Source organism: Ambystoma mexicanum, chromosome 10, assembly GCF_040938575.1.
Source record: "Ambystoma mexicanum isolate Mex_15411 chromosome 10, UKY_AmexF1_1, whole genome shotgun sequence".
In the NCBI taxonomy this organism is placed as follows: Eukaryota; Metazoa; Chordata; class Amphibia; order Caudata; family Ambystomatidae; genus Ambystoma; species Ambystoma mexicanum.
The window spans coordinates 1,298,016,104-1,298,088,192 of NC_090932.1; positions in this window are offsets into that span (position 1 = coordinate 1,298,016,104).

A 72,089-nucleotide genomic window follows, 5' to 3' on the forward strand; every position below is an offset into this window, starting at 1 on the left:
ATCTGGGTAGGTTGTAGGGAGTGCGGGTAGAAAAGTTCAGGACTTTGGGCCTCATTACACGGTAGGCGGTAACCATGGTGCTATTAGCACCATGGTTGCCGCCGGTATTTTACCATGTCCGCCTTGGTGGATGGCGGAATTACCGCCCTACTCCAAGGTGAGCAGGGGCAGTAATTCCCCATTCACCAAGGCACTTCCCCATTCCCATTTTTGCCCCCATAGGGCTCAATGGGAATGGGGAAGGCGCTAATTATGGTACCGCAAATTGCAGTACTGTAATTAGCTCCAAGGTCCCTTTGCGGCACCCTACTTTAACGGCTGGTAAAACCAGCCATTAAGGTCGGGTCCCACGAAGTAAGTAGTAAGGCGGTAAGGGTTTAACAGTACCGGTGCCCTTACCGGTACCGATAAACCCTTACTGCCTACCGTGTAATGAGGCCCTTTGTCTAAAGGGAGGAAGTAATAGAGAGGAAGGGCACGGAGTAGGATTGAGCAGTAGTCAAGTTTTCCGAACACGAGGATGGGGATTGGAGTTTTCGTAGAGCGACTAGTAAGAAAATGCCTAATTTCCCGAATGTTGAGGAGGTTAATACGAGCAGCAGAGGCAATGTGTCAAGACTTGAGTGTTGTGAAGATTAGAGAGACCTCCGTCCCCAAGTACCACACAGAGAGGAAACAACACCACTCTCTGTGCAATCCTTGAGGCCACAGGTGGGAGATGCTGGAAACCCGTAACCACGGAACACTGCAAACCCTGAGGCCGCTGCAAAGCAAATAGCAATTAGCACCAAACAATCACAGGAAGCAAGGCAGTATACAAGAAGGGTTTCAGGGAATGGCTTACCTAGTAACGGCAGTAGGGTCACTGCTAACCACACAAGGCTGGGGGTATGGATCCTTGGGGGCACGTGAGCAGCACCCTCAGATGAAGGTAAGGGTGAGTTGGAGTTCTCACCAGGGTGTTAGTGAAACACTGATTTGGTCCACCTGTAGTTTGAACTTAGGGAGAAGTAAAGAAGTCCGTAAAACAATCCTGAGGTCAGCCAAAGGCAACCAGAAGTCCAGATGCAGAGCGCCAGAACCGGAGGGAAATCCAAAGAAGTCTGTGAAACAATCCTGAGGTCAGCCAATGGCAACCAGAAGTCCAGATGCAGAAAGCCAGAACCGAAGGGGAATCCAAAGAAGCCCATGATGCAAATCCGAGGTCGTAGAGTCCGAGAAACAAGATCAGGTAGTCAGCGCCAAAAAGAGTTCCAAGGAAACAGCTGTGAAGCAATGAGCAGAATGCAAATCAGCGCTTTAATACTAATCACTTCCTTGTCACGTGACGCGCAACAGCATCACGTGAACGGGGACTTGAACCACGTGATCGGGAGCAAGCTGTCACGTGACACGATCGTCTGTGTTTGCCAGCCCCAATGCGCCTGGGCAGCCGCCACTGAAGAAATGGGTACAGCCGGGAATGAGCATGGCGCCTGCCGGGCCATGACTCGCCAAATCGTCCCTGAGGGACATGAGAATCCAGCCGCTCATGTGACCCCCGTCCTATGTGAGTACTGGAGGAGGGAGATGCGGGACATGGGTGTGCTGTGGGAACCCTAGGAGTTGTAGAGGCATGTGTCGGAGTAGGGTGCGTGACAGAGTCCCCCCCAAAGGCCCACGACCCCGTGGGCAGGACGGATGATCCCGGTGGAAACAAGAAACGAGACGAGGAGCCTGCACATCCCCAGCAGGGACCCAGGAACACTCCTCCGGGCCGTACCCCAACCAATCCACCAGGTACTGTAAGCGACCCCTGAAAACACGGGAACCCAGAATGCCAGAGACCTCGAACACATCAGGGGAACCCAGGGAAACCGGGGCAGCAGGGGCACGGAGGCGGGTAGGACCGGGGCAAGGCTTGAGCAGTGAGGTGTGAAAGACAGGATGGACACGCAAAGCACTCGGGACCAAAAGCCGATAGGCCATTCGATTGATCACACGAGAAACCACATAAGGCCCTACGAAACGGGGCAGAAGCTTGCGACAACCTGCCAAACGGAGGTGTCGAGTGGACAACCACACCTTGTCACCCACTGAATAGACAGGGGCTGACAACCGCTTCTTGTCAGCCACGGACTTCAGAGAGGCCTGGGCTTGCAGGAGGTGAACAAGGGTCTGGGAATGGACAGCGGATAGATCCCGGACACAGGCTGCAGCAACAGGATTGTCAGGAAGGGAGAGGTCAGGGAAAGGCAGTACTCAGGGATGCTGACCATAAAGGGCATAGAAAGGGGAGAACCCTGTGGAGGCGTGCACATCATTGTTGTAGGTGAACTCGGCGAGGTGCAAAACGCGAAACCAGGACTGTTGATGCTGCAGCGTTAAACAACGCAGGTACTGTTCCATGGTCTGGTTGACTCGCTCGGTCTGACCGTCCATCTCCGGGTGGTAGGCCGAGGAGTAACGAGCGTCAACACCAAGCAATTTAGTCAAAGCCCGCCAGAAGCGGGACGTGAACTGGGACCCCCTATCAGAAACCAGCACGAAAGGTAACCCAAATAAGCAGAAAATGGACCTGAAAAACAACCCAGCCAAAACAGGAGCGGAAGGGATGCCTGTACATGGGTTGAATCGGGCCATTTTGGTGAAGGAATCCACTACCACCCATATAGGGTCGAATCCCTGTACACGGGGTAGGTCTGTTACAAAGTCAATGGTGCGGGTGTGCCATGGCCTCGGGGGTACGGGCAACGGGTGTAATAGGCCCACCGGACGTCCCCTACGGTTTTTACACTGAGCACAGACAGAGCAGGTGTTGACATAGCAGTCGAGGTCCCGCTTCCTGGAAGGCCACCAACACCAGCGCTTCAAGAGAGCCAATGTCTGTCTCTGACCGGGGTGTCCGTTTATGGCAGTGTCGTGGGACCACTCTAAGGCAAGATTGCGGGTGTCAGTGGTGGGTAGTACTAATCTATCCTGCACAAAGGGTAACCCATCATGATAAACAGTGTCCCATTCCGATAACTGGTCAGGGTGTTGGGCCACCCTGGTACGAATAGATGCCAACATGGGCAGGGGTGGTGTACAAAGGCAAACAATGTTCCTCTTGTCTAATAGAGTTTCTGGGAATATGGGTAAGGAAATGCCCCCAGGGGAACGGGACATCGCATCGGCTTTCCCATAAGTTGTACCAGAGCGATGCTTGATCTGAAAGTCAAATGCCGCAAAAAACAGGTGCCACCTGACCTGTCTACTATTCACACACTTGAGAGAGGCTAGGTCTTGAAGGTTCTGGTGATCCGTAAACATGATTGTTCGGTGTTTCGCACCCAAGAGATGGTGTCGCCAGACTTGAAAGGCGTCTTTTGCCGCTAACAACTCCTTTTCTGTTACTGTATAGTAACTTTCATTGGGGGTGAATTTGCGGGAATGGAATGCCATGGGATGTAGCTGACCTGAGGTGGGGCACGCTTGGGATAGTACCGCCCCTAGAGCACAAGAGGAGGCATCTGCCTCAACAACAAAAGGTAGTTCTGGGTTGGGGTGTTGGAGGACAGGGGCAGTGGTAAAGGCAGTTTTTAATGCGTCAAAGGCTTTCTGGTGCTCCTCCAACCAGAGGTAAGGGGCATGGGGACTAGTCAAAGCAGTGAGAGGTGCCACAATGGAAGAGAACCCGAATATGAAACACCTGTAGAAGTTGGCGAAACCTAAGAACGATTGCAGGGCTTTGAGGGTAAGTGGTGTCGGCCAGTCCAGCACCGCCCGGACTTTAGAATGGTTCATAGCCAAACCACCTGGTGTGATATGGAAACCCAGGAACTCAACATTGTCTACGTGGAACTGGCACTTCTCAGGTTTCGCAAAGAGGGAATGCTTAAGTAGTCGGGACAGTACTTCGCGAACATGCATAACATGTTCGTCCAGATTCCGGGGGAATATGAGGATGCCGTCTAGATAGACGACCATGAACACGTCCATTATGTCGCTGAAGACTTCATTCATAAAGCGTTGAAACGTGGCCGGTGCATTCTTTAACAAAATGTCCGTTCAAGCCACAATAGAAACAGGCGTTATCCGCCCTTCTACGTTCCCTTTCCGTTGAGGTGATGGGGCTACGGATCCCTCCCACTTACATGGGTTCCCCAGAAGGATCAGGGGAAGAAGAGGAGGTAGGTGAGACAGATGGGTTAGAGAACCCGGCTTCGGCCCTACGTTCGGTTCGACTAGTGTCGACCTGGAGATCCAAATCCACTAGGTCGGGGAATTGTGTTGGCAAGGAGGGGACGACTGAAAGGACATCTTTCATAAAGTTACTCAGACCCCTATAAAACACCACCGCCTTCTTGCTTTCTGGCCATGAGGTTTCTGCTGATAATTGATTGAAACGGGTGATAAAGTCTAGGAGTGTCCCTCTTCCCTGGTTTAAGTCCAGCAACTCCAACTCACGTGATTGGACCTTGTGTCTAGTGTCAAAGACATGTGACATCTCTGCCACCAGCAAGTCGAAATCGTACAGGGTAGGGCTGTCGTTATCCAGCAGGGGATTGGCCCAGGCAGCTGCAGTACCTGCCAAGTGGGATCAAGTAAAAGCAGCTTTGGTGGTGGAGTCAGGAAAAGCTAATGGCCTACACAGGAAATGCAGTTTACATTGATTAAAGAAGGTGCAGAACTTTCTAGGGTCGCCATGGTATCTCTCGGGGGCCGCTAAGGGGAATGGAGTTGGAATTACCACGGTGACGGGGTTTTGTACGTTGCAAACTGGGAGCAGAGGGGGCTGTGGTGCTACGTCCCCAAATTCAGGATCTGCTGGAAGCGGATGTTGAACACTCTGTATGGAATCAAGACGTTGATGGATGGCAGTGTTGGCAGCGGCCATATCGGCCCTTAGTACTGTGATTGCCTGAACCATAGCGGCCATGGGGTCATCCGTGGAGCCCTCCATAATCAACACGACAGGTGTCTTCACAGTCTGTCAAGACTTGATTGTCGTGAAGATTAGAGAGACCTCCGTCCCCAAGTACCGCACATAGAGGAAACAACACCACTCTCTGTGCAATCCTTGAGGCCACAGGTGGGAGATGCTGCAAACCCGGAACCACGGAACACTGGAAACCCTGAGGCCGCTGCAAAGCAAATAGCAATTAGCACCAAACAATCACAGCAACCAAAACAGTATACAAGAAGGGTTTCAGGGAATGGCTTACCTAGTAATGGCAGTAGGGTCACTGCTAACCACACAAGGCTGGGGATATGGATCCATGGGGGCACGTGAGCAGCACCCTCAGATGAAGGTAAGGGTGAGTTGGAGTGCTCACCAGGGTGTTAGTGAAATACCGATTTGGTCCACCTGTAGTTCGAACTTAGGGAGAAGTAAAGAAGTCAGTAAAACTATCCTGAGGTCAGCCAAAGGCAACCAGAAGTCCAGATGCAGAGCGCCAGAACCGGAGGAAAATCCAAAGAAGTCCGTGAAACAATTCTGAGGTCAGCCAATGGCAACCAGAAGTCCGGATGCAGAATGCCAGAATCGAAGGAGAATCCAAAGAAGTCTGTGATGCAAATCCGAGGTCGTAGAGTCTGAGAAACAAGATCAGGTAGTCAGCGCCGAACAGAGTTCCAAGGAAACAGCTGTGAAGCAACGAGCAGAACGCGAATCAGTGCTTTAATGCTAATCACCTCCTTGTCACGTGACGCGCAACAGCATCAGGTGAATGGGGACTTGAATCCCATGATCGGGAGCAAGCTATCACGTGACACGGACGCGATCGTCTGTGTTTGCCAGCCCCAATGCACCACGGCAGCCGCCACTGAAGAAATGGGAACAGCCGGGAATGAGCATGAAGCCTGCCGTGCTGTGACTCGCCAAATCGTCCCTGAGGGACATGGGAATCCAGCCGCTCATGTGACCCCCGTCCTATGTGAGTACTGGAGGAGGGAGATGCGGGACATGGGCGTGCTGTGGGAACCCTAGGGGTTGGAGAGGCATGTGTCAGAGTAGGGTGCGTGACACAATGATAGTGATGAGTACTTGCAGTGAGAGTTTGCTATCAAAGAGGACCCCAAGGTTGCAAGCCATGGGTGAGGGAGCAAGAATTTCAGGCGGGAAGAAGATGGGAGAGGAGGGTAGGGATGTCACTGGAAGACGGGAGTGTGAGGCTGGAAATGCATTGGAGGCACAGGACCTCCATGTCCTTGTCCTGTACACCCTTATCATGTGTGTTCTGTGTTGTACTCTGCAAAGGAGTTCAGTTGGGACCCCTGACAGTGCAGCTCTTCCTCTTTGTGGTTGTGGTGAACAGAGACTCTTGGAATACCCTTATGGCGCCCATGGGTGGGAGTACAAACCTGTACTCCTAACGTATGTTTTTGTACACCTGTGTGTTGCCCACAGATCAGGGTATGGGCTGGTGGCATCTTCATGGTGATATGACAGGAGCTCCGAGTATCCTCCATTTTGGGATACCCAGGCCCAGCCATAGGAATCAGTGGATGTTACCTTGTTTTCCCAATGTCCTGGAGAACCCTGACTCTGTCCCTTTCCCCTGACTGGCCGTTGGCTGGTAGAAACATATATGGTATTGTGGGGTATTCCAGGCCAGACTGGCTGGAGCCTTCCCAGTGACTGTATGTTGTGGGTGCACCCTTGGGGTGGGACCTGTGTGAATAGAGTGGGTGACCAATATGCATTTTATGTTATGGGTGTCTGGTTTCTGTGTGTGTGACACAATGAATGAGACAGCCCAGCCTGAAACTGACATGAATGCAGTGTGGTGTGCTGAAAGGCTGGGTGCTTGCCCCAATCCACATTCCTTGTTATGGGTGCCTGGTTGGATGTGAATGGCCTGAATGCCTGTGAGCCTGATTGGCTGCCTGCTTGCATGAATACCCTTCTGTGTGATTGGCTGACTGAGCTTGGCTCAGCCAGAGTGAATGAGGGACAGATGTGTATATCTGGGGACCTCTCACTTACCAATTCGCTCAGAAGCTGAAGTTAAAAGTTGAAGCTCATCCTTGAGGCCCAGCTGAAGAAGAAGATTGCTACTGCATTTCCTTCAATGTAATCTAAAAGCTGTAGAGTCTGTCGAGGACTGATCCGAGAGAGGACCTGGTTAGGAGACCTCTTCCCGAACTATGAGGGACGATCATGCAAAAACTGCTATTCTTCATTGAGGCACCTTGGAAGCCAGTTCTTTGAGTCTGACGTCTGGAGAAGGGGCCCGCTGAGAATCCTGAAGAGAAGAGCCTGAACATCGAGACCATCAAAGTCCATTGACATCGACCAGGGTTTGGAAGATTACTGTGACCGCTGGAAGCCAGTCGAATTGTGTCACCCAGCAGCAGGAATCTCTTGACGCTGTGCTGCTCGACACCTGAAGCTGAAATGCTCTACATCGCCTGAGAATATTTAACAAGGGTTTCCCTTGCCCTCACCGTCTACCACTTTGTCCCGCCGGAGAAAGTCGAGGTCGCTGGCTGCAGAGGAAAGTTTTCTGGTGGGCTTCCCGCCACCCGAAGCCAACAAAGTCGTCCCAAAGACACTGATGAAGTGAAGATCCGAGGTCCAGCCCGTGGTGGAGTCCCAATCGCTGAAGCTATCCCGAGGTATGTGCTGTGGTCACAGGTCAGAGGACCGCCGAACGCGACTCCCGACACACGACGCCCACTGCCAGGCCTGCATCCATCACCAAGTCTTATTTGCAGCAACAAACACTTTGCATCAAGATTTACTGCCTGCCTCATCTTCCCAGGATGTCCACGATCGTTCGTGGAAGAGCACCGCGAAGGTTGAAGCTGCTGTATCGACACCAGTGTTCCACTTTTCTTCGAGGATCTCGATGCACAGTGGCTCCTGCTTTAAAGGGAGTACACCCTTGAGGGATTTCATCGATGAACCATCGAAGAAACTTCAGGTACATTGGGTTGGTTGAACATTTTCACCAGGAAGCAAGACTTATTAAGCATTTATGGACTGGGCTTGTTAATACTTTTATTACAGGTTGCCCAGATAGGGGGATCCTCACTCAGATTGTGTCTCTATAATTGTGTCTCTATATCTAAAAAAAAGCATTATGGCATTCCCTAACCTTAACCTGCCTTCCTTCCTTATTATCTATGTTGATACACCTTGCTGACTGATTTGTATGCTGTATGATAACTTTGAGCAGTTGATGCATTGAAAGGAATCTAAAGCGTAAGTGTGGTACCACACAGAAACTGCATATATGTGTCATTTTTAGAATTACCAGAGTACAAGGTGTGTTATTCAATTGTGTATATATCTCTGAACCTTATTTTTATATAAAGAACTGTGTTAGCACATAACATAGTGTGTGGACATTCCTTTGTGGGGGCTTGGGGACTCACTGTACTTAAGAACCAGTCTGCATCACCTCCTGAAAGCTTAAGCCTTGGTTGCTCGTCCATAGCTACCATATAGAGATCCTTAGATGGGGTGCTTTGTGCCTCTATCCTACCATATAGAGGGCAGAAGTACAGATAACCCCCTCCAGTCTCTACAGGGAGAAAGGTGACTTCTGTTTTTGAAGAGTTCAGCATTAGGCAGTGGAGAGACATACAGTGGCGAATTGCAGTGAGACACTGAGGAATCTGTTCCAAGATGGCTGGGGTGGAGAAGGGAAAGGAGAATACGATTTGAGTGTCATCTGCAAAAGGATGATAACGAAAGCCAAAAAACAAGATACGTCTTACAAAAGCAGAGGTATAGAGGGTGATGAGCATAGGTCCAAGGAATGATCTGTGGGTGACACTGACAGTGAAAGGGGGATCATAAGTGCACGAGTTCCAGGAGATTGTAAATGATTGTCCTTCTAAATAGGTGGCCGTCCAGGCAATTTGTGAAACCCAAGGTACTGGAGAATGAAGAGGAGGGAGGAGTGGTTGACAGTGTTGAAAGTGGTAGAGAAGTCCAAAAGGATGAGTATAGAAGAGTGTTTGGATTGGTAAGCATCAGAAAGTTGGAGACATGTATGGGTGAAGTATTGGTGGAGTGTTTACTTCGGAAGCCAGATTGAAGTGGATCTTACGGCCATTCTCCTCAAGGTAACTTCATGATCCAGTGGAAGACCACCTACTCAAGGGCCCTTGAATATTTGGGAAGGTGGGAAACTGGGCTATAGTTTGCTGGGACATTTGGGTCAGCAGCTGGTTTCTTCAATAAGGGTAACGCAGGGGCATTGCTAGGTCTGGAAAAGAACCGGGGCTACACTAATGTCAGGACTGTTGAGACTCAGGGCTAGCTAGTCTTTTCGTTGTAGCTCCTGAGCCTCTATCCAGGGCTGCAACCAAAAGACCCGGGGCTATAGCCCCCTTAAACCCCCTCTAGCAATGCATCTGAGGGTTATACATATACAGATTTGAAGGAGTCAGGGAAGGATCCAGGGGAGAGAGAGAGGTTAAACAACTTAAAGAGCTAAGGGGACATGATGGAGATTAAGTCTTGCACATTCTGGGGAACAAAAGGGTCGATAGGAGTGCAAGATGGTTTGGCGCTGCAAAGGATGGATGGTAATTCAATAGGAGAAGCAGTTGAAAGTAGAAGAGGTATGGGGGAGGTGGTGGAGGTGGAGGACGACTGTGATAGTGTCATGAATTGTAGAGATTTTAGAGTAAAAGCAGTAAGAAAGATAAATAGAAGAAAGGATGTTTGAGGGTATTTTGCAAAGGGAGGAGATTACCTTTGTGACGTAGGAGGATTTGGCAGGGTCCATTGCAGAGGTGAGGGTGGACCCAGGATTTTTTGAAGGCTAGAAGTAGGGTAGAGGTCCAAAATTTGCACCACAGTCATAGGACAAGGCACATGTTTGTTTTGAGGGTCTGCATTTCAGAAGCGATCCAAGGCTGTGCACGGGGATGGGAAGGTGTGAGCATGCAAGGAGGAGGATAGTGTTACTCTAATGGAGTCATAAGTGCATAGTTCCCCAATCATACTCAAGCTGCAATTCCCTAAGTGTGACAGTGCTGGCACTTATCTGCATAGCTGGTGTGTTTTAATGGGACAATAGTAACCCTTATCAGCAGGGTTTATATCTCTTATTTGGCAAAGCACTTTCGTTTTTATTGGCTTTATATAGCACCTAGTATCATCTGACAGGCTCTTCAAAGTACTGAAAGTGCAATGCTTCAAATGGAGTAACACCTGCCCTTCTCAGCAGGGCATGTATACCTTTAATGGGTGTTAAAGTGATATTTTAAACCAGGAAATGGCACTCATGAACAGGGTTGCTATACTTATGATGTACAGTACCAGCACTCCAGGCCTGGCAACTATACCTTACATTTGAAAGTAACATGACTTATCAGTAGGATGTTTTTGTTTTTATTAGTCCCATAACAATGCTTACTTTTCATTCTCAGGAGGGGCACTGATGAATGAATCAACATGGAGACTGAACTCCCTTGCGTTGTGCAACATTAACTATTGTTCACAGGAAGCCCATTCAGCAATCTTCCCGTTCCCATATCTGACAATTACCTGAGACTACCATATCCTCACCAGTCTTTAAAATATATTCTGTATGTCACAGAGCAAGGGTCTTTTTCTTCTTTTTGATATCATGTACCTGTGCACAGAAGGAGAGCTCTATGGATCCCATGACATGCTGGATAAGTTGGTCGTACCTTCCCACATCGACTGAATTTCAAGGATTGCGTTGTGTTAAATCTGCACAACTTAACTGTACCTTAACTAAGTTGTTTTCAGTGTGATACATATCTATACACACACACACACACACACACACACACACACACACACACACACACTTTTTATGTTTTTACTTACAAGCAATCATTTTACCTATAAAAATAAACAACATATGCTAGTCTTCTCAACTGAGAAATGTTACATCAGAGGCACTTTTCTCCCCTCATTCGCAAATCTCTCCAAGGTTCGCGTTCATGGTCAGTAAGATGACACCTTTATGAATTTGGGTGCAAGTAGGTTCTTAGTTTGGCTTCTGCTGTGGAGTATGGAGAGAGGAGGGCGTGCGTGCGATATGTCCCACTTTCTACACACTCAAGTCATGTAGGCATGTTCACCCCAGAGAGGCTTCATTCTTGTAAAAAAAATGAAAACAAATAAAGAGGCTAGTCTGCCATCATTAAAGATGGCCTCTGGCCGCCCTGTACTCCAGTGGTGTTTACATGTGGAAGTGACACTGAAATGCCGAAAGTCACAGTTTGCCACTTCATCAGATGTTTAACAGCCTTATCTATCTCCCATCCTATCACACACACTTTCCCTTCCTCAGTTGTTAGCTTGTGCATCTGGAGCAGAGCACTAGCATGGATAACGTGCTCGCCTGAGCCCATCCTCAGCATGCGTTTTGTTGACAGCACGTATTGGCCAAAGCGTCTTTTGAGTGTGACGATTGGTGAAACGCACGCAGGTGGAAGGAGGGAGGAAGATGGCATTGCTGGATCAGCAGTAAAGCGCAAATACATTTTGAAAAACTGGTGGTTTATGATTTAAACGTGGATGTTTTGTGGTGTGGTATTCTAAGTAGATTATAGACAGCACTTGTACTGTTTTCTGAAAAGAAAAGCCATAGAGAGTGTACATTCTATTTTTAGCCCCCATTCATTCTACTGTATAAAAAGGTGCTAATGAGGCCTGATTGCAGATGAGTGTTGGTGTCTAGCTCAACACTTTTCTTCTCTGTATAGCCCTCACGCCTTATAATTTATAACAGACAGTTCGGAGGAAACCCAGACAAAAATGTGTTGTTGATTTTATTATAAGGATTTATTTACTTTTCAATTTATAAAGTGCTTAAACCAGAGGGAATCAAGGGCTGTTACATAACCAGTTGCACGCAAGAGAGTAAGCAAGGAGTTCATGCACTTAGGGGTCCAAAGCAGCAGGGTTAGGCAAACAGCCAGGTTTTAAGGGCTCTTCGTAAGGCACAATACGATTCCTCAGCTCTTAGAGCAGGTGGGTGAGAGTTCCATTGGATGGCAGCCACTGTCGGGAAGCTTGATTCTCCTCCTCTGGCTCGTTTGAATTTCGGTTGGACCAGTCGATGTGCGTTGGATGGTCTTGTGGGATTGGCTTTTGAGATCTTCTGTAACAGGTTGTGAGGTGGGACCCGGAGTGGAAGGGGTAGCGGGATGCGTAGCGGGACTCTGCGGGGTCGCGGCAGTGGGCCGCGATGTGGAGAGCGCAGCCCCACCCCACCTGTCCTTCCCGGGACTCCACAGGATCGCGGCAGCGGGCCGCGAGACGGAAAGCGCGGCCCCCTCCCGCCCAGACTTACCTGAACCCGCCAAGGGTGACGTCGAGGCTTACAGCCCGGGGTCCGGGCTGGTGGCGGCGAACCCACGGGAAACGGGGGTAGTCGCAAAGAGCCCACCCACACAGCCCGCCGAGCATCTCTCACCTCCGGGAAGGGAACAGAGGGAGAGACGGCTTGCTCGGCGAGGCGTCCGCTCTGGAGCAGCCGGATGCACCAACCCACATGACAGGAGGGAGAGTCTTCCAAAAGGGGGGGGTGCTCACGGGACGGAGTCGCCTGGGAACAAGTCTCTCCTGACAGGCAGGGGAATCAGGCGCTTTGGAAGGAAACGGCAGCCTTTAAAGGAGGCGGGACATGGCAATACCAGCCAATCGGAAGCCAGATTGATAGGGGAGGTTTCCATTGGGGGGGAAGTAAGTCGCTCACATCACATAAAAGCCCGGGAACTAATCCACCGTTTGTTGTTGATTTTCCTAGTCATACGGAGAGGACAAGGCGACAAGGAACAACTGGTGGGCCTATCCGGATGCCAAGGAGGCTTAGGAGCGTTAAGTCACGTCCCTGGAAGGCTGCCTAAGAGTGAAGTAACTCTCAAGGAGTTCATGGACTATACTTTCTTTGGTTAAAGTCACAAGAATAAAGTATTATTTCAGCAACCCCAACCTGGTCCGGGTCTTGATTGCTACATTGGCGACGAAGGTGGGATCACCAACAACGCGATGGAGACCCTAATTAAAACCCTGACGGATGGCCAACAGCAGTTGCAGCAATTAATACAGCTGCAAACGCAACAGGCAGTGGCTGACCGCCAGGCATTCCAGCAAGCCATCCAATTACAGGGCACCCTACAGACCATGGCCCAGGACAAACAACATGAGAATATTACCAGGCTCACAGATGCAGTGGCCAGCACGAGGAACCAACCCATGGTGCCGTCCACCCTGCTCCAGAAGTATAAGGAGGGGGAGGATCCAGCCTTTTTCTTCACAAGTTTCGAGAGGATTGAGAGAAATGCGCAATGGCCGCCTGAGCGCTGGGGACAGTATGTTGCTCCCCTGTTATCTGGAGTAATGCAGGGTGCATATCAGGCTGTGAACCCTAATGGTAACACTCCATATGGGGAAATCAAAGCAGCCGTACTGGACCGTCTAGGCCTGGATGAGGAGGCCTATCGCATTCAGCTAAGGGGCACCAAGTTAAGAAGCGGAGAGAGTCCCAGGCAGTTATATTACTGCATTAAAGATCTAACAGAGAAATGGATGCAGTCCCCCACACCAGCCAACCAACCCCTCCTGGATAAAATAATACTGGAACAGGCCATAGAAGCCTTGCCTGGCCCAATGCAAAGATGGGTTAGGCAACACCACAGGCCTACATTGGCGGAAGCCGTGGACATTGCGTCGGCTTACCAAAAGGCTGGGTATAGTCGCTTCCCCTCAACTAGTGTACCAAGAAGGATGACCTCGCCAAGCATTGAACATCATGTACAAAAAGGCCCAAAAGTGGCACACACCAGATGGAGGCAACCGGAGGAGGTTTTCAGGAAACCAGAAGAAAGGAAGACTGGATACGAGGAGAAACAGTGACCCATAATCCCGGGATTTCGACAGCCCCAGTGCTTTGAGTGCAGTGAATGGGGCCACATTGCCCGATTCTGCCCCAGAAGGAAGACCACAGAGCCTATGGAAATTGGCTACATGAAGCCACATCCGGAAGAACGTAGCCCGGGTCCATACATCGTGGACATAAGGGTGGATGGAAGACCGACTCGGGCGCTGCTGGATAGCGGGAGTAGACAAACAGCCATATCTCCCACCGTGAGTAATACGCCTAATTTACCTAACATTTCTATACCGATAAAGTGTATACATGGGGATGTAAAAACATACCCGATGAGGGAGATACAGATAGAGGTGAATCATGAAACCACTCAGTTAAAGGCTTCCGTCCTTCCTGCCCTACCCACCCCAGTGGTCCTGGGAACAGACCTGCCTCACTTTGCTAAAGCACTAGATGAGGAAAGAGCGAGGAGTAACAGAACCACGAACGTAGGTGACTCTAGAAACCCTCCCGGACATAAAAGACCGAATAGACTAGAGTGGTGCCAAGCAAGTTACATGACCCGACCCATTAACTGGAAACCCGAGGATCATGAGGACTCCCTGAGGGGGGAAACCCTAACTGATCCCACCCTTCGGGTAGCCCGTGAGAGAGCGGCCAATGAGAAAGATCCAGACATAACGAAAGGACCTGGCTTTCCGTTCCGTCATGGACTATTGTACCGAAAATACAAGGCGGACGATGGGAATGTAAAGGAACAACTGGTATTACCAAAACCCCATAGAATGGTCATAATGCAGCTGGCACACAACCACCCCTGTGGCGGACATATGGCCTCCCTGAAAATGCAGCAGAACATCCTGAGACGGTTCTACTGGCCAGGCATATACGGTGACGTAGCTCAGTTCTGTAAAGCGTGCCCCACTTGCCAGCTAACAAGTGGCGTTTTACCAGCAAAAGCCCCTTTGCAGAAGTTGCCCCTTATTAACGTTCCTTTTCAGCGGATAGGCATGGACATCGTTGGACCAATAGAAGCCGCGTCCCGGGGATACAAGTATCTACTAGTCATTGTTGACTGTGCTACGCGGTATCCAGAGGCATTTCCCTTGAAGGCAACATCAGCCCGACAACTATGCGATCAGCTCATTCCCTTCTTCGCAAGAGTGGGGTTACCCACAGAAGTTATCACCGACCAAGGGACCAATTTTATGTCCACCTTACTTCGGCAGGTATGCGAAAGACTGCAGATTCATCAGTTACGCACCTCGGTATACCATCCCCAGACTGATGGCCTTGTCGAAAGGTACAACAAGACGATCAAGAAAATGATACGGAGAGTGACCGGGCCAGATGGGAAGAACTGGGACCGCATATTGCCCTTGGTCTTGATGGTATTACGCGACACCCCACAGTCGTCTACCGGCTTTTCTCCATTTGAGCTCCTTTTCGGAAGACAACCCCGAACCATATTGGATCTTGTAAAAGAAGAATGGGAGACTTCGGATGAGATCTCTTTAACAGAGTACACCGAAGAGTTGAAGGAACATCTGACAACACTCCGCTCGATGGCCGAGACAAATCTGGGACACGCACAGACAAACCAGGAGAAAAACTATAACAAAGGAAGTCGGATGAGAACCTTCCGAATAGGAGACCAAGTACTAATCCTACTACCCACAAGTACAAACAAACTATTGGCCAGATGGAGAGGTCCTTATGAAGTTAAGGAGGTACTCAGCCCTGTGACGTATCGGATCCACCAACCCGATCGAGCCACACCAGACAAGGTATACCATGTGAACCTGCTAAAGGCATGCACCGCGCCTGTATTAGCAGCCACAATGGATACCAGTGAGGATACCTCAGAACAGAACGTGAATCGTGAACAGGGCAAGCTGGAAGACGTGCAATGGGGAACCATCTTGACTCCTTCCATGAAGTCAGAACTTTTGACCAGACTGTCACCCTTTGGAGATGCATTCTCGGCCTTACCAGGGAGAACAGATTTAATCGAACATGAGATCAAAACCGATCCCGGACGGATTGTTAGGCTAAGGCCCTATCGTATTCCAGAAGCAAGAAGGCTGGTTATCCGAAACGAAGTGGAAGATATGCTCCGCATGGATATAATCGAACCATCAGTCAGCCCATGGTCCTCCCCGATAGTGTTGGTACCAAAGCCCGACGGTACAATTAGGTTTTGTATGGATTACCGACAATTAAATTCGATTTCCAGTTACGAAGCATATCCTATGCCACGAATGGACGGGCTGTTGGAAAGGCTCGGATCCGCCAACTTCCTCAGTACGCTAAACCTAACCAAAGGCTACTGGCAGATCCCCTTGAAATCCACGGACTGGGAAAAGACTGCCTTTACAACTCCCCAAGGTCTATATCAATTCAAGGTTTTGCCCTTCGGTCTACACGGTGCACCGGCTACCTTCCAGAGACTGATGGATGTCGTACTACGTCCCCATGAGAATTATGCTGCGGCTTACTTAGACGACATCGTCGTGTATAGCATGACCTGGATGGACCATTTACACCACTTGGAACAGGTGGTGTCTGAGTTATTTAAAACAGGCCTACACATTAATCCGAAGAAAACGGTGATAGGGGCACACGAGACGAAATATCTGGGACACCTGGTAGGCGGAGGCACGTTACGACCCCAATTCTAGAAGATCAGGGCCATTCACGAGATTCCTACTCCATCCACGAAGAAACAGATCCGTGCCTATTTGGGTTTCATAGGCTACTACCGTAGATTTATCCCAGATTTCTCCTCGGTGGCAGCTCCACTAACTGACGCTTTGAGGAACAAAGTATCTCCCGATTTGACCAAGAACACCGCTGCTTTGGAAGCTATCGATGTCCTGAAGCAGAGGATCACTTCGAACCGAGTACCTCGGTGCCCCGACTTCCATAGCCAATTTTTTCTTCAGACGGACGCGTCGAATTAGGGACTGGGAGCAGTGCTTTCGCAGTAACAGGACGGCGAACTTGAACCCATCTGTTTCGTGAGCAGGAAGCTCGTACCACACGAGGAGGCCTATTCCACTATTGAGAAGGAGTGTTTGGCCATCAAGTGGGCAGTGGAGACCCTCAGATATTATCTCTTGGGTCGCTGCTTTACGTTATATACCGACCATGCCCCCTTACAGTGGCACACAAGACATAAGGATACCAACCAGCGGGGGTGTTAAGATGGTTCCTGTCTGTGCAACCGTTCGATTTCCTTACCTTACACAAACCTGTGGGTTTCCAGCTGGTGGCTGACTATCTGTCCAGGAATGCTCCCTTGCCCAATCTGCCAGGGTTTGTGATGGGGAGATGTGAGGTGGGACCCGGAGTGGAAGGGGTAGCGGGAGGGGTAGCGGGACTCCGCGGGGTCGCGGCAGTGGGCCACGATGCGGAGAGCGCAGCCCCATCCCACCTGTCCTTCCCGGGACTCCACAGGATCGCGGCAGCGGGCCGCGAGATGGAAAGCGCGGCCCCCTCCCGCCCAGCCTTACCTAAACCCGCCAAGGGTGACGTCGAGGCTTACAGCCCGGGGTCCGGGCTGGTGGCGGCAAACCCACGGGAAACACGGGTAGTTGCAAAGAGCCGAACCACACAGCCCGCCGAGCATCACTTACCTCCGGGAAGGGAACAGAGGGAGAGACGGCTTGCTCGGCGAGGCGGTCCGCTCTGGAGCAGCCGGATGCACCAACCCACATGGCAGGAGGGAGAGTCTTCCAAAGGGGGGGGGACTCACGGGACGGAGTTGCCTGGGAACAGGTCTCTCCTGACAGGCATGGGAATCAGGCGCTTTGGAAGGAAATGGCAGCCTTTAAAGGAGGCGGGACATGGCAATACTAGCCAATGGGAAGCCAGATTGACAGGGGAGGTTTCCATTGGGGGGGAAGTAAGTCACTGACATCACATAAAAGCCAGGGAACTAATCCACCGTTTGTTGTTGATTTTCCTAGTCATACGGAGAGGACAAGGAGAGAAGGAACAACTGGTGGGCCTATCCGGACACCAAGGAGGCTTAGGAGGGTTAAGTCACGTCCCTGGAAGGCTGCCTAAGAGTGAAGTAACTCTCAAGGAGTTCATGGACTATACTTTCTTTGGTTAAAGTCACAAGAATAAAGTATTATTTCAGCAACCCCAACCTGGTCCGGGTCTTGATTGCTACACAGGTATAGAGGCACTGAGTCGGAGAGGCATCAATGTGTAATTTAAAGGGTTTTAAAGATGATACTTTCTCGAATAGGGAGCCAGTGGGCCTCCCTTCTTGCTGTCGAGAAGTGATCTACTTTTGGGATGTTGAGAGCTGAGCGGAGTGCATTGTTCAGGATCACCTGCATCTTTTGGATGTTGTGTGTTGAGCTCCCGGCCAAGAGAGCTTTTGCAATAATCAAGCCTTGAACCAATGACTGCTCGGGCAATGGTGAGGCAGCTGTTTGGTGATAGGAACTATCTGGCGGCATAACTCAGCGTGTTCGTATATGCAGCAGAGGAGGCAAGGGAGTTCACTTGGCATGTGAGTGAGAGGGTGGCATCCGGGTGGACACCCAGGGTTTTCACTGAGGAGGAGACTGGGATTTGTAGGCCGTCAATGTTAAAGGAGGTGTATTGGTCATTGAGCTTTTTCAGCAGCGCTGGGGGTCCTACCAGCAGGAGCTCTGTCTTACCGTCATTCAAGCTGAGAAGGGGCACGGCCATACATGGCCGAATTGTCATGTAGATCTACTGATGGAGTCCAGTAGGTCAAAAAGAGGTTTGGTGAATATATTGTATAGAGTAGGGGATACACAGGACCCTTGTGGTACACCGTATGAGATTGGTGCAGGAGGGGCACTGGTTGTTTCCACAGACAGTCTCAAAGATCTACCCTTGAGGATTGATGCAATCCATGGCTTATGGGCAGAAATTAGCAGCCGCAGTGAGGTGGTGACATAGGATCTGTTGGTCGACCAAGTCGAATGCAGCTGAGAGATCGAGGAGGAGAAGAGCTGGCTTCCCATCATCCCTGAATTCATCAAGCTGGTTTTTCAGATCCAAAAGGCTGATTCAGTGCCATTTCCTGGCCGGAAGCAGGACTGGCGATTCCCCAGGATGAGGTTAGTTTCCAAGAAGTGCAGTATTTCGATGTACCTTGCTCTTTCTAGGACTTTTAGTAGAAAAAGGGCCACTGATATTGGTCAATAGTTGTTAAGTACTTCATTTCCAAAGGCAGGGTTTTTTAGTAATGGGAGTACCGAGGCTTCTTTAAGGCTGGTAGAGACAAGGCTCGAGGAGAAGGATGCATTGATGAACCTGGTGAGAAATGGAACTAGAACTTCTGACCAGTCCTTAATGATGGTGGCTGGGCAGATGTCGCCTTTGCACCTAGTAGGTTTCAGGCTCTTAAGGATGCTAGCAGCTTCTGCCTCTGTGATCTCCCTGAAGTGGAATACTGGGGTGTTCAGGACAGCGGTCATCAGTGGAGGGGCAGGGGTGGCCGAAATTTTGATTAAGGCTTGTTTATGGCCAATTTTCTTATGTTGGGAGTTTATTTTATCAAGCATGGCATTTTGAATGTTAGTAAACCATGCCTCATCTTTAGATATACCTCAGAATGGTATGCAACATATACAACTGTATAAAAATGTAATAAGTATTTTGGTGTCATATAAGTTCTTATAAAGTTCTAATTATTATTCTGAAAAACCCACTACTTTCTTACAGGGTCTTATAAGCTACTTATAAGAAACTTATAAAGCATTTTCATATGAGTGACCTAACCACAACACTACTGGAACATAATCCTCAGATTTACTTTTTATTACCTATGTTCTCACCTTTGATACTGTCAAACACTCAGTCTTGCTGGAGCGCCTTGCACAAGCAGAGATTGCTGGTACTGCCTTGGCCTGGTTCTGTTGATTCCTGTCTGAAAGGATTCAGTCACTTTCTCCACCCCCGCCCCCACTTTTCGCTCTGTTTCTGTCCCTCTCACTTGTGGTGTCCCTCATTGGTCTGCCATCTCAGCTATCTTCTTTGAGATCTGCATCCAGCCTCTGGCCAAACTCATATCCTCCCACGGCTTCCGTTGTTATTCCTATGTCGATGACACCCAAATCATTGTGCATTTAGATCTCTAATTGGGGGAGCTTGCTTCCCAATTTAGGGCCTGCCTGGCAGCCGTGGGGGACTGGATGAGTAGCTATTGGCTCATGCGGAATGGAAACAAAACCGAGGTGCTGGTGGTAGGCCCTCCCTCAGCAGCTGCATTCTGAACGCCTCCGTTATGGCCCTCTTCTCTTGGACCTTTTCCTGCCCCGGTTGCATCGGTAAAAGACCTTAGAGTTAAGATTCCTGCCACCCTCTCTGCTGATCAGCAGATCAGTGCAGTATGCCAACAGGTTCATTTTCAGCTGAAAATGTTGAGGAAGATTCATCCATTCATCCATTCTTACCCGCGCAGTTTAGGGCTGCGGTGGTGGCTTCTCTGGTGTTGTCCACTGTGGACTATTGTAAGGCACTTTATCTGGTGCAGCCTTTCTATCTCTTTCATCAACGTCAGTTTCTCCAGAACTCAGCGGCCACGGCGGCCATCTCTGCATCTCGCTTTTCCCATATCCCTCCCATTGTACACTGCTTGCACTGGCTTGCGGGTGATCAGAGGATCTCTTTTAAATCTATCTGTGTTGTCCACCGGGTACATTATAGCAAGGGTGCAGGAATGCAACAGAAATGTGTTCATTATGCCCCCTGGCACCCTGAATCCCGCTCACTCGTGCTTAGTGGTTGTCCCCCGGGCACGGTATACCCGGATTGGCGGACAAACATTTTCTGTTGCAGCTGCCAAAATGTGGTATTCTCTCCCCTCCTCATTTTGTGTTGTTGAGGACCATCTCTCTTGTAGGAGATCCTTGAAAACCCACCTGTTTTGATCTCCAGTCTGTCTGTTTATGTCTCCCAGTGCTGTCCCTAGCGCCAAGATGCCCTTGGGCAAACGCTGCACTCTATAAATTCTGTATCAAATCACATTCACAGCGTTCTTGATTCAACATCTGATTCTCATCCGATTTACCCTGCCAGGGTCTCTTCAGAAGTTAACATGCATACAGCAAAGGACATCCAGAATTGGAATATTAGCGGTGTGCCACAGTCAGAAGCGTGGCCCCCACGGTATTACCCACTTTCGCTGAATTACAGTTTTGCAGAATTTTTTTTGCTGACATTTTTACCCCTTTTCTTTACCCGAAATGTAGAAGGTAAGTTGGGGTAAGGTATACAGAAGGTGGGGTTGTGGAAGTAAATGGGGTGTGGGAGTGTCACACCCCACATTTTACAGTAAAAAAGTGGTATAGTCGGTAAAAAATCAAAATCGGCAAAACTGTTTTTTTTGTGTATGTGGTTTATTCAAACCTTTACAACCGCAGCAAAAAATGATCACATCACAAAACATATATTGTTTAAAACAGCTACAAAATGAATTTATTAAAACATTTAAATTATGAATACATTAGACCTTCTGGAGGTAATAATGTGTGCAAACATCTTTTCCAGTGATCGTTCACGTCCAACCAGCTCGACACATCTAATACTTTTTTAAAGTATGATACTGATACTCTTTTGGAGTGCATGGCTAAACAATCCATAAAGAAGTGTCTAGCTGATTGAAGGATCGATCAACCCTCCTTAGAAGTATCTCCTTCGCGGGGCGTAGATTCCAGGAAGGCACATTATTTTTGAATGGAAGATAGCACAGGGGAAACCGCTGGTCTTGGACACAGAAGAACAGAAGTTCAAATCCCGGATTTGTGCTTACTTAAAACCAAACTTATGTAAAGTATTAGGTGAGTTGTAAGAAAATGAAAAAAATTAAAGAACGATAGTGCAAGTTTGGAAACAATAATAGATTGGCAAAACTATTTCGGTGAAACATTCGGTAATCACACATAGGTCCTTCTCCATAGCCAAAGACTTGAGCGGTTCAAAGATTAGGCCATTCTTCCATGTGGACAGAAAAGAGCATTTTTTTTCAAATACATTCATTATACTTTCCGCTAAGAATAGAATTCTACTCTCTGACCATGCTCCAATATTGTGAAACTCAAACCCTGTCTATATACAGCCCATTTTTACCCGAGAGCCGGCTTCAGTAACAGTTTTGGGGAAACATTAAGAAAGCCACGCCCACAGGGGGTGTGGGAAGTTGACCACAAGGACACCAATGTGGTCATCAAACTCTGATGCAATCGAGCCTATCGCTGGCGGCTTTGTTGCTATGGGGATGGGTGTGCTCGGCCGGGAAAACCTCAGAGTGTGATTTCTTCTGAAATGAGAAGAGCTCATTTCAAGGCTGAGCTGCTGATAGGTTTACCTCATTTCGTTCTGAAACGAAAGGTTTTTGTTATTGACAACAGCCTTCCTACGCATTCACACCAAGAGAAATGAAAGTCGGTCATTAGTAAAAGGAAAAGCGCAAGGCACTGGACTTTGCTGCCAGTGCTACTTGAAACTCATTGTTGACTTGCAGATTTGGGGGATTAAAGCTGGTTTTAGAAGGAATATCCCACATTACAGTGTCCAGTGTGTCACGTTGACATTTCATGTAATGGGATGTGACGGGAGGTGGGAAGTGGGACCAAGGGCAGTTGGGATGGAATAGGAATAAAGATTGGACGTGTGCATCTGCGCTCCGCCTCTGCCTCCTTTTGTGTGCGCCACGCACAGCGGCCCAGGCGGACCCCCGCCACGACACTTGCGACGAGGCGGGTAGCCTACTGCGGGACACACGAGGAGCCTCAATCAAGGTGAGGGCGGATGCAAGGTTGCATCACGGCCCGTTGCCCGAGCGGCAAGTGAAGAGGGACTTCACCGCCATATGCGCTGGAGCTCAATTAGAACGTTAGAGGCCTGTCAGAGAGGAACTAATCAGGCGGCAACTCCGAACGTCATGAACGTTCCATCCCCGGGCCACGGCATGAAACCTAAAGCTGGGGACTCCAGCTGATAAGCACATGCCTGGAGGAAAAGAGCAGCCAGCAGCACGGTAGACTGGGGTATTGCAGGCCCACGAGAGGGAGGTTTCCCAGAACAAGGCCCTCCCCCACATAGATGGTCCTCGTGCCATAAGAGGCGGCGATCCTGGAGGATCATGAGAGTGAAGGCACACTCTCACAGGAACAGTGACACTCACAGGGCAGGAAGCCCTGCAGGGTTTGGTGCTCGTGCCCCAGTGAGACGGCCATTTCCCAAAGACAATTGCAACAAGGGAGCTTGGTCTGGGAAACTCCACGCCGGCACAAGATAAAAAGTAACCGGAAGGTCAAGATGTCCGGGCAGGACAATGATCAAGGGGCACAAGCTCAAGGCCAGGGACAACCGGGACAAGGTACCCGGTCGTGGACCAGATCCCATATAGGCTGCCTGACACGTTGGCGGCCCAGATGCCAGGGGCATTTGACGTCACCGACATAAGCAACATGGGTCCAAGGTGGAATAAATGGATCAGAGACTTTGACCTGTACATGGGAGCCACGGGGCCTATAGAGGACGCTCGCCAAAAATGTCTCCTTAAATGTCTCCTGGAGGTAGGCTATGCCACTCGTGACATCATGGACGAAATGCCCCTTGACTCCATTGACTCGCTTCAAGACCTGAAGGACGCCTTAGCTGTGTACTTCACCCCCCACACCAACGTGGGCTACGAGAGGCACCTATTTCACAGCACCAAACAACACAAAGGTGAGATCATGGACGCCTACGTCATGCGGTTGCGCACAAAAATGAAACACTGTGACTTTGCAAATTATTCCAACACCAAAGCCCTAAGGTCACAAATCATAGCAGGGTGTGAATTGCAGACATTTAGGAGGAAACTTCTCCAAAAGCAGCACACCCTAGATGAGATACTTTCACTAGCATGCGCAGAGAGAGAGCCATAGACTTACAGGTAGAGAGCTTCAACAACCCTATACCAGGAGAAACCATACACAGACTACAACCCGAGAGAAGGTAGGAGGAACTCTTCTGCTATGAATGCGGGTTTGAGTACCCCCATGAAGGGAGTTGCCCCACTGTCGGTCAGCGGTGCACCACGTGTGGCGTGGAAGGACATTTCAAGTCTGTGTGCAAGCTCTTCAGAGACCGAGGAAGGGACAGTGCACGGGATATGCCACCCAGACACAAGGCAAAGCCCAAACCTTCCCCTGGGAACCACCCTGGTGCCTCCTCTCAAGGGCCATCTAATCAGGCAAACCGCGATCCCCGAGACCGAGACTCTGGAGAAGAAAAACAAAGAAGAGAGAGGAGAGACAGAAGGAGATACAACCCCGCTTACTTCTTGTCCAGAAGACCCTGGGAGGGGTGCATACCAGAACCATCAGTGGCAGACAGGTATCTTAGGTACCTAATACATCAATCCACACCAGCTGGGATTGACATTGGAATCATAGCCCAAGAAACAGAGAATGATGCAGCGTGTCAGATCCTCTGCGAGGGTCTTCAGTCAGGTATGTGGAGAAGGGCACATGAGAAAGGAAGAGAGGCCGGGGACCCGGTACACTCTGAGGTGGAACGACTAGTGCAGGTAAAGGATGAACTGGCACTGTCGGATGATCACCTCCTGGTCAAGGACCGCAAACTAGTCATCCCACCAGCCCTATGAGCCAAAGTTATCGAGATGGCTCATGAGAGTCACAGAGGCATGGTGTCGACCAAACGCATGCTGCGCCAGAAGGTCTGGTTTCCCGACACGGATTCCATGGTAGACGAAGCACTCCGAGCATGCCCCACCTGCAGCCTCCTCACACCAAACCGTCACCCTGAACCTTTGAGAATGTCAGAACTCCCCCAAGGGGTATGGGAAGCAGTGGTGGCTGACTTCTTTGGGCCCATTGAGGGAGGAAGATACGTGTTGGCAATCATGGACGAGTACTCCCGATATCCAGAGGCCCAACTCATCTCCTCGACAGCCGCTCATCATGTCATACCCGCCTTGGACGGCATCTTCTCCGCACATGGCATCCCGCGAGTGCTGAAGACTGACAATGGGCCCCCATTTAATGGGCACCAACTCATGCAATTTGCAACCTATTTAGGCTTTCATCACCGCAAGATAACACTGTTGTGGCCTCAAGCCAACGGGATGATAGAACGCTTCATGGCCAACCTGAAGAGGGCACTCCAGATAGCCAAACTAATGGGACAGTCCTATGAACAAGTGCTGAACCAACTCATGAGGGACTATCGAAATACGCCCCACAGCACCACGGGATGAGCACCCTCGGAAGTCATGTTCGGAAGGGACGTCCAGACAAGGATTCCCCAAGCGCCACCTCAAGAACAGGTCGCCGACCTCGACAAGGACTTAAGGATGCAAGACGAAGCCGCCAAGGAGCAAATGAAATAATACACCGATCAACAGTCACAGACCCACAAGCACACCCCTATCTTCCAAGCAGAACCCCTCCTGGTCACCCAAAGGAAAGGATCATGATCACGGCACAGGGCTCGGGAGGTCCCATCACAAGAAACTTGTCCCACTTCAAGAGCGTTCCCTCCCTGGGAACCCACCGACTCAGTGGGCGTGTGGTCATTCCCTTTGACTATGCTTCGGATGACCCCTACCAAGGATATCAAGGGGACACTGATGATTCAGACCACGAAGGTCCTCTGGAAAGTGAGGACAGAGGAAGCACACCAGAGCCAGTGAGCTCACGCCCACAGAGAGTGAGGAACAAGCCTCGTCGCTGGATTGAAGAAATGGGCTAAGGGCCCACCAACATGTCCACCTGTTGTGACTATCCTGGTAACTGTTTAAAAAAGGGGGAGATGTCATGTTGACATTTCATAGTTATGGGGGGCGGGTCAAGGGAAGAGGAAGTGACGTTGAGGGGAACGGGATGTGACAGGAGGTGGGAGGTGGGACCAAGGGCAGTTGGGATGGAATAGGAATAAAGATCAGACGTGTGCATCAGCGCTCCGCCTCTGCCTCCTTTTGTGTGCGCCACGCGCAGCAGCCGAGGCGGACCCCCGCCACGACACAGTGCAGAATGATTGGGTTGCTTCACCTCGACCAGCAAAGCTAAAACGGCACAACACCAACCGCGCCTTCGCCAACCTCCTTAACTAAAGCTGACCTTTAAAGTGTGCTGCTTCTCGCACTACTACAGCAATGCATTTCTGACAGGCCTCCGAAAAAATAGGCTAGAAGCTGTACAGCCACCAAAGTTCAAATGCATATGCGGGACTAGCTTCACGTTACCGTTTTCCCATTGTTAGGCCAAACTACATTTTGGGCGTATGTTTTCCTAACTGAGGCAGCCCCCGCAGTTGTGCTGGTTTTCTTCTCTCAGAAAGTAATTTTTGCCAGTAGTGAGGCTGTTTGCAAAGCACGAATTTTTGCTGCTAATCTCGGCGTGCTGCCTTCAGTAGCCATTAAGTCTATGTCGGCATGGGGACTCTCCCTGTGGGAGTCTTTTCAGGGTATTTGAGGGTATTTGCAGAGGGGGATATTACCTTTGTTACGTAGGAGGATTTGGCAGGGTCCATTGCAGGGGTGAGGGTAGACCCAGGATTTTTTGCAGGCTAGGATTGGGGTAGAGGTCCATAATTTGCACCACAGTCATAGGTCAAGGCACATGTTTGTTTTGAGGGTCTGCATTGCAGAAGCGATCCAAGGCTGTGCACATGGATGGGAAGGTGTGAGCATGTGAAGACGATAGTGTTGCTCTAATGGAGTCATAAGTGCATAGTTCCCCAATCTTACTCAAGCTGCAATTCCCTAAGTGTGACAGTGCTGGCGGAGGGGCGTGGCCACGTAGAAGGCAGTCAGGCTCTGAAGCTCCCATGAATCCGACTACGATCCTGCAGAAACCAGCCGCCCAACCGCAGCACCTTTACATAAAGAACAGGCACATGCACATGAACACATACGGCGTGCATTGTGAGCGTTGGAGCCACATCCGACCCAGGCGGCAGGAGATACACCGTTCTGAAGCTACTACGGCTCTGGTGGTCTCTGTTCAAAATGGCCACTAACCGACAAGACAAAGGACCCGGGGACGGGATGCCGAGCCTGAAATGGAGTGCAGCTGGCAGTCAGAACGAGCGGACCAGGCGTCGGGGAAAACCCAGTATCAGAAGTGAACGCACACAAAGGAGCAAGACAGGTCTGGGCGGCAACCACCGTGCAACAGCAGCAGGATCGGCTCAGAGCCGCTACGCAGGATACAAAATACACAACAGTCACCTAACGCCACCAAGCGCTGGAGGAGCCGGACTGCGCCTCGGAGACAGATGGCGTGTTGAGTGAAGATAGAGGGTGTCGCGTACATAGGTGGACGTTCCCAAGAGGGGCCGGGCAGATTCACTGCGGTCCTCCTGCACATGGAGGCAGGACGCAGCTGGACGCCCCCAGCTCCCCCCCACGGGCCCCAGGCTTCCATTGACACGCAGGGGAACGAGACGACTCACCTCTCCCTGGAGCGCGCTCCCGAAGCGCACACTGCACTCGAAGCGCACACTGGGATATAACACTAACACTGGGACTCAGGAAGCAAAGGACCAGCCCACAGCACGTCCTGCCCATATATATCGCACAATGCTACATTGTAGCACAATCACTGACAGATAGAGAGCATAGTGGACTTCCACTGCAGCAGTACCCATGGGCATCTAAAGTGCCAGCAGAAGCCCCCAGAGAAAGCAAGCTTTTACACTTGGCAGCACCAGACAGTTAATGAATCTCAGAGGAGGGCTGCACCCCCGGACTATGGCTGTGAATGAGGATTGACCGCCTACACGGCACAGAATTAGAGGGGCATTAGGAAGTGGCACACGGGCGTCATCCATCATTGGAGCTTGGACTGGCTGAGGCCACACGCAGGGCACGCCACAGTTAAGTTAGCTCACCCCAGGCACCACCATCTAATAAGCCGACAGAGGAGCCCACTACCAGAGGAGGTGAACGAAAGGGACAGAACACTGCAAGCGACATGAGGAGCGCCTGAATTGGAAGGCAGGCAAAGTATGGGCACCAAAAAACACTGAGGAATAAACATGGGAACCGAAGCTTGCACAACCCACAGGCTGCGAAATAGAGCACCACCTTCAGGGGGAACCGTAAGAGAAGCGCCCTGCACTGATGCAGAGGGACAGTGAACTCTAGGCACCGCCCAATTGAAACCCAGCAGCACAAAAGCTAACCAAAATTCCCACATCTCCTGAGGACGTGACTCAGGGGATAGCCCCCCTACGCTGACCTGGAACCGACAATAAGCGTACGGGCGCACACCAGACCCCGAGCCCCATTCAACCACAACAGTGCTACAGTAACTCACCAATATGGCATCCAAGCAGCCCAGGTCTAAAAGGAGACAGCCCACGATGGAGGACTTCATGAAAACTCTGCAATCATCAGAGGGCGCCAGGAGAAAAGAAAAAACTGCCCCGATGGATGCCTCCCCGACAAGGGGGGACCGGCAGATCCTGGAAGCCAACGCAGACCTGAAAGTGGCGTGGGAGACGAAATTAGAGGCTGCCATAACTGCACTCAAAGAGACACTGGAATTCAAAATTGATGTAGTACAAAAAGATATGAACCTCCTGAGACAGGTTGTAAGGACCACCTCGGAGCGCACAGGCGCATTGGAGAAAGAAGTGAAGACAAACACAGCTGCGTGCGCGTCGCACACCTCAGAGGTCCACACCCTAAGACAACAAGTGAGCAATATGGAAAACAGAGCCGAAGAAGCCGAAGGACAGGCACGGAGAAACTACATACGGATAGTGGGTCTCCCGGAAGGTGAGGAAGGCTTGAAACCCACTGAGTAAATTGAAACCATGCTGCTGCAAGAGATAGAAGGGAGAGCACTGACCCAGTGGTTCACGGTGGAAAGGGCACACAGAGCCTTAGCAAGGAGGCCCCCTCCCCCCCCGGGTTCCTCCCAAGACCGATAATAACCAAGATACTAAATTACCGCGACAGGGAAAAGATTCTGGATTACTTTCGAAAGGGTGGCATGATCCAGAGGTCATCTTCGTCAATCACGGCATACCCGGACTACACACTCCAGGTGCAACAACGGCGACTCAACTTTGGCACGGTAAAGAGGAGGCTACGCGCAACGTGCTATAAGTACATGCTGATGTACCCAGCGAGGTTGAAGGTGTTTCACAGGAACAAATCACTATTCTTTGATACCCCCGAGGACGCAATGGAATGGCTGGACTCACAAAACGGCGCAGAAGGGGGAGACGACCAGGAGCAGAGGGACACAGAGAAATGACGCGCAGTCTTCGGAGACCGAGGTGCTGTATACACTGTAATGTTAGGACTTGATCATAGTCTTCAGACGTAAGAGGACGGCTGGGAAATAAAGCTGTTGCACATGATTGGGGAGAACAGAATACTCAACCTCAGACCCCATCAAATAGATTAGTCGGATTGCCAGTAGTGTGGTAACCCCCTGCTGTGTTCCGAGTATCAGCGCTGCCGAACGGGACCAAATGCGGGCACTTCTGAGATCCAGGTATGGAGCTGGGCAACAGTTGGGGTTGGGAAGGGGGGGTGGGAGGGGTGTTGGGGAGTTTGAAGTGGTTATTGTTAGGGAACGAGCTTCCACCCATGTGCTCTCAAGCCATACTCACTCCAAGTACACCTGGAGTGACGGCCAGAGAGGGAAGGAGAAGGGACGAGTAACCGAAGACAATGGGAGACCTTAGGATAGTAACTTAGAACGTCAGAGATCTTAACAGCTATTTGAAGAGAAACAAGGTAATAATGTACCTGAGAAGGCAAAGGGTGGACATAGCCTTACTGCAAGAAACCCTCCTCACCAAAGAGAAACACGAAATAATAAAGAAAAAGTGGAGAGGGACCACCATAGGAGCAACCTATTCAGCATATGCCAGGGGGGTGATCACCTGGGTGGCGCCACATGTGCCTTTCCAGATACAACAGGCCACGGTGGAGCCGGATGGGAGGATGGTGGTGATCCGAGGCTGCTGGAAAACAGAACAGTCTGCATTATAAACACATATGCCCCTAACCAAGATACAGTTGCCTACTTCAAGACACTATATAGCAAGATCAGTCCCCACATAGGAGACGCGGTCATATGGGAAGGGGATTTTAACTGCACGCTGAACCCCAAAATAGACAGATCAGACACAAAATTAGATAAGCCCACCCCTGCAGTAAAAACACTACACGCCCTCCTAAGAGACTTTAGGCAAGAAGATATATGGAGGCAACAACACCCAGAGGATAGGCACTACTCGCACTATGCCGCCCCACAGAACCTGTACACGAGGCTGGACTTCGCCACCTCTGAACTCGTTGGAGAGATGATGGGCTCAGAATACAAGGCGAGAATCTTATCGGATCACTCCCCCTGGCCCTGGTATGGCGCCACCAGCCCCCAAGCGCCAGGATCCCAACATGGAGGTTCAGAGCTGAGGCAGTAAAGGACACTGCATTCCGAGAAGATATAAGGGAGGAAACAATTGGGTACTTTGAAAACAATACTGGTAGCGTAGAGTCAGAGGGCACCCTGTGGGAGGCCTTCAGGGTGGTAATAAAGGGGGTGGCCATATCTAAATCCAGAGGACTCCAGGGGAGGATAGCACAGGAGCTGCAGGAAAAAGAAAAGGAGCTTGGGCACTTATGAACAAAGGGGGCACCTCACAGGAGGATGCTGAACGTGCAAGCCAAATACAGCTGGCTTGTGGGGGGCTCTGGGAAAGACTATGCAACCTGAATTATAAAAAATACATTGGAAGACAACATGCAGGGGGAGACAAACCAGAAAGGCTGCTTGGATGGCTATACAGAATTAGACCCCTAGACCAGCAATCAGAGAGATAACGGGAGAGGCGGGTCAAGTCTGGAATACCCAGGAGGGGGTGAACAAGAGTTTCCTTAGATTCTATAAACACCTCTATGAAGACGTAGGAGAGAGGGCAAAGCAGGAGATTCAGGAGACGCTACTAGACATAGGATTACCCAAATTGAGTGCGGAAGAAAGAGAGAACCTGGAGGCCCCAATCACAATAGAGGAACTGGAGATAGTGGTACTACACCTACCCACGAGCAAAGCCCCTGGGACAGACGGGCTCCCTAGTGAGTTCTACAAAACATATAGGCAGGAAGTGCTCCCCCCTCTATTGGCAATGCTAAAAGAGGCCTTCGAGAAAGGAAGGCTGCCGGAATCCTTGAGGGAGGTGGTTATTGTCCCCCTCCTCAAACCTGACAAACAGAGCACAGACTGCGGGTCATACAGACCCCTATCCATGCTAAACCAGGACAGCAAGATCCTGACGTCTGTGCTGGTGAACAGACTTAAACGGGTGATAAATAAACGTACACACCCTGACCAAACCGGCTATGTCCCCGGCAGAAGTATATCCTATAACCACAGGAGGCTCCACCACATAATAGAACAGGCAGAGGGGAACCCAGGCGAAATAGCAATAGTCTCGCTAGACGCAGTAAAAGCCTTTGATACTGTAAAATGGCCTTGGATGATGGCGGCCTTGAAAGAATATGGGTTGGGACCAGGTTATTTTAGGTGGGTGAAAATGGTGTATAGCTCCCCAATAGCCAGGGTTAAAACGGGAGTGATAATTTCAGACAAATGGCAGCTCAACAGAGGGAGGGTTGCCCCTGGTCCCCGATGCTGTACATGCTCGCTCTGGAACCACTAGCGATCTGCTTGAGACAGCAGTACGAGGAAATAGGGGTTCACACCAGGGGGGGCTGAAGCTACTATCATTATATGCAGATGACATACTGCTATACTTACCGTACCCAGAGGAGAACCTGCAATATATCCTGGAGGTGATGGGGCGCTACGCTACTCGGGTATAGCAGTAAACCCCAAAAAATCGAGCATATTCCCCCTGGGAAGGTACAGCGGAATCCTACAGGAGCACCTACCTGACCCTGCAAATAGCCTGGCAGACCAAGATATTTAGATATCTGGGGATCAACATCTACCACACAGCAATAGACGAGCACAAACACAACAAGGAAGAGGCGGTAGTAGGCATCAAGAACAGTATGGGGTTCTGGGCCAAGCTCACCCTAGCCATGGTGGGGAGGGCAGCCTTGCTTAAGATGGTGGTCTTGCCTAGGTTACTACACTTCTTTGCAAACATCCAATATATGATGCCCAAGCGCTTTTTCACCAGACTTCATATGTAGGGGCTTCCTGTGGCACAACTCCAGAAACAGAGTGGTCCTATGGAAGTTACAAAACACGTACGACAAAGGGGGCATAAATTCACCCAACTTTGAGATGTACTACCTGGCAACGCAGCTACAATATGCGGTTAGGTTGCTATCCGAAGAGGAGAGAGCAGAATTGCTGAGGGGCGAATATGTGACCCTTACTTTTTGAGGGAACTTGTATGGTTACCCCTAGCAGAGATACATGGGCGACCGAAATTGCTGGAACTGGGTTGGAAGATATGGCGCAAAGCATGCGGGTCCTGGGAAACCCTGCCCCATATTCCCTGCAGGTGCCACTAGTGGCACTAAAGGGGATGGATGAACAACTAAGGAAAGGTATCCGTAAATATTGGGAGCCGGTAGGCTTAGCGACCTTGGCAGACATATGGCAAGATGGGGAGGCACTGGATTTTCAACGAATAGCAGACGAAGCTGGGTTACATAAGGGGCAATATATTACATACAACAGAATAATTAAATGGGTGATGGAAACGTGGTCTGAAATAGCACTGGCAAAACAACCTGATATGGCCACAGAATCAATGTATGATATCTCAGAGGGAGGGCATGAAATATCCCGGATCTATGAAATACTGATGTCTAGAGTGGGTAAGGAGCCCCTTCAACTGAGACGGGACTGGGAGTGCGAGACTGCAGCAGATCCAGTTATATGTCAACCATAGGGCGTACATGACCCCCTGGAAGATAGCCAGATTTGGGAGTACCGCTGTACAAAAATGCCACAAGTGCAGGGAGGTGGAGGCCAGGATGATTCACATGTTTTGGGTGTGCCCGGAGGTGGGAAAATTCTGGGGAGAAATCAGAGCACGATTGTCCGATAAAGGAATCAAGCTAGACGTGGAATCTGTCTGGGCGTGCATGGTGGGGGGATTCGCCAGACCACGTAACCTGAAACACGTGTGCAAACCCAAAGACCTGGCCTACATCCTGGCAAAAGGAGAATAGCCATGAGCTAGAAGGCGGCCCATAAACCCAGTGTGGAGGCATGATGGAACGACCTCCTAAAATGGGCAAACGCCGAGACAATAGTATGGTACGAGGCAGCCAATAAAGGGGAGGATGGGGAAGTGGGACCTCTGAAGAGTGGAGACAAATGGTAGCTGCATTGTCGGGAACATCACATGCTAATTCCAGTGAAGACGGCATGCCTGAGAGTGGCGGAGGGGTATAACCCCGAGAGACAGGAGGCCCGAAGAACTAAGAGATAGGCTTGAGTCAAAGGGGTGGGGGGAGACACTAAAAAGTAAAGTGTAAACGTATGCTAAGAAAGTGTGACAGTGCTGGCACTTATCTGCGTAGCTGGTGTGTTTTAATGGGACAATAGTAACCCTTATCAGCAGGGTTTATATCTCTTATTTGGGAAAGCACTTTAGTTTGTATTGGCTTTATATAGCACCTACTATCATCTGACTGGCTCTTCAAAGTACTGAAAGCGCAATGCTTTAAATGGAGTAACACCTGCCCTTCTCAGCAGGGCTTGTATGCCTTTAATGGGTGTTACAGTGATATTATAAACAAGGTAGTGGCACTCATGAACAGGTTTGCTATACATATGATGTACAGTACTAGCACTACAGGCCTGGCAACTGTACCTTACATTTGAAAATAACATGACTTCTCAGTAGGATGTTTTTGCTTTTATTAGTCCAATACCAATGCTTCCTTTTCATTCTCAGAAGGGGGACTGATGAAGGAATCAACATGGAGTCTGAACTCCCTTGCGTTGTGCCTCAGAAGGTGTTAGGCCAAAGAAAAACAGAAATCCTGATCAAATGTGGGAGTCCTGATGGACAACACCCTAACCCTAGAACCACAAATAAATGCAACAGTCAAGAAATGTTTCTTCCTCCTCCACACGGCAAGAAGAATCCTACCTTTCCACTCCTTCACGCACAACACTCACTATCGTCACCCTCATAATGTCAAGAATCTACTATGCAAACAGCCTCTACCTCGGAATACCTCCTGAAGAAACTACAACGGATCCAAAATACAGCAGCCAGACTACTCCTCAAACTATCCAGAAGAGGCCACATCACCCCTGCCCTAAAAACACTGCACTGGCTCCCAGTAAAACATTGCATCACCTTCAAAAGAATGTGCATAACGCACAGGGCAATCTGAGGACAAGGAGCAGAACGAGACCCCTCAAGTCAAGCAATGAAATCCGCCTGGAACTAAAACCATACATTAAGAAAAAACTCGGACGATCCGCCTTCTACCACTTCGCCGCAAAAACCTGGAACAACATCCCAAAAGAAATAAGAAACACCGAAGATCACCTAAAATTCAGAAAATTACTAAAAACCTGGCTCTTCAACGCCACAGACTCAAACTGAAAACCGAAACAACAGAAAAAGCATTGACTAAACCAGAAAGGACACTGACAAGCTCCCAGAACCGACTGAGAAGCACCCACAGCACCTGGACGGGTGACTTCGGGCAGAGTGGAACACAGGCGACACCCAAGGAGACAGAGTCAACAACCCCAGTCAATCCCACCCAACATCTTCACCCGCCCCTCAGCTGCTACTAGGTACCACTGTGTTGTGGAATTGTCGAGATACTACCAATCACCACACTAACTGAGTTGTAGACACTGGCAGGTGCACTTGCCATGTAGGTGAGGGGGAGGAACATGTGGGGTTGTTAGGGAGGCTAGTGGAGGTGGCAGCGAGACGTGAAAGGGACCTTGAATGCAGGATGGGCCCAGACCTAACCAGAGGCATAGGGTGCCCTGCACCCCAGCTGGAGAGATTACGCAAGCCCAAATCGTCAATTTAGGATCGAGATGCCAACTAACCAATTCCACTAACAATTTTCTCCTCTGCTTACACCTCTCAAACTCCAAACCAAACACAACCACAAATCTACAGCACAACAAACCGCACAAACTTCACTACACCGCAACAACAAAACAAAAAAAAAGAACATAGACTTGCACAACAGTACACAACGACTCAGCCAACGGACCCAGCGGGCTGAGGACGCCAACAGAACATCACTGCACTCTTGCTCTTTTCCAGCGTCCTCCCACTAACTCACCCTCCTTCCCTCTTTCAGAGCATCCAGAGCGCCAAGGGACCACTCTGGTGCTGATAGTGCGCGGTACAAATGTCCTTTAACATTAACTATTGTTCACATGAAGCCCATTCAGCAATCTTGCCCTTCCCATATCTGACATTTACCTGACACTACCATATCCTCACCAGTCTTTCAAATATATTCTGTATGTCACAGAGCAAGGTTTTTTTTCTTCTTTTTGATATCATTTACCTGTGCACAGAAGGAGAGCTTTATGGTTGCCATGACATGCTGGATAAATTGGTCGTGACTTCCCACATCTGCTGAATTTCAAGGATTTTGTTGTGTTAAATCTGCACAACTTAACTGCACCTCAACTAAGCTGTTTTTGGTGTGATACATATCTATACATATACACGCACACAAACAAGCTTTTTTATGTTTTTAGTTACGAGCAATCATATTATCTAAAAAAGAATAAACAACATATGTTAGTCTTCTCAACTGAGAAATGTTACATCAGAGGCACTTTTCACCCCTCATTCGCAAATCTCTCAAAGGTTCACATTTATCTCATTACATGGCCAGTAAGATGACACCTTTATGAATTTGGGTGCAAGTAGGTTCTTAGTTTGGCTTCTGCTGTGGAGTATGGAGAGCCGAGGGCGTGCGTGCGATATGTCCCACTTTATACACACTCAAGCCATGTGGGCATGTTCACCCCAGAGAGGCTTCATTCTTGTAAAAAATAAAAACAGATAAAGAGGCTAGTCTGCCATCATTAAAGATGGCCTCTGGCTGCACTGCCCTCGAGTGGTGTTTACGTGTGGAAGTGACACTGAAATGCTGAAAGTCACAGTTTGCCATGTCAGCAGATGTTTAACAGCCTTATCTATCTCCCATCCTGTCACACACACTTTCCCTTCCTCCGTTGTTAGCTTGTGCATCTAGAGCAGAGCACTAGCGTGGATCACGTGCTCCCCTGAGCCCATCCTCAGCATGATTTTTTGTTGACGGCACGTATTGGCCAAAGCGTCTGGCTGGGCCCAGCCATTTCTTTTGAGTGTGACGACTGGTGAAACGCACGCAGGTGGAAGGAGGGAGTAAAATGGCATTGCTGGAACAGCAGTAAAGCGCAAATAAATTTTGAAAAACTGGTGGTTTATGATTTAAACGTGGATGTTTTGTGGTGTGGTATTCTATGTAGATTTTAGACAGCACTGGTACTGCTTTCTGAAAAGAAAAACCATAGAAAGTTCACATTTTATTTTTAGCCCCCATTCATTGTACTGTATAAAAAAGTGCTGATAAGGCCTGGTTGCAGATGAGTTCTGGTGTCTAGCTCAACACGTTTCTTCTCTTTATAGCCCTCACGCCTTATAATTTATAACAGACAGTTCAGGGGAAACCCAGACAAACATTTGTTGTTGATTTTCTTATAAGGATTTATTTATTTATTTATTTATTTTTCAATTTATAAAGTGCTTAAACCAGAGGGCAATAAGGGCTGTTACATAACCAGTTGCACGCAAGAGAGGAAGCAAGGAGTTCATGCACTTAGGGTTCCAAAGCAGCAGAGTTAGGCAAACAGCCAGGTGTTAAGGGCTCTTTGAAAGGCACAATACGATTCCTCAGCTCTTATAGCAGGTGGGAGAGAGTTCCAATGGTTGGCAGCCACCGTCGGGAAGCTTGATCCTCCTCCTTTGACTCGTTTGAATTTCGGTTGGAACAGTCTATGTGCGTTGGATGGTCTTGTGGGATTGGCTTTTGAGATCTTTTGTGTCAGGTATAGTACTGAGTCGGAGAGGCATCTACGTGTAATTGAAAGGATTTTAAAGATGATACTTTCTCGAATAGGGAGCCAGTGGGCCTCCCTTCCTGCTGTCGAGAAGTGATCTAGTTTCAGGATGTTGAGAGCAGAGCTGAGTGCATTGTTCTGGATCACCTGCATCTTTTGGATGTTGTGTGTTGAGGTGCTGACCAAGAGAGCTTTTGCAATAATCAAGCCTTGAACCAGTGACCGCTCGGGCAATGATGAGGCAGCTGTTTGGTGATAGGATCTAATTAGCGGCATAAATCAGCTTGTTCGTATATGCAGCAGAGGAGGCAAAGGAGTTCACTTGGCATGTGAGTGAGAGGGTGGCATCCAGGTGGACACCCAGGGTTTTCACTGAGGAGGAGACTGGGATTTGTAGGCCGTCAATGTTAAAGGAGGTCTATTGGTCATTGAGCTTTTTCAGCAGCACTGGGGTCCCACCAGCAGGAGCTCTGTTTTATCGTCATTCAGGCTGAGTCAGTGCACGGCCATCCATGCCTGAATTGTCATGTATATCTACTGATGTAGTCCAGTAGGTCAAAGAGGTTTGGTGAACATATTGTATAGGGTAGGGGATACACAGGACCCTTGTGCTACACCATATGAGATTGGTGCAGGAGTGGCACTGGTTGTTTCCGCGGACACTCTAAAAGATCTACCCTTGAGGAATGATGCAAACCAGGTCATGGCTTATGGGGAGAAATTAGCAGCCGCAGTGAGGTGGTGACATAGGATCTGTTGGTCGACCAGGTCGAATGCAGCTTAGAGATCAAGGAGGAGGAGAAGAGCTGGCTTCCCATCATCCCTGAATCCATCAAGCTGGTTTTTCAGATCCAACCAGGCTGATTCAGTGCCGTTTCCTGGCCGGAAGCCGGACTGGCGCATTCCCCAGGATGAGGTTAGTTTCCAAGAAGTGCAGTATTTTGATGTACCTTGCTCTTTCTAGGACATTTAGTAGAAAAAGGACCACTGGTATTGGTCAATAGTTGTTAGGTACTGCAGGGTCAAAGGCAGGGTTTTTTAGTAATGGGAGTACCGAGGCTTCTTTAAGGCTGGTAGAGACAAGGCTCGAGGAGAAGGATGCATTGATGAACCTGGTGATAAAGGGAACTAGAACTTCAGAGCAGTCCTTAATGATGGTGGCTGGGCAGATGTCGCCTTTGCACCTAGTAGGTTTCAGGCTCTTAAGGATGCTAGCAGCTTCTGCCTCTGTGATCTCCCTGAAGTGGAATACTGGGGTGTTCGGGACAGTGGTCATCAGTGGAGGGGCAGGGGTGCTGAAATGTTGATTAAGGCTTGTTTATAGCCAATTTTCTTATGTAGGGAGTTTATTTTGTCAAGCATGGCATTTTGAATGTTAGTAAACCATGCCTCATCTTTAGATATACATCAGAATGGTATACAATCTTACATAAATACTACTTCAAACGTATATCATTGTATAAAAATGTAATAAGTATTTTGGTGTCATATAAGTTCTTATAAAGTTCTAATTATTATTCTGAAAAACCCACTACTTTCTTACAAGGTCTTATAAGCTACTTATAGGAATCTTATAAAGCAATATTCATATGAGTGACCTAACCACAACACTACTGGAACATAATCCTCGGATTTCCTTTTTATTACCTATTTTTTCACCTTTGATATTGTCAACCACTCAGTCTTGCTGGAGCGCCTTGCACAAGCAGAGATTGCTGGTACCGCCTTGGCCTGGTTAGGTTAATTCCTGTCTGAACGGATGCAGTCCCTTTCTCTCACCACTTTACGCTCTGTTTCTGTCCCTCTCACTTGTGGTGTCCCTCAGGGGTCTGCCATCTCAGCCCTCTTGTTTGACATCTGCATCCAGCCTCTGGCCAAACTCGTATCCTCCCACAGCTTCTGTTGTTATTCCTATGTCACCCAAATCATTGTGCGTTTAGATCTCTCATTAGGGGAGATTGCTTCCCAATTTAGGGCCTGCCTGGCAGCCGTGGGGGACTGGGTGAGTAGCTATTGGCTCATGCGGAATGGAAACAAAACCGAGGTTCTGGTGGTAGGCCCTCTCAGCAGCTGCATTCTGAACGCCTCTGTTCTGGCCCTCTTCTCTTGGACCTTTTCCTGCCCCGGTTGCATCGGTAAAAGACCTTAGAGTTAAGATTCCTGCCACACTCTCCGCTGATAAGCAGATCAGTGCAGTATGCCGACAGGATCATTTTCAGCTGAAAATGTTGAGGAAGATTCATCCATTCTTACCCACGCAGTTTAGAGCTCCGGTGGTGGCTTCTCTGGTGTTGTCCACTCTGCACTATGGTAACATGCTGTATCTGGGGCAGGCTGCTTATCTCATTCGTCGACTACAGGTTCTCCAGAACTCAGCGGCCAGGGCGGCCATCTCTGCATCTCGCTTTTCCCATATCTCTCTCATTCTATGCCGCTTGCACTGGCTTCTGGTTGATCAGAGGACCCTTTTTAAATCTATCTGTCTTGTCCACCAGGTATATCACAGCAATGGTGCAAGCTATCTGCAACAGTAATGTGTTCATTATGCCCCCGCCTGAGCCCTGCGTTCGGCTCACTCGTGCTTAGTGATGTCCCCCGGGGACCGTATACCCGGATTGGCGTACAAACTTTTTCTGTTGCGGCTGCCAAAATGTGGTATTCTCTCCCCTCCTCACTTCGTGTTATTGAGGCCCATCTCTCTTTTAGGAGATCCTTGAAAACCCACCTGTTTTGAGCTTCAGTCTGTCTGTTTATGTCTCCCAGTGCTGTTGCTAGCACCAAGATGCCCTTGGGCAAACGCTGCTCTCAAAATTCTGTATCAAATCCAATTCACAGCGGTCTTGATTCAACATCTGATTCTCATCCAATTTAACCTGACAGGGTCTCTTCAGAAGTTAACAGGCGTACAACAAAGGACATCCAGAATTGGAATATTAGCGGTGTGCTACAGTCAGAAGACTGGCCACCACGGTATTACCCACTTTCGCTGAATTACAGTTTTGCAGATTCTTTTTTGCTGAAATTTTCACCACTTTTCTTTACGCAGAATGTAGAAGGTAAGTTTGGGTAAGGTATATAGAAGGGGGGGTTGTGGAAGTAAGTAGGGGTGTGGGAGTATCAAACCCCGCATTTTACAGTAAAAAAGTGGTATAGTCGGTAAAAAATCCAAATCGGCGACACTGATTTTTTTGTGCATGTGGTTTATTCAAACATTTACAACAGTAGCAAAAAATGAACACATCATAAAACATACATTGTTAAAACCAGCTACAAAATTAATTCATTAAAATATTTGAATTATGAATACATTACTAAATAAATGATAATTTCTTTACAATATCAACTGGCAATTCCCCACGATTTTATGAAAGCTTCCACAGCTAGACCTTCTGAAGATAATAATATGTACAAACATCTTTTCCAGTGATCGCTCACGTCCAACCACCTAGATACACCTAATACTTTTTAAAGTATGATGCTCTTTTGGAGTGCATGGCTGACAATCCATAAACAAGTGTGTAGCTGATTCAAGGATCGATCAACCCTCTCCTTAGAAGTATCTCCTTCCTGGGACCTAGATTCAGCGAAGAACATTATTATTGAATGAAGGATAGCACAGGGGCAATGTGTTGGCCTTGGAAGCAAGACCTTGAAGCAAGCCAATCAGATCCACGCAGAGCAACAGAGGTTCAAATCCAGGATCCGTGTATAGAATCCAAATTCATGTAAGGTATTAGATGAGTTATAAAAAAACAATTAAATAAATAAATTAGAGCATGAAAGTGCAAGTTTAGAAACAATAATACATCGGCAAAACTGTAAATCGACAAAAAATTCGGTAATCATACATAGGTCCAAAGACTTGAGCGGTTAAAAGATTAGGCCAATCTTTCATGTGAGCAGAAAAGAGTAATTTATTTTTCCAAATACAGTCATTATACTTTCCGCTAAGAATAGAATTCTACTCACTGACCATGCTGCAATATTGTGAACTAAAACCTTTTCTATATACAGCCCATTTTTACCCGAGAGCCGGCTTCAGTAACAGTTCTGGGGAAACATGAAAAAAGTCACGCCCACAGGGGGTGTGGGAAGTTGACCACAAGGACACCAATGTGGTCATCAAAATGTGATGCAACTGGGCCTATCGCTGGCGGCTTTGTTACTACCCGGATGGGAGCGCTCGGCCGGGAAAACCTCAGAGTGTGATTTCTTCACAGGGCCGAGCTGCTAATGGGTTTACCTCATTTCGTTCTGAAAGGAAAGGAGGTTTTTGTTATTGACAACAGCCTTCCTACGCATTCACACCCAAAGACGTCATTTAGGGGTCGCTAGAGGTCGCAACTGCGACCTCTGAGGTCTCCCTTGCGACCTCTAGAAAAAAAAGAAAAAAGTTTTTTTTTTTTGTAATGCAAGCTCATGGGCTGTGGCCAGCACCATGTGGCTCATTATTTCTGGAGTGGCTGGCTTTCTTGTTAAAGCCCCTTAAAAAAGAAGAAAAGGAGTGCCACAAGTCTAACACTTTCAGCACTGACCCTAAATAAGAAAGATTAGGAATACCAAATAATGTGTCTTTTTGGAATTCTATACAATAATTGCTAGACTCTTTAAAGTTTTATTTCAGGCACACTTCAGGGGGTGAGTCACTGATTTAGTCTGTTCTTAAACACCTCAACCCAGCCTTTCATCTTTCTAAGGTCGATAAATGAGTACCAACACAGGTTGGGTGATATTGGGTGTATATTTTTTTCTATATAAAGCGCTTAAGCGTAAGTGCTATATAATGACACATCATTATCATTTGGTTTTGGATGTCTGCTTGCATTCACAATAATTTCGTAATATGGACCTATGCACACTGATCTTAACGATACATATGGCGATCCATTCATGTATGAAATGTACATCACATTATAGTGATGTCATAACCATATTTTTTGCAGTGTACAATGCTATGTGATAGCACTTCCTGTTTTCTCAACGGGTGAAAGGTCGTATTCCATCGCATCCCACGATATCACTTCGGGGTGGGGTCAAATGACATCACTTCCTGTGATGTCACCAGGGGTTAAGGGTCGTGTGATGTCACTTCCGCTACCGCTGGCATTTTGGTGAAATGACATCCCTGTTCACACCAAGGGAAATTAAAGTCGGCCATTAGTAAAAGGAAAAACGCAAGGCACTGGACTTTGTCGTCAGTGCTACTTGAAACTCATCGTTGACTTGCAGGTTTGGGGGATTAAAGCTGGTTTTAGAAGGAATATCCGGGATCCCTTATTAGAGTGTCCGGTACAGAATAATTGGGTTGTTTCACCTTGACCAGCAAAGCTAAAACGGCACAACCCCAACCGCGCCTGCACTAACCCCCTTAACTAAAGCTGAACTTTCAATTGTGCTGCTTCTCGCACTACGAGAGCAGCGCATTTCTGACAGGCCTCCCAAAAAATAGGCTAGAAGCTGTACACCACCAAAGTTCAAATGCATATGCCGGACTAGCGTCACATTACCGTTTTCCCATTGTTAGGCCAAACATTACATTTTGGGATTTGTTTTCCTAACTGAGGCAGCCCCCCCCAGTTATTGTGCTGGTTTTCTGCTGTCGGTAAGTTATTTTTGCCAATAGTGAGGCTACGAGGCTGTGTGCAAAGCACCAATGTGTGCTGCTAATCTCGGCGTGCTGCCTTCAATAGCCCTTAAATCTGTGTCGGCGCAGGGACTCTCCCCATTTAGTCCCTGTGGGAGTCTTTTCACCCAATAAATGTTGTGCGGTCTACATGGGTTGCAGCTGTGTGATTTGTTTTGGCTACAGCACAGTCTAAGCTTTTTATCGTGTTGACGGCAACTTGCTCCCTGAACAGTGAGCAAAATGGCCACAAAGGAGTTTTTAAGTCCTGCGACCTGTCCATTTTTTTTATCCGGTTCGTCTTTGCGTATTTTTTACCAAAAAGAAAAACCATTTTGCCTGTTGTGAGCTATAGGAAGAGCTCACAAAGGATTTTCTGAGTAAACGGAATCTGGTTGAGGCTGAACAAAGGTCTCATGGATACTTCAACCCACATCCAACCGCCTGGCCAGTGTTTGCTTATAACTGTGGAGTCTCTAGAGAACACTTATCTGAAACTTGGTGAAAGGTGTGGGAGATGGTATGTCCTGGTCTGGGGGCAACCAGACCAGGCGGACCAAGGCTGAGGGCACCCAGCAGACTTCAGGCTGCGGTCACGCAGCACAGTTGTAGGCAGGGGTCACCCTGCATACGTCGGGGGCGCCCGACGTGACATCTAGGCTGGGGGCACGCAGCGCAGAGCTCCAGACTGGGGGCACCCAGTCAACTCCTGAGCACACAGGCTCCTCCATGGCCTGGGGGCACCCTGGCCGCCTACAGTAACCAACGCCGGTGTTGCCCAGCAGGGCACCGGCCTGCATGGGGTAGAGTTGCCCATCAGGGGCTCTACGGGTCTGGCAGACAGCCAGGATAGACGGCGTTGCCCAGCAGCGGCACTGTTATAGTGAAGGGCCTGGCATGGCATGGTGCTGCTGAATAACGACGCAGCACACCGTAGTCGTATACTCCAGGACTGCATGAGCAGGAGACAGCACATTCCTTTTATTCAGTATTGTGACGTGGCTACTGCTACAAGCTCCTGGGAGGTACCATGCTCCCAGGAGGGGTGACCCATTACACGCCTCCTTTTCCATGGGGAACAAACAAATGACAAACATGTGGGACATCAATGTCATTTACGTTGATGCTATGACAGGTACACACTAACTGGGGTGATAGGGTTAGTGGTACGTTTGGGGGCTTCATCACTTTATACAAGGACCCTTTATTAGCCTGGGTATGTGATGTCTAATGTCACTGAACGGCACCAATGAGAGCCTAGCACCACATAAAGCATTCCACACATACGGATGTTCACATCTTTGCATTGCCCACTGACTGGGCCATTTTAAGCAAGTCCAGGTTTGCAGGCTCCCAGCCTTTATTGGGATGTCGATGGTGTCCATCTTGCACACTCGTGGAGTTGCAGGAGACCAGTTCATGCTTTTCACCAATAAAAGTTCCGGACAGTCATGGCACAGTTCAAGGCCGGCAAAGCCGCACCTGCGGGGGCCCAGGGGCCACATCAGCCAAGTCCACAGTCTTGGTGGGGCACCAGTGGTGGGGTACCAGTGACAGAGCGACAGGCCACTTGTTGCACCTCACTTTCCACCTGGGGGAGGCTGGCAGGGCGACACTGGTAGAAGGGTGTCTGGGCTACAGGCCTAGGAGGGCGCACAAGCACTCATGAGAGCTGCAACGCTCCCTTTTCATGCTTCTCCATTTATATCACTGCCATTGGCCCGGGTTGCTGGAAGAGTCCACTGACAGTGTGCGCAACCTGGGCCCAGGATGTGGGGGATGTGTCCTGGGGCAGTCACCTGTGGTGCAAGTTGGCTCCAGTTGAGGTGTGAGGATTGCTTCTGTGCCACTTGATGTTCTGAGGCCAAATTGAGCTCTTTGGCTCCTCCTTACCCATCCACTGGACTCTCTGGGGGATGATGGTTGTGGCACACACACCAGCGGCAACAGAGCCAGGACTGTCTTTCTGCAGCTGAAACCGCTCCCCACTTGCTCAACCTTGATGATGGGCCCGGGATCCTTTCAGGGCCTGTCCGGAGACATGTGGGAAGCGCTGGCATGGAGCGTACGGGGCAGGAGCACTGCAGCGCAGCTCCGCGGCTTTCCTGCAGCCATGGGGTCGGGCCACGCACCTTCTTTCACTCCGGTACGGAGCAACAACCCTATACGACCGGCAGCCCAGGATCTCGGGGCCACTGGCACAGCTGCCACACTTTGCTGGTGTCGGAGTGGGGCGGCAGCGCTCCTCCCCCGCGGCACCAGCTTCTCCCCAAAGGGCAGCCCACCTCCTCCTCTTGCAGCGGAGGCCCATGGGGTGCCCCCTGCTCCATACTCACGGCCGACGCCGCCTCCACACTTGTTGTGGCCAGACACCGCATGGGGGCATCTTCGTGAGGTGGGGGCCGCCAGGCATTTTCTTCCTTCTTGGTGGGAGAGGGGCCCAGCTCCACCTCCCCTCTTAGACGGCAGATGCCGCCTGCCTCTCGAGCCGCCTCAGACCCCTCGCAGGGCCCAGCCAGGGGGATGCCAGACAGTCACGGCGGTCAGGCAGGCACCTCCTCCTTCTTCTTCGTCGAGCACGCCACCATAGGTACGGGGCACGTGGGCCCTCACACCTCGTTGCCAATGTTATGTCCTGGTCTGGGGGCACCCAGACCAGGCGGACTAGGGCTGGGGGCACCCAGCCGACATGCTGGGGGCACCCAGCAGACGTCGGGCTGCGGTCACGCAGCACAGATGTAGGCAGGGGCACCCTGCATATGAGGGGCCCCGATGTGACATCTAGGCTGGGGGCACCCAGCTCCAGACTGGGGGCACCCAGTCAGCCCGTGAGCACACAGGCTCCTCCATGGCCTGGGGGCACCCTGGCCGCCTACAATAACCAACGCTGGTGTTGCCCAGCAGGGGCACCGGCCTGCATGGGGAGAGTTGCCCATCAGGGGCTCTACAGGCCTGGCAGACACCCAGGATAGACGGCGTTGCCTAGCAGGGACACCCATAGCTCTCAACTCACACGCTTTTGGCGGGTGTCACCCGCCTTGTAAACAGCTGACTCACCCGCCAAGACTCCTGCACGCCCATTCATTTCAATGGGCCTCTCACAAGCCAAAAATAAAATCGGGTGTTTTCACCCGCCTTTGTGACATAAATGGTTGAGAGCTATGGACACCGTCCTGGTGTAGGGCCTGACAGGACAGGCCCTCAATCAACTATGCAGCACCAGCTTGGTGCTGCTGAATAACGGTGCAGCACACCGTAGTCGTATACTCCAGGACTGCATGAGCAGGAGACCGTCCATTCCTTTTATTCAGTATTGTGACGTGGCTACTGCCACGAGCTCCTGGGAGATACCATGCTCCCAAGAGGGGTGACCCATTACAGGAGAGAAGAGATATCCCGGATGCTCCTCAATGCTGTCTGTGCTGATGACTCTTGATCCTCCTCAAGGTGAAACTTTGACTCTCTGTCCAGGGGCATCTTGATTCAGGATCTTCCTTCTTTTGATCCTGTGTGAAAAGCTTCATCTTTGGTTATGCAGCCCTGTGTGTTCATTAGAAGCTGCCCGGTGCTAGGAAACCTGCTGTTGCTAATGCTTGCTGGAACCTGAGTGGCAAAAGGTTCATGCTTCTTTATGGGACATTCTATCTTGCACCTCTTCACCTGTCCCTCTTCATGATAAGCTTGTGATTCCCATACAAAAGCAATTTCTTATCACTGCATCATGCAGTGCCTTGTTTTCATATTTCGTTCCATCAAGTCCAGAACATAAGGGGTTGTCTTTATGTGGTCCTCAAATGTCGCTTTCCAAGTGTGTATTTTCACCCATCCATCTCCAGGGACTCTGCTTGCAGCCCCTGCAACAGGACAGGCACCACAACCAAAACTAAATCCCAACAATGGATCCAACCTCTGCACCGATAACGCCTGTGTTTCCGTGGCTTCATTGAAGAGTCTGAGCCACATCCACCGGGGCTTCTAGCCTCCAATCCGTCACTGGTCCATTTCTCTAGGGTCTTGGGGATGCATCTGTAGTCCTTCAAGCCCTCTTTACAGAGAAATCGACTACAAAAGGAACTAACTCCAGCTCTGCAATCCTTGTTCTCTGGACCTCTGGTAGTAAAACATTAGTCTGGAACTCATTTGGTGGGGAACGTTATCCTCACCAGCTTGAAGGTTATAAGCGACAGACTTTGGCCCATTGAATGATATGGACAAAGCTTTAAGGCTATCTAAACTAAATAGTAGTACCTACATTGTTTACCTATCTGTAAAATGGCAGTATCATGGCCCCACGTTATGAGGGAGGGTTGAGTTACTGCTATGCCTTGCTCTGAAAAAAGCGCCAGTAGCGGTCTAATCTATTTTTGCAATCATAGGGCCACTTACGATATCCAAAATGGCACCCACATGATCGGCGAAGGAAGGCTTGCACCTGTGTTGCAATGCCTCAGTGTTCTGTGGCCGACGCTTCAGTCCATCCTGGATTCGCAGTAAGTCTGCCTACCAGTTTCTTCTTGCTCTCGTCCCACTTCCCTCTTCCTTACCTGTCCCCTCCTTGCTAGCTTTCTTTACTTTCGTGCTGCGCTACCTGACTCCTGGGACTGCTGCTCCTAGTTATTTCTTCCATTGTCTCTATTTACAAGCTCTTCTACCAACTATCAAAGGGAACCCCCTTAAACTGGAGTCTGTTACTTCGCTGCCATGCTGTTCTCTCCTTCCAGTCATCCCTACAAACCTGCAGAAACTATTGGGGGTTTTCTTCTCTAGAGGGTTGCCCCATTTTTGGACTAATCATGTGAGAGGAGGCCTTTCAGCTACTGGCTCAGAATCAGAATAGCCTTGTACAGGAATAGGCCATATCTCAGGACTTCAAGACATCGCCTGAAGCCTCCGGTAACAGCTGATCCTACTGCTGACAGGTAGTGCATATCTAATTAGATAAGGATTTTAATTTTCATGGAACTCTGCTGAATTTAATAATAACCTATTATTTGTAAGGACTTTGTTAAGCTCTAAAACAGTACAGTACTCATCCAAAGTAGCCTAAACATTTTCCTCTTGTGTTAAAGTGTTGTTTACTGATTTAAAGTATATTATGTGTCCTGCAGTGACTCTTTGCTCTTTTTATAATACTTGTGACTATTTTTAAGAGCGCCCCAAGGAAGTGCCTCAAGAAGTGCCTGTTGAGCCTGGTTACTCTTGGCAGCTCCTGCACCTTGTGGATCCATATTTCTCACTTCTTCAGACACGTGACTCGCTGTGAAGCGCCGCCCCCAAGAGCTCACTTCCCCTACGTAATGCACAAGCGTTCGCCCCTGCACGCGCTCCATATTTCTCACTTCTTCAGCCACGTTGTGTTTTCTGATTTACATGAACTTTGTCGATACATTGTCTACTTTGTATGGGCTTACTATCAAATTTTCATGCCATACAACTCATTTTTGGCTTTGTTTTCCATGTACTAGTGACTCGCTGTGAAGCCCTGTCCCCAACAGCTCACTTCCCCTACATAAGGCACACGCGCGCGCCCCTGCGTGTGCGCCCCAAGGAAGTGCCTTAAGAAGTGCCTGTTTAGCCTGTTTAGCCTGTTTGGCCTGGATGGTGGGGTACGGATTAAACGGCGGTCCATTTGATGTTTGTTCAGCAAATGTGCTGGAGGTATGTTCTAAATCACAGTTAGACACGGTAGACATCTAATCTGGCAATGCGCATGATTTACTGTTATAGTATAACTATTACGTCTTACTGAACTAATTCGTGTATGTGCGTCATTGCGTGTGAGACTGTATCACCTGCAGCTGGGTGTGGCTGTGTCGCGCAGCTATTTACTAGCGATAGTCGCTCGAACTCCACTCACTTAGTGGATTGGGTTGTAATTGAAAGCCAGCTACTAACGTTCATTACGTATGCTGGCTCTGTGTGAATTTGCAAACTCAGTTTAAACACTGATGGTAACCCGTACTCCAGGAAAAATGGTTGTACTGCACTTCTTCTAATCCAGTGCTCATATCTGTTGTCCACGTGATGACTGAGGGAAGGTTGTTCCACTCTTTGAATTGCCCACGCGGCTCCTGGACCTTATTTTTTACATAGAGTTTGTTCACTACACATCCATAATGATTAGAGGACTTTGCAGCGGTAAATGCCTCAACGTGTCCTTTGGACCTAATGATGAAGTCTCTCCCAGTCACTCACAATCTCTTGATCAAGCTTAACTGAGGAGTGGAGCATTTTGCTAGAGTCTGCTACAAATGGGCAATCTGTGGCTCAAAATGCTCAGCTCTTGGAATCTCAGGCGGCCTTAACTATTCTGCCCAACTGCACTCACAACGTACAAACCCCTGAACACGCCGAGATTCACGCAGATCCTGCTCCTGCCTGATTCCCCATGAACTATGCCCTACACAAATTAGATCATGCAGACATTTTTGAATCGCACAACATCGACATGTTATTATCCAATTACCCAAATAACTCAATTGTCTTCAAATTCAGCAGAATTCTTTGACAATCGCGTATCTGGTGTGCCCATGCTGGCTCCTGCAGTAAAAACTGAGCTTAGCAAATGCATCAGAGTGTCACTTGGCCCTTCAAAACATGCCTCCCTAGTTCCCCCAGATGTTGATGAGGTTTGTCTTTACAATTGCACCCATGGCAAATGATCTGAACAACCTACATCTACTAGTCACTTATTTGCCATGTCCAATCATCGTATATCTGCCAGCTCACCCACAAACAATACTGACAGAGGGTCTGTTCATCCCAAGCAGAGGGCACATATTATTAAGAGCAACAACCACCTAGGGCCACAAACTAACTATCACTACTTTAAGTCCAAGGTGGGCAAGTGTGCCTTACTGCTAAACTCAGTTTTTACTGCAGGAGCCAGCATGGGCACACCAGATACGCGATTGTCAAAGAATTCTGCTGAATTTGAAGACAATTGAGTTATTTGGGTAATTGGATAATAACATGTCGATGTTGTGCGATTCAAAAATGTCAGGTAAAACCAACCAGCACAGACCCATCCTTAACTCCCCCCAAAGCAGTCTCAGGAACTCCATGTGTCAATTGCACCATCGAATCGAACAAGGGGTATCAATCTCATGAACATCCTAGAGGGCCTTCCGCAACCACTCCCTCACAATCACCCAGGGCAATTGTGCTTGACCCTAAGAAAGTGCCTGGAGTGGGCGCGGAAAACCAGGCTCCACTTGAATCGCTGGATTCTGCATCCAATGATTCTATATGCATTGAATTGACCACAGAAATTTATGGGATGGGAAAGCAATACCAAAATTGTGGGAAGGGCAAGACTAAATCAGACATTCATGCTTAATGCCTATAAACAATTAACCTCTGTTCGCACTCTAAATTCCGATGATATGGAGTGGATAAATCTGTCCGTTAATGATAACAACTGCATGATTTGCCAATTTCAGTCACATGCAATCCTGAGACTCGTATGGTAACAAAGGACTGATCTGGTGCAATTGGGGCTTACTCCGTTCCTATTTAAATCAAAGGAGGATGCGCAGGAGTTCGTTGAAACGCAAGAAGCACCTATTGATATAGACAAGACTTCTATCTCTACAGGTCAGAGCCTTAAACTACCACATGAAGAATTAATTGCACAACTCTCTAACATTGCTGGTGCAGTTAAAGATTTGTCATGGCTTGAGCCTTTAATGACTAGCTTCTTGTCTATACAAAAACAAGCAAGCACGCATAGCTCTAAAGCCATATCCTTTCAATCTTGGAATGCATGTGGTTTCACAAATCTCTCAATATGGGTTAATTCTATTACCTCACTCAACAAACCCTCAGTCTTGCTCATTCAAGAAACTATGAAGTTACAGGCTTTTTGCATTAATGGGAATATTCTCTATATGCAACTAGCAAAAATTGGTGCTTCAAGAAGACCTGCTGGTGGCCTTGCGATTCTAGTTGACACTAACTTAGATGCCAGTACTAAACTCATCTCTGCCTCGGATGAATTCTTAGTAATTGAATTAAACCCTCATGGCAAGACTAATTTGCAATTTTTGATCATCTGCACATATTGGAATCCGGCCAAAATGAATATTGCAACTATCCTTACGCAGCTTCATGCTATACTAAAGGATGCATTGTTGTGTTATCCAAACTACCAAGTTGTTATAGGAGCTGATTTTAAATAAGCCTGCTTAGATGCAATTCAGTCTATTCACTAACCCATGACCAAAGGACAAACCATCTCAAAGAATAGAGGTCGGAGATGGGTACAGTTTTCTGAGGAATGGGACATCCAGATCGTTGCGTTTGAACCTCGTAACCACCATTGTATGTGGCAAAGAGGATCCAAAAGTTCCTGCATAGATTTATTTTTTGTATCCAATTGTCTAATTTGTGCTTGCGAACTCATCACTGTGGCGAATCCCAACTTGGGAAATCACATCACAATTAAACTAAACATCAACATGGCTCTAAACACTCTCCAAACAGTGTCAGCTTTGACTTTGGCTGAAATGAACAGACATGCTCTATCTGTTCATTGGAATCCCAAACTGTGTCGGGAGCTAACTTTTAGAGTTAGCAGACACATAAACTGGGAACATGAACAGAATTTCCATGGTGTGGACAACAATGCACTGAAAAAATGGAACACCTCAATTGTTAAATTCCATCTGGACTCAATGGCTCAAGCAAATGCTAACAAACAATACATTCAGAAACACACGTCCAACATGGAGTTTGCTAAGCTAAACTGCATAAAAAACAAAAATCTCAGAGCACTGAAAGCACAAGCTCTGACCTTTTCCCTGCTTAGAAACCTAAAAATGCAGATTTGTCAAGCTTACAAAAATAAAATGAAAGTCATCAAACATCAATTTTACATCGCAAACAACCAGTATATGGTATCCAACCTGTGTAAAAATAGCACCAAGAATGTATGGGCAGCCTTGAGAAACTCAGCCAGTCGCGATAATGCTGACTTTAAGTCTTCCATCTCAGCTGAGCACTGGCATCATTACATTTTGCCTAAGTTTCAGTTGCCACGTGAGTATAAAGAGGTCACTTACAGTTCGGGAAACAATTTGCTTTTAGAACATAATCCGTGGACTATCAAAGATGTCCAGTGAGCGATTGGTAGATTAAAACAATCCAAAGCCGCCGGCCCCAACAGCATTCAGTCCTGTGTTTTCAAAGCAGATTCGCACTTTTGGGTAAAAATTCTCAAGACTAAGTATGATAATATCTTCACGGCAAAAGAAATTCCTGAATCGTGGCTCTCAGCCATCATAATTCCAATACAAAAAAGGCAATCCGCAGGATCCGTTGAATTTTAGGCCCATCGCCTTAACGGGTGCCTCATCCAACGTTTTTGCAATACTTATTCTTAAGGAACTCGAGGGATATTTTCTGGAACATGACTCTTTTTCTAGATTCCAGGTGGGTTTCAGGAAACATATGGGAACATCTCTTAATGCCACGATATAAGTTCATTTGTTTGAAAAAACTAAGCCTTCTGAGTGAGCACCAATTTACATGGCCTCTTTAGACTTAACTGCGGCGTTTGACTGTGTTATTCATAGTCTTCTATGGCAGAAAATGACACTACTGAGTTTCCATTATTACCCGATTTCTTTAATTGTCATGCTTCATGAAAATACTACCCATCAGATATTTATCAATCCAGAAGGAGCACTCATTTGGTTCCATGTCATTTCATCGGGGGATGAAACAACAATGGGTTTTTCTCTGTGGATATTTCAATGACAAAACTCTGTTTTTTAAAATTAATTATTGGGGGGTTTCTCCCCCACCCCCATCCCCTTTAATTATTTTACTATTCCCAAACACCCACACCCCATCTATATATTTTTCTCTGACCTTCATCGGGGTCAAACAGGGATGTAATCTAGCGTCAACGCTATTTAATCTATACCCATGTGATATAGACACAATTTGGAAACAACAAAATGTATTTGCTGTCACTCTAGGTCAACGGCACCTGCACTGGTTGGCATTCGCAGACAAACCTGATCTTCTTCTACAAAACCCCTTTCGGACTCCAAAATAAACTCAACATATTCTACAGTTGTGCCTGGAAGTATAACTTGCGATGAATCCGTTGAAATCCATGATTGCTATTTTCAGCAACAAAAAGAAGTTAGATGCCTTTAGATGGTCAATTGGAGGTATTAACATAGATTGCACTCCGACATTACGGTATTTTGGATACAATCTATGTAACAGATCATCTATTAGTACATGGACCACAGTTCTAAACCAGAAAGCCACACCCTTACAGTCGCAGATGAAAATCATTTTTAGAAAACACTGCACATTTTCTGTTTTGTCTGTTCTTGAATTTTATACCTTAAAAGTTGAACCAATTTTGCCATGTGGTCTAGATCTGTGCCTTTTAGACCTCGAAAACCTCCTAGACAAGATTCAAGGAAGAATCTGGAAAAATGTATTGTGCTTGGCCTCTGCTCTACCAAACTCTATTTTATGCCTTGAGCTAAGGCTTAGTTCCCTCTCTTCCAAACGCCAATGGAGGATGCTAACGAACTATGCAAAAATGATCTCCCCCATGTAATTCGGTGCATGTGGGGAGAGAATACTGGTTTGGTTCTGGCATTGACGAGGTTCCTGTCCTCTATTAACGAGTCAGGGAAGGAGTCTATAGTGTCTTGGAACTTGCAATGATCTAATGCTCATTCTATATTTTGTTTTATTAAAATGGTAATGTAACATTTAAGGTCATACAACTACGATGGCAGGCATTGAATTGCTGATGTTGCTTTGTGGGGATATCAAATATAAAGTCAGATAGAAGCACACTGTAATGATATAGGTTTGTTCTAATTCTTTTAACCATGACAGGTTATTTACATTCCCTTTTAATCAGCGATGAGTAGCTCTTAATTAGCTAAGTTTTTTAAATTGTTGGCGTCTTCGTGTATTATGTTTGCATGTTAAAAAACGTTTTATGTGTTCAATTTTTGATTAATTTCATTGCTTTCTGTTTTGCACAATTTGCAATTTTGCACAAGCTGTTGCTGTACCTTTTTCAATTTTACATGTGCCTTTTTATGGACCAATCGACATCTAAATGCAACCTTTTGTCCTACATCTGTAAAACAATATGAAGTATTTTGTATGATGTCTGTATAAAGTTTGCAAAGGTTTTTTTGTGTCATCAAACCATATGCAAACGATAAATAAAAATAAAAGAGCTTAGCTGAACTGTGCTTATTTGTTCATGCTTGACTTCATAATGAAGAGTATGTTTTATATTAAAAATACCATGTAGGTAGGCTTTATTGAGTACTAACGTATGACCAGTCACCGCTCCTAAGAGCAAAAACCGACTGCCGAGCCACATCACCAATGTAAGTGTCTGGACCTACTTGGTACAAGCCCTATACAAACACTAACAGTTGGTCTTCCTAAGCCTACACTATAGGACCTCAGAAAAACCTACCAACAAAGTGGCAGCCCAATTCACACTGGGCATCTTGAAGCTAAGCTTTAGAGTTCAAGCACAAGTATTAGAAGTTACATTGGCAGACAGAAAGACAAATAGGGCACATCAGCTGGAGCTATACAAATTGTAGTTTGAGGCTGAGAAGGCATAGGTTTCCAAATCTTCCAGAACTGGGAAGGGTCTGGGTCTTCAAATAGTCTTAGGTTCACTGACAGGTCAGTTTGCATGTGTTGAGCAAGGGAAAACGTGAAAATGGATAGTGAGTTAGGTGAAGTTGGCTGAATGGTTACCCAAAAAACTTGCATGGTTGGGTGAATCGTCACAAAATGGGATTTTATGAAGGAATGGTTCATTTGGTCATGCAGGAGCACATAATGGATTCCTGGTCCTCTGGGCTGTTTCAGCACTTGAGTGATTCGAAGGTTTTGGATCCTAAGAAGCTTGCAGTTGCTTCTGAGTTTCTGGCATGTTATGTTATCTTGCATTTGTATGTCGCCCCCTGCCATAGTGTATGGTGTCAAAGTGCTTTGTCTGTCAGGGAAGCAAAGCAAGAGTATGATAGAACATACACTAGTGGTAGGGGGGGAGCAACGTGGTTTAGAGGATAGATATGAAGCTCACAAAGGCATAAGAAGGAAAAGGTGGAGGACATGGGACTAGATATTTCTCAGAAAGCTGAGGAGACTAAACAGATTGGTCAGGATGAAGTCGCTTCCACTCAGTTCTGCAGAATAGAGGTGGGTGGGCTCCACAAGGTGTGTAGTATGCAGCGCTATTACCCGTATGGTAAGTAGTAGTAGCCCTACTTCCAGTCCAGTAAGCAACGTGCATTCAGAGGTCACGAGAAGGCTAGGTCCTTCCTGGGACTGTGGAAACTCCGATCACCCAGAGGACACTCTCAGTGCCCTATAAAGGTATTAGGAGTACAACATATTTGTTTGCCCTTTGATTCTTAAGAGGAATGCATTGGAGTATCACGTCAGGGAGTCTCTGACTGTCTTCAGGTTATGGAGCTAAGTGCAAATAGAGAAGTTGTGATTTCCCTCAACACTACAGAGTATCTGCACATGTGTGGATGATCAAGCAAACACCGGGTTTACCTACATTGTTTTTAGCTTCACTATGGTAGACAGTTTTTTGATCGGGCAAGGAGGGCCTGGTAAATGGACCGCCTGAGTTCACTAAAGTAGCCTGTGAGCTCTTTCATAAATGTTACACTGCTCTAGTTACCAACCAGTTGAATGACAGGATGACTACCATCCCTGCCACTGCCCAAGAAAATATCCCAGGCAAAGTGTTGTTCAGAAATAAATTGGAAGAGGGAGGAGCTAATTCTGTAAAAAAATTGTAAATTGCACAGAGGGTGCCTGTTATACTTACCCTTAAGTGTACATAAGGTATATGACGTCTGCCATATATGTATGGCAGGCAGCATATGTAATTGATTTGTATGGAATCTCCCTGCTTTTTGCTAGTGTTAAAAGCCATAGGATTGTAAAGGCATCCATTGGCTTTAGGCCAGCATGGTAATACCATGCAGGCTTCAGACCGAGCGGTCATTGGAGGTGGAGGAGAAAAGGGAGGCAGACACGTAACTCCCATTCCCTGTCTTTGCCTTCAAAACAACAGAATGCCCCAGAGTGGAATTAAAGTGTTTAGATAGGCATAAACCTTTACGCCTATCTTACCCTCTTCATTTATGCTCTGAAACCTAGGCGATAACCACAGAATGATTTTAAAGGACTATGACTCTTGCCCCTGGCGTTGCGAGCACTTACCTAACTCCCACATGGGCAGTGGGGCAACGGAACTGTTCTTGAGCCTGAAAAACTGCCAAACCATATAGAAAGGGAAAGGCTGTGGCATCGCCAAATCCTCCTGGGTCAGAGTCTGTGTCTATTGCTAGGGAGGAAGATATGGTTCCTGCACGGATTAAGGTCTCTAGAGGCAGGGATCCCTCTGTATTTGTTGGCCTCTATACTGAGAGCCCTGCTCATAGGTCCCGTGTAAATTCATGTGAGTCTAGGAAACTGAAACTCTCAAAAAGGAAACAAAAAAAGTGTTGTAAGTCCCGAGGTTTGGCGTTCAACACTTAAAGTAAATGTATGTCTACCCAGAAAAGTTATTATGGCCTTTCTGACTACCATAACCTCTTGAACAGGAGGTCAATTCCAATGGGAATTGGTTCCCTCCACACCAAAGTCTGGGAAGGTTGAGTGTTGTGTCAGAAATTCCATTTTGGGGTCTTTTTTGTGAACTATGACAGACAGCCAGTCTTTTTGCTGTCCTATGATCTGGCAATGTGTGTGTTCTGCTACGTGAGCTCGGAGCAGAGCTCACAAAGGTTTCTCTGAGTGAATGGAATATGATTTGGGCTGGCTGACGGTCTCTTAGACGCCTCAATCTGCATTCCTATGTGTGTGCCCATGCGAGCAGCGTTTGGCTGGCCAATCCTGCTTGGATGGCTACCAACATTTGAAAGCTGAATGTATGGTTATTGGTGGGCTGAGCTAACGTCCAGCCAGCTATGTGTCTGTTTGTACCAGCGGAGACCCCAAACCATTCACGAGAGAACCTACCGGAAACATTGTGACAGTTGCTAGAGAGATTAGATGTTTTTTGAAGATCCTTGTTGCTGGACGTGCTGCTGACTTCGGATGCTCCTGATGGTGAAAATCCGCTTCTCCATCCAGAGAAATCCTACTTCTGTCTTTCCACCTCTTGGTCCAGTGAGGGCAGCAGGATCATTGTCCTTGTAGCCCTATCTGCCCCCCCTAAAGCTTCCTGGTCCTGTAATACTCACTAGAACAAAAAGGGAGAACCCACTGCCCACTGGAACCTGAGTAGCATTGCTGCTGCTGCAGCTGCTACTACTGCTGCTGCTGCTGCTACAAAGTACCTGCTTCTTCGTGAGAATAGGACTTCTTCCCAGCTAGGACCTCCGCAGCTGCTCCTCCACATGGGACCCTTCTTCATCTTGCACTTAAGCCCTTTGTCCTCACCAGAGCATGTGCCTGCTGCTGCTTATTCAGTTGACTCCATGGGTTCATGAGTCAGCTTGAATTAGCCCTGCAATGTCACCAGGTGTGTTGTCTTCACTCATAAATCTCCTGGGGCATTTCAAGCAGACCCTCCTACACTACAATCTAAATGAAATCCTGACATGAGGTCCGATCTCTGGAACCATGACTCCTGAGCGTCCTCAACCTCATCAAGTTGCCTGGGGCACACCAGTGTCTTCTGGCCACCAATCCATTACTGATCCGCTTCTCCAGAGTTTTGGGACTTTGCCTACAGTCCTTCCCCAAGGACCTAATGCGGTGGCATTCACTGCAAATGGAGGGATCCATATCTGCAATCCTTCTTCTCAGAGCCTGAGGTCAGCGACCCTTAGCCTGGACCTCTCTCAGGGGCTCCTACATCCTCTCCAGCCTGAAGCTTTCCTCCTCTGCAGCTCGCTGGCCACACTGGAAAAACTTACCTGAAATGTCACTATAACTAGGAGCAGCCAACATGCTTTGTCCCATTAAATCTTGTGAACACACTTTAAAGAGCATCCAAACTAACTACAAGTACCTAACTATTTTATCTATTTAATTGTTTAAACTTTGAAGGAAAATGCTGCCACTACACAGGGGATATTGGGGTACTTTACAAAATTTGAAGATATGAGGAGAAAAACTTACCTGAAATGTCACTATAACCAGGAGCAGCCAACATGCTTTGTCCCATTAAATCTTATGAACACACTTTAAAGAGCATCCAAACTAACTACAAGTACCTAACTATTTTATCTATTTAATTGTTTAAACTTTGAAGGAAAATGCTGCCACTACACAGGGGATATCGGGGTACTTTACAGAATTTGAAGATATGAGGAGAAAAAGAAGTTAAACGTTTTTCAAAACAGAGTAGGAAGATCAGGATAGATAAAGGATAGCAGGGGAGGTGGTGTGTCTGGATAAGGCAGGTGGAAATAGGTGTGTTGTGTGCGTTTTACAGAAGTTGATGATGGAAGAGGTAGCACAGACTGTTGGGTGGGAGGCAGTTCCAGGCTCTCAGTGCCGAATGGGTGAAGGTATGTGCTGTGTGCAGGTCTTCTTGATCTTGCCGCGTGGCATGCATAGACACTTTTGGCTGACTTGTCTAGTGTTTCTGTGGGTGATGGGCTTAAGGTCGTTGTGGTGGCAGAATGGGGTTTTAAGGTGGACGGCTTTACACGTGATGCAAAATTCCTACAAAGCAATTCTCTGTGGTATGGGGAGTAGGTGGAGCTAGGGAACAGCTGGTGTAATGTGTGAGTGTTTGGATAGCTGTAGAATAGGTTTTGCTACTTTGTTCTTTATGGTTTGAAAGGGACTGGGGTGTTGTTGGGGAGTCCAGTGTGGATTGCATTGCTGTAGCACAGCTTGGACAAGACGAATGCCTGACTGCGTACGGAAGTGATGATTTTTAATACGGAAGTGATGATTTTTAATACTTCTATTTTTGAAGAACATGTTTGCTTTCATTAGCTTTTTAACACTCTTAAACACATCCAAAGTAGCTTAAAAGGTTTACTGTAGTTTAACATGTTGTTCTACTGATTTAAAGTGTGTGATGTGTCTTATCGATTCACTGTACATTTTGTGTAATACTTACAAATATTTTAAGCACTTATCTGGACTCGTTTTTTTCTGAATTCTAGACTCTAAAATAAAGAGTATGTTTATCCGTAAATATAGCATATAGACTTGGCTGTCTAGACCTGCCTTCATTATGTGCCAACATGTGTCTAAGTGTGTGTCTATGAAAAGCCCAGCTGCTCAGCCACGTTACCATTGAGAGAGTCAGGGCTAATTTGGTGCAAACCGTACACATACAAGACAATTTGTCTCCCTCAGCACTTACTGGAGCACTTCATAAATACCTTCTAACACCCATAAGAGCTTCACCTGTTTTCAAGAAATCCTGTTGTGCTTGTGATCTATTCACCTAAACTTACAACTCAGTCGTCACATCCTTCATAAAACAAAGGAAGTTTGCCTGGAAATTACAAGCTGCAGAAAACAGCAACATTTCAACCAATCATTCTTTGGATGTGCCTCCAAAACATATCAAGAATTCGGTCTAGCCCTCTTCTCTACCCTGTTGTTGCAGAAGGAAATTCGTATCTAGCTATTTAAATATTACCTCACTCGCAAGGCTTGATCTGACCCTCTTCTGTAAGTGACCAGGAGTATGCTTTTCCTGTGCTACTCCACCTAACCCACTGGCATGTCCCGGAAAAACACAGCAAGGAAAGAACATTATTTTTCTCATAATAACTTACTGCATGATCTCCTGTAGTTCTTCGGGAATAAAGTGGAAAACATCACACCATTGTTACAGCTGCCCCCGATTTATCTCCACTCAGTGTTTCCTATAATAGACCCAACCTTAGATGTTGCCCGAATTCTGATGAATTATTGAATCTTTTTGTTTGCTGGATAATAGTCCTATATGCAAACAACATACGCATATTGTTCTTTCTAATTTCCTGCATTTTACTTTATATTTACCAACTCCTATACACCTTATTATTGGATTTTTGAATGTGTAATATGATGGGTTATTTATAATGTGCTTCATACCCAGAGGTTTGTAAGCAAGGACCCGGGAATTGAACTTGTGTTGCTCCATGTTGTCTTGCTTCCAAGGCGAGCACGTTGCTGCTGAGCTATCCTTGTCTTATCTAATTGAGTTGTTTGTATACACTGGGCCTCATTACGACACTGGAGGTAGCCATGCCGCTATTTGCGGCATGGCTAGCCCCATTCCGGGTACCGGGTCCAGGTTCCCTGAATGGGGAATTATCGGCCCATTCCGACCTTGGAGGGCCCGTTATTTCCCCATTCAGGGAACCCGGACCTGGTACATCCCCATTCCCATTTGAGCCCCCCTAGGGGCTCAATGGGAATGATGCAAACAACAGGCCCATTAATAACAGGCCCGTTGTTTGCATCCTGGTCTGCTCGCAGGACCCGCTGAGGACGCCTGGTTTTACCAGGCGTCCTTCCCGGGTCCCGCGAGCAAACCTCGTAATGAGGCAGTAGGAGGTTAACGGGGCCGGCAGCTCTACCGGCCCCGTTAACCCCCTACCACCAGGGTCGTAATGAGGCCCACTGGGTCTGTTTTGTTTTCATGTAATACATTAAATTCAGTATTTTAAAATATTTTGTGAACATTTTGGCACTATTGATTATCACGTTTGCGAGTTCATTGATACATTAATTAAAAGATCTGATGGGTTCATGACCAACAAACAAAAGAGGAGCTTCCAAAGTTGTATTCCACTAAAATGAGTCACTTTGAGGCAGCATTTCCTCAACAAGTCATGCCACAACAAAGAAATATATCACTAGTCTTAACCATGCCAACAGTCGGCAGTTCAACATTGGAAAACTGTTATAAATGGGTTTCAGTTTTTTGTTGGTTATATTTGGAGCACAGAGGCCCTCCATCAATTACAGAATTAATCAATACCTTAAGGGAAATAATAAAATCCCCATGGGCAACCACAGCAATGCGCTTAGGATAATCCATAGCTGGGTTTAATTATCCTATGATAGAAGGATAGACGGGACGATAATCAAACTGCTCACGTTCTTCGATAGAATTCCCGCCCGACAGGCCGCTTTCACCAAACAGTGGCTTGGCGGGAAACAACGCATGCACTTAATGCGCAACCCAGAAGAGACAGCAGCAGCATAGAAAAGGAGGTAAGGAGGGGGTTTGGCAACGGATAGGGGAATGTGTATGAGTGTATGTATGTATGTATGTTTGTGGGGTGCATGTTTGTGTGTATGTGAATGGATTTTAAGTCTGGAACAGGAGGGCGGATCGGGAGTCCGGGGGTGGCATGGGTGGCCCCTGCTGAACAAGCAACACGTCGGGGAGGGCAGGAGAGGGAACTGAGCTTGCCAGGGTGTCCACACATTTGGAGCAGAGCAAAGGGGGGTGCTCGTAGGGGAATAATGTTTCCCCACAACACCAAAATTGGGCTTGGGGAACCAGGCTTGGTAAAAGCAGCTGGTGGGGAATCATCATAGAACCACAAGAGTACCATTCCCTAAAGGAGAACCTGGTAGATTAGATGTTGCAATGTTGCAAAGAGACTGGCTTTACTTTCTAAGGAGCAAGAAATGAAACTCCAATTTGGAGACTATTAGGCAGAATCACGTGCAGTACCCTTGGGGAACACTACACACAATGAAGACTACAGGTGTAAGCACAATCTCACCTTTGGTACAAGCCTGTACTACACAGATATGTGGTAGCAGTGGCTGAGCAGCCATACTTATCCCAAGAGGGATGTGAGCAGTACAAGATGTTATACAAAGGACTTGCAATCACATTAGTTCAAACAAACACTTACTCACGGTTTCTTGGTAAAAGAATATACATTTATTTACACATTTAGTTAGAAAATATCCCACTAGCAAGAGGCAGCTCAATATCAGACTATAATACACTACAGTACCAAACAATAAGTTTCTGAACAAGTTAGACTCCCCTGTAGTGGGAGCAAAATGGCACTTCAGTTACTTTCAAAAGGGGTAGAAAGACAAAGGTTAGAAGAATCAAAACACAATGGGCCTCATTACACGGAAGGCGGTGGTCCAGGGTGCTATTAGCACCCTGGACCATGCCGGTAAAATACCGGCACCGCCTTGGCGGAAAGGGGATTTACCGCCCCATTCCAAGGTTGGAGGGGCGGTAAATCCCCTTTCCGCCATTGCCCTTCCCCATTCCCATTTCTGCCCCATAGGGCTCTATGGGACTGGGGAAGGCGCTAATTACGGCACCGCAATTTTGCGGTGCCGTAATTAGCTCCGAGGTCCCTTAGCGGGTTGGTATTTAATGCCTGCAAAAAGCAGGCGTTAAAACTCCAACCCGCTAAGTGACCCCGTAGTACGGCGGTAAGGGTTAACGGTCACCGTTGCCATTAACGGTGACCGTTAACCCTTACCGCCGTCCGTGTAATGAGGCCCAATTACTTTCGGGGGCAAATAGTTTCAGTGCACTACAAGAGGCAATTCAATTCAATAGGCCTGGGCCATGTTCTTAGAAGTAGTTTGCCAGAAAAAGAGTTATATGTCGGATTAGGAGCGAACAAGAGTCCAAAGTTGGGAAAGTTTCACAAACATTCACCGTGGCAGAAATAATTTCCACACTGCGTTTGCACAGTACCTTATGGATGAAGAAAAGCTGTAGCTGAGGCAGTTGTTCCTGCCAGTTCCTGCAGATCTTGCTGTTCCTGAGCTTCAGTCGTGGGAACAAGAAGGAGGATGGCGGGAGGTTCCTTCACTGCCAAGGGAAGAAGCCAGAAGCTTGGCTAAACGTCGGCTTTAAGGTGTGAGTGCCTTAAAGTCCACAAGCTGGTTTCCTTCCCCCTGGCTATCCGGTTTTCAACAGCACTCTGAAGAAAATTTGACCAGGTTAGGGACGGTGTCCAGGTGGGTTACGAGTTGGTTGTTCCCACCAAACTCAAGGGAAGAAATTAACCTTGAAGGGCTTCTCTGTCAATGGAGTTTCAGGCAATTCAGACCTGCAGCAGGGCTTCACCAGTGGACCAGGAGTTGCAGCAGTCGTCTTACTTCAGCTGGTCTTCGGTTCTTTCGTTCCAGTGGTCGACTCCAAGTCCCAGAGAACTGCTTTTTTCTCCCATTCGTTCCAGCCTAGCTGTCACTCAGTCAGCCAGCCAATCACGCCAGAGTGCACTCAGGTCTCCTAGGAGACTAAGCACAGGGAGTTTCGGGCACCTCCGTCACATACTGTCCACCCCAGACACTCAGGCGCCAGAGGAGGGCTTCAGCACTGAAGCCCGCCAAAGGCCATCGAACAAAGGGACCAAAGCTGGTTTGGCGTGCAGAGACAAACACTAGAAGGACCTTTCCTAAAAGAAATGGCAAAAAAAGATGACCGGAGTTGTTTTTACAGAGGGGTCTTGGGCGCCATTGAAAAACATGGCTGACCCGATTTTTAGCTACCGGTGTTCGTGGTCAGGAAAAATCATGGTAGTTTGTTCTAAAACCACTGCCACCAGCCATTTAAAGAGGAAAGGGTAACATTTGACTGTTACATGGGTGTTTATACACAGGGGATGCTAGGCAACCCCTCCAGCACTCTATAGGAAGATAGTGTGTGCTGGGTTTCTGAATTTAAAAAGACTAGCAAAGTCAATTTAACTTTATGTGCTCTGGGAGACAGTAGTCAGTCCCAGAGAAGGTATTTAGACCTTGGGAAGTCTGAAAGACATCCCTGTACCACTGCACTGAAGGTGATGTGTGACACACAAGAAAAAGATGATGCCTATCGAGTTGTCTAAAACTCCATATCCAAAGAACACAAAAGTAAAACACACATCAAAATACATGAAAGAGTAGGAAAAAAGGCTCACACTCTTTCCAGGTAAAAATTTAAATCCTAGAAATTCAGCAAAGTTACTGGGGGTCTTAAAAGGTAAGGGAAATTAGCACATTCCTAAGAATTCGCCCTAACACTCATCCCCCCAGACTAAGGTCACCAGAAGGCAAGAGCCGGCCACCCTACTAAGGGCGTACTACAAAGGGTGCTGCCTGTCTGTGCCCACTCTGATCGTGTGCTTCAGGTGAGCTGGACCCCCCTGCATCATCCCACGGACCCAGGAGCCACACAGCTGATCATCGCGCAACGCTTCCCGTTCTGGGTAAGAGTGCGGATCCATCCAGACCCCTGCACTTCGTCACCGTGCCTATCCACTAGCACCAGCCTACCCCTGTGACTGTTGCACCTCCTTGTGGTCTGCTTATCACGATCGCAGCCATTATCCTCGTGGAGGAGCTCTAAAATGGCCACCGCCATTATGTTTACCTTCGTTGCCTAGCAACCATCCAGGAAGCTGATAGGCTGCTCCGACTCATTTCAGTGACGCTGGGTCACCGGAAGGCGAGAGCCGGCCGCCCTACTAAGGGTGCACTACAAAGGGTGCTGCCTGTCTGTACCTGTCCGTGACTACACAGAACAATATACACTGCCTGGACTTTCACTGTTCCTGCAGTGGTCGCTGCAAACCGCTTCCAATATCTAGCCTTCTGAGAACATCATGCAACTTGTACCAGAACTATTTACCCAGTAAGAACACTGGTCATCTGTTATGCATATAAGCGGGTAAGCTGCTTTCATGAGCCCCTTGTCAAAAATAACCATATCTCTACCACGCTCCGCCCTGTAGCATAGTACCCTGTAACAAACTCTTGTGAATGTACTACGCATGCTTTTGTCTTGCTCTAAGCTACATGTCGCCTTTGCACTATCTTGGTTATTTATCATGTATGGCTAATATCTATCCTCATCCACCTGGTCAACAGTATTAGACTCGCCATCTTAGCTGCCACCCACTATTGACCACTGCTAGCCACTTAATTGTGACCGCTTACACTTTTTGCAACTGTATTGCCAGGTACAACGAATGTCCAGCCTCTCAGCAAGCTAGTCTACTCTTTGTCTATCCTGACCCGGCTAACAGAACTATGTTGTATTACAGGTACTAGACATCTAAATTTATCAAGTTGCCTGGCATACATATCTACATGTACTTTCATTGCCTATTGTAACTTAGTCATTTTATCTTAGAGAATATCGCTAACTGCTGCATTTGCTGACTTTGTCACTGCATGAAGCCCGAACCTGCTGTTCGTACTTACCCAACTATGCGCTGGCTCCTCCACATGCTAGGGGCTCTCCTGTCCTTTTTAATTTTAGGACTCAATGTTAATGCGCTCCTCCACCATGCCCTCTCACACACCACAATCCTAACTGGGAACAATAACTTTGTTTATTCTCCTCCCTCCCCCATGGATCGCCATACATGCTTTTTACATAGTCCCTCATTGCATAGATCTGAATCAAAGCACATCATGCAAAGTATTAACCCATGGATTCGCCAGCTCTCTGGCTTGAACACTTTGCATGCAAACCCACACCTAACCTACCCTGCTCAATCAGCCTTAGAAACTACAGACTCGGTTCCAGAATCACCAAAAAAACTTGCCAGCCCCCTGTCACTAAAATAAAAACGACACTATTTACTACCACCATTACTGGTACTGACGACAACAACATCGCCTGCAAAAATGCACCACCTACTCAGACTTCATGCCTCCCAGCAGAAAAAACTACTTTGCTCAAAGGGTCCTTGGTCAACGCTAGATCACTCCGAGCACATGCTCTTGATATTGCTGATTTTATTACAACTGAGGACTTAGACTATTTAGCGTTATGGAAACTTGGCTACACGCAGCCTCGGGACCCTCCATTGCCCTAGCAATACCTGACAACTACGCCATTATCAGAAGTGACAGAGACACTAATCAGTCAAAAGGCGGAGGAGTAGCTTTCATTTTCAAAAACGCTCTTGAGCTGAGACAAACCCCAAATAACCAGATTCCCTCAACTGAATCACTATCAGTTAAATTTGCGTTATCACATAACCAAACTGCCATAGTGCACCTTATTTACCGACCGCCTGGTGCGACTTCATCATTTGTTGAGGATATCTCTACCCTCCTTAGCGTCAATACTAAGCCCAACACTAAATTAATTCTTTTGGAGGACCTCAATCTCGGATTCCAAGATCCTAATGACAATAAAGCCCTTGAATTGGCCAGCTCCCTGACTGACCTAGGATTTAATCATCACATACATGAGCCCACACACTCTAAAGTGAGAATCCTTGATTGGCTTGCTGATTCAAACTTCAGCATCAACCTCATTGCGTTCACCCCTTGCATTTGGTCGGATCATTACAAGATAACCTTTACAGTCAAAGCCACCCCACCTAACATCAAATCTAGCATTGCACCTTCTATTCTGACATCACCAAGGAGAAATTACTACCCCTCATCCTCCCCCTACTCAACAAAGCAGCAGTCCTCTGTTCCGATCCTACAGCCCTTGTAGATACCTACAACCAAACTATATTAAAAGCATTAAATCACATAGCTCCACTAAAACTATGCAAACCCAAACAGCGTGTGCATCTCAACTCCTGGTTTACACCTCAGCTGAGAGATTTACAAAAAGCCAAAAGAAGTGCAGAATCGCACTGGAAAAGCCATCCTACAGATTCTAACAAAAACCTATTGATCTCCGCATCAGTTAACTATAAGGAAGCAATCTTAACAGCGATAAAAGACACCTATAATAAGAGGATTCTTAAAGGCAGAATCGAATACAAGAGCTCTTTAAGATGCTTAAAGAACTCACATTTCCCATAACCCCAACAGATAAGTGTGATACTAAGGCCGCCTGGTGCTCTAGTATACAAAAAGCGCTTATGGATAAAATTACAACCTTGAAAACTAAAATTAACAACAAAAAAAGTAGCCTGATGACAGACCCCTTTTCATTTATGCCTACCGTCTGCCCGCCAGTACCTATGCATTCCTGCAAACCCTTCAGCTTTTCTCCTCTAACCACATGGGAAGTGGGAAATATCATTAAAAAACTAAAAACTTCAAAATGCCAAGGTGACTCATGTCCAGCACCTATCATCAAGGAAGTTCCCCATGACCTAGCCCCCTTCATCACCTCCTTTATCAATGCCTCATTTAAAACCGGCACAGTACCTGACAATCTCAAGGACGCATGGGTCATCCCCCTCGTTAAAAAACCTACTCTAGACCCAAGCAACCCATCTAACTACAGACCAATCACCACAGCGCCTTTCCTCCTGAAAATTCTAGACCGAGAAGGCCTATTTACAAATTCAGGATTACCTTGAGGTTAATAAACTCCTTGGCCTTCGACAATCAGGATTCTGTCCGAAACATGGCACTGAGACAGCCCTTCTAGACCTCAAAACATAAATTCAACACATCAAAGACAAAGGCAAGATAGCTTTATTGCTATTACTTGACCTTTCAGCGGCATTCGACTTGGTCGATCATCAAATTCTCTGTCACCATCTCAAAACTACTGCCCACTTTTCAGATGAGGCCTCGTCTTGGATCAAGCCCTTCCTTGCAAACAGAACCATGAGTGTTTTCTCCCCGACCGCATCAGCTGATCCCTTGCCTGTTACCTGTGGGGTCCCGCAAGGGCCCTGTGTGTCCCCCACGTTATATAATGTGTTTACTAAACCTTTATTCGATATCCTTGATTATCAGGTTGTTACCTACACCAACTATGCAGATGACACCCAGATACTCATTCGTATCACGGGGGACTACACAACTAACTCAAAGGCTCTTAACAAGGTCTATTCAGTCATCCAAGCCTGGTTGGCACATCATGGATTGTGTTAAATGATGATAAGACCGAGTTACTCATCCTAGGCTCCCACCCACGACTCAACAAACTGGACCCTGCTTTCAAAGCCTTTATCATCGACGGTAACATCATTAAGGTATCAAATAACACCAAACCCCTTGGTTTCCATTTAGACTCAACCCTCTCCCTGACTAAACAAATCAACACAGTGGTCTCAGCATCAGCCTACACTTGTAAACTGGTAACAGCTCGCAGACCCTTCATCTCTGCTCCCAACTGCATCATTCTGGCTAGAAGCCTTCTAATGGCCAAAATTGACTACTGCAATGCCCTCTATCTCGGAACTAGCCAAAAGAACCTAAACAAGCTTAAAGTAACCTAGAATAATGCTCTCAGAGCGGCCCTCAATATCCCCAGGACATTGCACATCTCTGACACCAGGCGGAATCTCCTTTGGCTCCCAGTGGCATTCAGAATTCTGCTCAAAGCCCTTGCTCTACACACAAGTGCCAAGCCCATCAAGCCCCTGAATACCTGACCAACCGCCTTACGGCACATACAGCCACACGACCACTTAGATCTGCACAAGCACAAACACTCGCTATACCCAGATGCAAATCACAGAACTCTGGGGGGTCTAGCTTCCCTGTCCTTGCCTCCAAACTCTGGAACACACTCCCCAACTAACTTAGATCCGAACCCTGTTACACCACATTTAAGAAAACTGCCAAACTCTGGCTTACTGAGCAAGACCTAGCCACGGCCTCATAGCTAGATCCTACTCACATGATACACGAAAGCTAGCAGGTACCACCTAGACAGCTCTAGCCAGTGGTGACCATCATTGTGATTGTTCATGTTCCTATTCTGCCTGTTTTTGTTTTTAATGTCTCAATATTACCTGTATCTTGTACCCCATGCATTTTAACTTGGAGGTTGTTATCTATAAACTTGCAAGATATGCGCCCAGATGCCCCTGGGCCTGGTGCGCAATATAAATAAATAAACTAATCTAAGGGACAGGAGGATTTAATCCACTCCTGGATGAATCTCCTTACTCCAGTTGGTCAAACATCTTGGAGAGACCATCAGCATTTTGGTGGTGACACCCAGACCTGTGTTCAATGGAAAAATCAAACCCTTGCAGGTTGATTGACCATCTCAGTAGTTTAGGGTTTTCCCCTTTCATTTGCATCAACCATCTCAAGAGTTGGTGGTCAGTCTGAATAACAAAAGTAAATCCATACAAGTATGGTCTAAACTTCTTCAGTGACCACACCACACAATAGCAAAACATTCTGTTTCAATGGTTGCCCCCCTTATTTCGGGTTCCTTCAGCTTCCTGCTGATGATGCAAATGGGGTGATCCCTATCTTTCTCATCCAGCTGACTCGGAACTTCACCTATACCTGTATTGGAAGCATCTGTTTGCACAATGAAGGTTTGGTTGTAGTCAGAAGCTCTTAAGACTGGACCTTTACAAAGGGCTTTCTTGAGGCCTTCAAATGCTTGAGTTCACTCCTCATTCCACCTGACCTTTTTGGGGAATTTGGGTGAGGAGATCACATTCAAGGGAGAAGCTATGGTCCCATAGTTCTCTGTGAAGTTCCTATAATAACCAGTGAGGCCTAGGAAGGCTCTCACCTAAATTTGAGTAGTAGGGGTGGCCCAGTTTTGTACAGCTTGTACCTTGCTAGGCAATGGCCTGATTTCACCTCCTCCTACCTCTTGTCCAAGGTAGACCACTTTACTATGACCAATTTGACACTTACTCGCCTTTATGGTCAGATAGGCCTGCTCAAGAGCCTGCAAAACATATCCTAGGTGGTCAACATGTTCTTTCCAAGTAGGGCAGAACACTGCAATGTCATCCAAGTATGCCATGCAGAAGTCCTCCATCCCATTCAGAACTTGATTAACCATCCTCTGGAATGTTGCAGGTGCATTCTTTAGTCCAAAAGGCATTACCTTAAACTAGTAGAGGACTGCTGGGGTGGAGAATGCAGTGTTCTCATTAGCATGGTCTGTCAGTGCTATTTGCCAATAGCCTGAAGTGAGATCAAATGTACTGAGGTAATTGGCTGAACCAAGTTTGTCCACCAGTTCATCTGTCCTTGGTAAAGGATGGGCATCAGTCTTTGTGACTGCATTAAGAGCTCTATAGTCCAGACAAAATCTCCACTCCTTGGGCCCTGCCTTTGGTACTGGTACAACTGGACTAGACCATGAACTAATAGATGGCTCTATTACCCCGAGATCAAGCATCTTGTTGACCTCTTCCTTTATGTGGGTTCTTACATGATCTGACATCCTGTAACCTCTGATTTTAACAGGTAAACAGTCACCAGTGAGAATATCATGCTGGCCCCAAGGAGGCAAGCCTGGTGATAGTGAAAACAGGGAGGCAACCTGATTTAACAGAAACTTGCACTCCTCCTGTTGTTCCAGTGTCAGATTAGAAGAGAGATTGACTCCTATCTTCTCATCTAAAGGCTGTCCTCTGAGTAGGTCAGGTAGAGATTCACTCTCCTCCTCCTCTTGAGCTGAAGCTAGAAGCAAAGCTCTTGTCTTGAGACATACGTTTTTAGACGGTTGGTGTGAAAGACTCTGGGAGCCTCCTTAGGATTGCCTAAATCCACCAGATGGTTTACTTCTCCAAGTTTGCCCACAACCTTGAAGGGTCCTATCCATTTGTCCTGTAAGGCCCTCTGCCTTGTAGGTACCATAACTAAAACTTGCTGGTCTTGAGTAAACTCAACCATGTTGGCCTTCTGGTCATGCCAATGCTTCGCCAGAGCCTGACCTGCTTTTAAGTTATCTGATGCTTCTGCCATCATGCGTGACATTCTCTTTCGGAGACCTATCACAAAGTCAGTGATTCTCACTGGTTTGGGGGAAGGAGCACTCTCCAACCCCTCCTTAATTAGGGCCAAGGGACGTCTAATTGGATGGCCATAGAGAAGCTATGAGGGACTGCTCTATAAGCAAATAGAAAGCATAGCAGTAGAAGGTCCCACTTTCTTCTAAGGGGTTCTTCTAAAGCACCTATCATGCTCTTCATTGTATGGTTAAACCTCTCTACCAATCCATTTGTCTGTGGATGGTAGGCAGTTGAGAACTTGTAAGTCAATCCACAGTTCTTCCACATGGCCTGCATGTAGTGGGACATAAAATTGGATTCCCTGTCAGAGGTGACTTCCTTAGGAAAACCTACGCTGGTGAAAATACCCAGTAGGGCCTTAGCAACCCCCTGAGCTGTTACAGTCCTCATAGATATTGCTTCAGGATACCTAGTAGCATGGTCTACTATAACCAGGATAAACCTGTGCCTGGAGAGGTTGAAGGGTTTTAGGGACCAACCATCTTGATTCCTACCCTCTCAAAAGGGTCTCCCACCACTGGGAGAGGCACCAAGGGTGCCACATTCTTGTCTCCACTCTTTCCAGATGTCTGACAAGTGTGACAGCTTCTACAGAATTTATCTACATCAGACCCCAATTTAGGCCAGTAGAAATAAAGAGAAAGCCTTTCCTTAGTCTTATTGAAACTCAAGTGACCAGCCAACGGAATCTCATGGGCTAACTGCAGGAACTGTTGCCTGCTCTCTAGAGGCACTACAAGTCTTCTGTAGTCCCCAGGAATAGATTCAGTAGGTTCACTGTAGAAGAGGCCAACCCACCCAGACCTGTGCTTTGTATATATTATACATATAAAGAGAGAGCGAGCGAGAGAGAGAGATGTAGGGACTCCAGTACACTTCGCACACAGCTAGTTGCGGAGCTAACTCAAGCCTGTCTCTGTACTTGTCCTCACAATCAATGCAATGCTTTCCAATAAATGTCAAACACTTACCTGCCAATTACACACGCCCTCTAATTCTTACGATCCTCAATATTTTTAATATCAATGGAAGTGGATCGTATAGGCCTGAGGCACAAAATAAAACTGATCCTTTCAAGGGTTAGTATTTGCTTATCGATCATATGTTATAGTTATCTTTAATGTTCAATAGTTCCATTAATTTTAATGTGTTACGCTATAGTGCATTACTAAGACCATCCATATTGTCTGATCGTATAATATTTATATTTTCCCATAACCTTTTATGATAACTTCCCACTTTCATTGGTTATTTTTGCCCTCAAACCACATCATTTAAATGTCCTTATGCTTTCATTATGCTTTGCACATGGAAACATGCAGCAGTTATTTGCTTAATGCAATGCTATTGAAACCGAAATTAAAAAAGACAGCAGAGCTCCCTTTGCATATGCTATGTAAAATCTTGTGTGTGCCTAGTCGGTTCGATGGTACTTTATTCAATTGCGTGTCTTTTCCTGTTGAGGATCTGCTTTTAAAAACGTCCTCCCATTCCCATGGCTCAAGAACAGCAGCAGCATTGACAGGGCCGGACTGAGAACCAAAGGTGGCCCTGGACATTTTTTTCAAAGTGGCTCCATATTTCACCGGTGGAGCGAGCACAGCGCACAAGCCCAACCTTTCTATGAGGGATTGGGAGTATCCTCCAAGAAAATGTTAAATAAAATGTGACAAAATTAGTGCATTTAAAGCGGGATTTAAACATGTATGGATTAAAAAGTAATGCTTTAAATAAGTTCATGATCTCTCAAAGTAGATCTTTAATTATAGAGGGACCGGGGATGCTCCACATTTACAGATTAGAAAAACAAATTCATCCGGTATTAAAGGTGCCCAGACAACATGCATCCCTAATCCATTTCATCCATTGGTGAGGGGGGACAGCTCAGGGGCAGCGTATTTGTCGCAATAAAAGAAAAATTATAATGATAATCCCATTCCCATGTTGGGAAGGGTACACAAATAAAAGGCATTCTTAAATGTAC